This window comes from Acanthopagrus latus, chromosome 5 (assembly GCF_904848185.1).
Source record: "Acanthopagrus latus isolate v.2019 chromosome 5, fAcaLat1.1, whole genome shotgun sequence".
NCBI classification, from domain to species: Eukaryota; Metazoa; Chordata; class Actinopteri; order Spariformes; family Sparidae; genus Acanthopagrus; species Acanthopagrus latus.
The window spans coordinates 11664757-11726634 of record NC_051043.1 but is presented as its reverse complement, the minus strand read 5'-3'; the positions used below and the strand labels follow the sequence as shown (position 1 = coordinate 11726634).

At 43.1% G+C, this 61878-nt stretch overlaps 3 protein-coding genes and 1 long non-coding RNA gene across 5 annotated transcripts; 1 reads left to right on the top strand and 3 right to left on the bottom strand.

Moving 5' to 3' along the window:
- Positions 1-1172: 1172 nt before the first annotated feature.
- ch25hl3 (cholesterol 25-hydroxylase like 3) lies at positions 1173-5327 on the bottom strand. Its single transcript, XM_037097911.1, has 2 exons — positions 4437-5327; positions 1173-2469 (listed from the first exon to the last, which is right to left on the bottom strand). Exons 1-2 carry the CDS (start codon positions 4955-4957, stop codon positions 2094-2096), a joined length of 897 nt encoding a protein of 298 aa, XP_036953806.1. The 5' UTR covers positions 4958-5327; the 3' UTR covers positions 1173-2093.
- A 1685-nt stretch (positions 5328-7012) lies between these two features.
- erlin2 (ER lipid raft associated 2) lies at positions 7013-21529 on the bottom strand. Of its 2 annotated transcripts, none has more exons than XM_037097909.1 (12): positions 21393-21529; positions 19819-19926; positions 18747-18828; positions 17723-17769; positions 17445-17506; positions 17113-17238; positions 16092-16165; positions 14853-14911; positions 11689-11780; positions 11510-11599; positions 10261-10340; positions 7013-10158 (listed from the first exon to the last, which is right to left on the bottom strand). In XM_037097909.1, the coding sequence occupies exons 2-12, from the start codon at positions 19923-19925 to the stop codon at positions 9979-9981; spliced, it is 999 nt and encodes a 332-aa protein (XP_036953804.1). In that variant the 5' UTR covers position 19926; positions 21393-21529; the 3' UTR covers positions 7013-9978. The 2 variants fall into 2 exon arrangements, with proteins under 2 accessions (XP_036953804.1, XP_036953805.1); XM_037097910.1 differs by lacking the exon at positions 21393-21529 and adding an exon at positions 20797-20818.
- Positions 21530-22171: 642 nt separating this feature from the next.
- LOC119019949 lies at positions 22172-30013 on the top strand. The gene is made up of 3 exons (XR_005075198.1): positions 22172-22436; positions 22537-22657; positions 29900-30013. It is a non-coding gene; the product is annotated as an uncharacterized LOC119019949 (long non-coding RNA).
- Positions 30014-39439: 9426 nt separating this feature from the next.
- On the bottom strand, positions 39440-42895 carry znf703 (zinc finger protein 703). The gene is made up of 2 exons (XM_037099571.1): positions 42012-42895; positions 39440-41450 (listed from the first exon to the last, which is right to left on the bottom strand). The coding sequence occupies exons 1-2, from the start codon at positions 42276-42278 to the stop codon at positions 39945-39947; spliced, it is 1773 nt and encodes a 590-aa protein (XP_036955466.1). The 5' UTR covers positions 42279-42895; the 3' UTR covers positions 39440-39944.
- Between the last annotated feature and the right edge of the window lie 18983 nt (positions 42896-61878).

The following is a 61878-nucleotide window of genomic DNA, read 5'->3' as shown; positions in this document are numbered from 1 at the left end:
AACACCAGTTACACATTAGTTCATGGAATTGTTCATTGTTTCATTGTCCTGATTAAAAATTAGGTTACACTGAGCTTTGCTGCTTTAGTTCATTGTATGTCTATCTCTAACAAGGCCCCAAACATCAAGGAGCTTCAATACTAAATCACTTGAGTGCACATCCAAAAACAATGCACTTGAAGGTCCATTTTGTCAAACACTGACGCGTTGGGACGGCGACCCAACCGACAGTCCCAAAACAAAACTATTTAACAAGCTGGGAATGAGACTCTGTCTTACAAATTGGACCTTTAAATGTACAATATGTAAGAACAAATTTAAATTATCAACTAAAGTTTAAGAAACAACAGTTTTGATGTTATGTTACAGCGCCACTCTTTGGCAGCATTCCCTTCTAGGACTCGTCGCTCGCCATCCTCAGTCTCAAAACCTTCGCCTCCCGGGAGTCAAAAGCTCCTGTGCTAGTGGTTTAAACAACACCAACACTGCCCCAGTGATCCAAGCTCCCACTCCAGACCACTAGCTGCAGTTAGCAGCAGTTGACAGTTTCTCTGTTGACTGGCTGTCTGCTATTTGTTCAATTAGGATTAGGGTCTGAATTCATCAGGTGGCCGATTCTTACATATTGCATCTTTAACTGTGACCTAAAGCACCGCATCTGAAGCAGTCTATAACAAGTGATCTGTAAAGATGAAGGATGATGAAAGGGAATCCTAAAAAATCTTGTTTGCCAGTTTTATCCCATTTAATGTCATTAATCAAAACTGAACAAAGCCAGGTGGAACAGATTTGTTTCATCACACCCACCCATCTGCACTTCATGAACCTGAGCTGCTCCTGTATATTAGCAGCTCACAAAACTGACAAACTCTCCTTTCACGTACAGTTCTTACTGTGATTTTCATTTTTTTTTAGTAACTTTTCTGTACAGAATTGGTGGCCACGTTGGTGTTGGTGACGCATGTTGAGCGAGACGAGGTTGTTCACGGAGCTGTTTGACACAAAACTGAATTATATTCTACTTTAATAACGACAAACTGTGACTTTCTTGACTTGGAAAATGATCTTTTAAAATGACAAGCATATATGGTGATCATGGCAGAATTCGAAAAATGAATTGTTTCTCTATACTCACTTCCATACAAAGTTTTTCGAAAATAAGTTCTTAGGGAGTCCATTGGAAGGATTTCTTTTATTCACAGAATAGACAAATAAAACTACATCTTACACAGTGATCCCTGAAATGTGGTTCACAAATAATGTTGACAAAGGTAAGTTCGTAATGGAGGCAGGATATGCCACCGTTAAACACTTGATGACGTCACTTCATCAAAACTGTAAACTTTACTGGGAAGTTTATAACTATGAATTACCCAAAGTATGTTTTTTCTGCACTATGATCTGTAAAAATAAAAGTTTTTATATTGGCACAAATCAGACAAAATGTACACCGATATATCTGTGATAGGCCAACATCAGCCCATAAAGCAGCTGCCAAAGTTGCCCAGCATGACTGCAGACATTCACTCCGATTTAAAGTTTAAAATCTGACTACACATATGATCAGCATAGATAAAAAAATTGTCAAATATCATCTGCCTACAGTATCAAAGTGCACATCAGTTACACATTAGTTCAGGGAATTGTTCATTGTTTCATTGTCCTGATTTACTGTGTCATCCCTCTATTCTCTTCATCTCGTGCTGCATTCACTGACTAGAACAGCTGCAGACACAGTGCGTAGGTTCAAATGGCACTGATGGCTCTCACATGGTAAGGTGAACATGATGTTAATACATGAACTCAGTAAACTCTGAGATCATTCACAAGGAAATAATGGTCCATTGTCTTGTTAAGGGAACTATACAGATTTAAATCTTTTTGGAATGACTGGCACAAAGTGGTCACAGCTCTCACAACTTTACACTGTAAGATGTGTGACTGAAAAAGTCGGATCACAGATGTCATTAATTAAGTGTGCATATGAAAAGCTGATCAGGCACAACCAGCATCTGCAGTAAATATCCTTCATTAATCTTGAAAGCTTTGCTGGAACTTGACTAAACCTCAGGTTGCAGCACGCAGCAGTTCTGTCAGTTTGGACGTGACTTCTGCCCTGATGCACGGTATGTGCCAAAGAGGTGGTCCCAGTGGGTGAAGTAGGGAGCGTAGTTGCCACTGTGGAAAATATGGTGGGCTTGGTGGAAGGGAGCTCCTCCCATACAGGGCAGCAGTCTGTGCAGAGCCCAGGGCAGGTCGTAGCCACAGTGGTCCTCCACTGCCAGCCAGCTGTTAACAAGGTGGAAGAAGGCTTCGCTCAGAGGATGGCAGCCCACCAACCAGGCGCTGCTCAGAGCCAGCAACAGCAGAGACAGCAGCTCAGCCGAACTGGCGTCCTGAGCTGCTAGAGCGAAAGGGATACGGTGCTGGTGGTGGAGCTGGTGGATGTGACGGTAGAGCCAAGGAACCCTGATGAGAAACAGATGAAAAGCTGTCTCTAGTTATGCTGTTACTGTATCCACAACAGTATTCCCAGAACGGTATTATCTCACAGTATTTGTGGAAGTGGCATGGGATTTGAAAGACAAAAACATTTACCAGGCACAAAGCAGCTTAAGAAAGATACAACTCAGCTGCATTATGGGAAATGTAGGATTCACATTTTTAGAGACTTACAAGGGGATTAAAATCAGGTGTGACCTAAAGCACAGCATCTGAAGCAGTCTATAACAAGTGATTTGTAAGGATGAAACACGATGGAAGTGAATTCTAAAAAATGGTGTTGTTTGTCAGTCTCATCCTGTCTAACATCATTAATCAAAACTGTACCAAGCCACGTGGAACAGATTTGTTTCAGGACCACACAGATCATCACACCCACCCATCTAGACACATGGAGATGGATTTAAACTAGTCATTTCAGTATGTAATACATATTACATATGTAAACAAATATCAATGGTGAAGGAAAAAGTCAGATCCACTACTTAATTAAAAGTAGCAATACCAACATACAAATACTCCACTACATGCAAAGGCAGAAGTAGAAGTAGCAACATTTATTGTAAATATAAAAGCACTTACTATAGATTATTACTGATCCATTGACTTGTAAGTAGCGTTTTAATGTTGCAGCTGGAGCGGATACCTCTTTTGGTTTACGGTGATGGAATGTAACTAAGTACATTTACTCAAGCACAATTTCAATTTACTACTTTATCCTTCCACTCCACTCCATTCATTTGATTACTTTAGTTATTAGTTTCTTTAAAGATAAAATATATATATATATATATGAGAGGCAAAGCAGCACATTTCAAAAGGATTTTAGTTTGTCAGTGACCAGGTTAAAATCACAGATTCTGATGATTGTTTAGTTTTACTTGTACCTTTGAACCTTATATTCAACATTAGATCATTTGGGGGACTTTGACTTTTACCAAATTCACACCTCATATCTACTGCATTACCTACTTTTGGATACATTTTAGGACACTGTTGGTTTAATTAATTAATGAATTAATGCAGCCTACCTTAACAGAAAATGAACACGCCAGTGAAGAACAATTCAGTAAACATGAGCACAGTGCTTGAGTAAACTAACTTTTACTACTTTTACTTAGTTATTTTCCACCACTGATTGAAATGATCTACACAGATAATAAGGGAAATTCATTATTTTAACCTGTTCAGCCCAAGCGGAACCCAGTTGGAGCTAGTTTAGTACCTGTTCGATGCTTTGCTGGAGATTTGGAGCTGCGCCTGCATCACTCCTCAGGGATATTCATTCTATTTTTTTTTTTCTAAAATCTTTCAATTATGCGTTTGCCTTAATATACTCAGACCCAGTGACTTATATAATAATAAATATTCCAAGTGCTCCCTTTATTATGATACCTTGATCATTCAAAGAGACCCTGTAGCTGCAGAGATAAGCTCACTGTTAATCACGGGCATGTCATTTTCGAGCAGAGACCTAAAATACAGGCTAGAGCTTGAAGGGTTACATGTTTTGGTTTGATAAGTCTAAAGTTTCACTGGAATTTCAATCTGCAGGAGAATCAGGTGACAAATAGATAAGATGCTGGAGAAATCCAGGTGTTCGGCAGCTTACAGTGAAAGACAAGAAAAGTGAAACATTTTAGATGCAAATCAGAGATGGAATGCGCAATAGACAAATAGAAATACAGAATAAAATACTACTATATAGGTATAGATAGACATAAAGAATATATACATACGGGCCTATTTATTCACTTTTCATATAGAAATATGACCAAGGTGGACAATTAGCACAGATTCATTGCACATGGACTGTTTATAACACAAAACGATCAGAACAATAATTATGACAAGAAATAACTCCAGTTCAGTCGCATCGGAGGTTGATGGATGAGTTCACAACATCCATCCACACATAGGTGCACACCGCTCACCTGTGCATGACGAGGTGCCACAAGAAGAAGAGCGTGTCGAAGAGCAGAAAACACGCGACGACCTCCACGAAGAGCCGCCAGCAGGTCGGAGCCAGCTCCGGCAGCGCGGGGCTCCTCAGCGCCTGGAAGAGCGCGGTGGCGGGGAGCACCGTGCTCAGGTATCTGTACAGCACCCTCCAGAAACAGTCCCACCACTGCTGCACGGAGGGCGGCGGACCCGAGCCCGCGGAGATCCTCCACAGCTGGACCCGCTGACAGACGCCGGCCAGCGCGTCCAGCGCGAGGAAGGGCGCGCAGAGGAGGACGTGCGTCAGGAAAGCGAAGCACACGGGCAGGTAGGGAGACTGCAGGAGCGCCTCGTGCTCCTCTCTCACGTACTCCCACAGCCCCTGGAGGACAGCAGGGTCCGACCCTCCGCTCATCACGGCCCGCATCACTTCACCACGACCGCTCACATCATCAGCTGTCAGAAGAAAAGCGCAGCAGTTCTTCCCTTTTACGCTGAATTCCTCGCGCTGCATGTATCCACTAAAACGTAAGGTACCCCGCGTGAATCCGTCCTGGATAAAGACTGCAACAATTGTTTCGGTAAAAAGGCACTTTGAGTACTTTTCCTTCGCTGCTGGCCCTCTTCTTCAAGGAGACGAATTACACTTCACGATAAGCCCTCTCCCCATGTGGAGGAGGGGCCCCACTGCTGCACATACGAAAATATATAAAGTTGATTAAAGGTGTCTGACTGTCTCTCCCACTCCACTTACATGGAGGCTTTGTGATAGTGAAAAGCTGATGTAATCCTCCAGATGGCAGTTCCAGCCACCTACACCATGGTGTCTGCTGGAAAAACAGGGTATTTCCACCAGAGGACTGAAAGATTAGAAGACCAATTTTATAGAAAGCCTGATGATGGGACACGCTGTCCCACCTGGACTACTTTCGATGTGGACAATGGAAAAAGGAAAGGGGGTGACAGAACAGGGTCAGGTCCAAAATTCACAGGATATGGAAATGATTTGGTGGATGTTGATGAAGCCAGATTATTGTAATTTTAAGTGCTGTATGGCGTGCAGCTGGACTTCAAGAAACTGAAACAGAAGAACGCACTGACAATCTGATGAATGACTCAGGAAAATCAAACTGAAAGCCTTTAAGTTGGAGGCATTTTCCCTTTTCTTCAATAGAGAAATGATGAAGCACATTAATGGAATCAAATGAAATTTTGAAAAAGTCAATTGTCTTCATTATTTGTCAATTATTACCGAATTGCTGTTAAACTAAAATCAGTTAGGCCATATAATAAGGTAAATGAGCAAAGTTGTAAAATGTACATGGGGTATTGAACCAGGAAACCTGTCGTTAAAAGCCACACGTTCCCTTCGAGTCTCTAAAGTAAAATAGAATGTGAAGCTAGAAAGCTGGCAGGGTCTGCCATGTAAAACAGTAGGAAACTATATTGTTCTTTAAGGTCAAAATGAAGAGAGATGGTTTATTTCTTTTGTTCAGGCATGAAAATAAATCAATGAAGATCTTTCTCTGTTCCCGCTATCTACGTATTGCACTTTTAATATTGCCTTCTCAGTATGATGCATCACTTAGCTCCGGAGGGTCACTCCTTTTTTGATGAGGCGCTACGAGTTTAGGCATTTCTGTGGTGGCTGGTTCTCAGTGAATCAGGAGCGCCTCATGAAGCAACAGGCCAGTGTATCAGCTCCCACACCTATGATGTAATAATTATACCAGTGACTCACCCTTACAGTTATCATCAGCATTGGCTTCCTAAGTAACATGACTCATAACAGGACAGGAAGACGACCAGAGTGTTAGTGTTAATGAGGTCCGATGTGGTGACATACGAAGCTCCTCAATATCCTTCTAGATCCCTTCTCTTCACTTGACATGTTTTACAGTCTACATATATCTGTATCAAGATACACTGGGATTTTTTTTGTTGATCTGTTCTGTGCACACAAAATATCTAAACTCCCTTTTGGGGGGGGGGGCTGTCTTTTCTTCTTTTACCTGTATCGAGAGAACAATATCGAGAGCACAGACTGTAGAACCCCTTGAGGCGAATTGTGATATGTGACAGAAGGCTATATAGATAAACCTGACTTGACTGAACAAGTCCAACTGTTCAGTCTCCAAATCTGAATCTGAATCTATTTTTTCTCTACATGTTTGCAATCTGATTACAATGCATCACAACTCCACGCTTTGTCACGCTGCTCTCCTTTACAGTCTGTATAAAGGAGCTGTTGTCATACTCAAAGTTGTCTTGTGTGGGATGCGTCCCTCACAAAGAAAACCAGTCATTAAACAACTCAAACAAAACATCCACAGGCTTGTAAAGGCAAGTGAGGGAGACGGGAAACGTATCATTTCTCACATCACGTCACAATCTGCTCACATGTTGCCAATAAAAAAGTTATTATGACAAACGGCCCCTTTAAGGGTGCTTTCATTCATGGTATAATTACTCAGAGTTCGGTGCCCATTTATAACCTGTGTTTAAATACTATGGGGACAGACATTTAATCCATCACACTTGACCTGCAACGTAATCTAAGCACCAGTGATTTCTCAAAGAATAACCAACAGCACTTTATTGTCAAACAAGATCTTGATTGCACATTCACAATTGAAATCAGTGCATGAACATTTGCCTTTCAAGTCATGTTAAGTCTCAATCACTCAGAGGAATTCTTATAAAAATGACATCTGGAAGTCATTCTGAGTTCTAACCGGACCGACTTTAGACAACAACTGAGTCAGTGTCTGTAAAGGAGTCGTAAGAGTTGTATTGAGTTACACAGTTCAGGACTACTGAAGCATTTCTCACTGTGGCACCATGTCTGCCCAACAAATACATTTGAAAAAAACTCAACGATGCCTAAACATGCCAGCATACTTTACTCCTCAACTGCATAACAAAATGAGTAGTTCTTTGGAAAACATTTCATTTGGTCAATAAGTCATACTCATAAATTCTGTCCTGTGTAACAAAAGACCTTCCTCTGTTGAATTAAATTCCTTAAACAGTTGCCAAATGACATAACACAAAGTTAGACAAAGACCACTGAAGACAGAAAAGAGGACGTCACAAACTCAGTGGAGTTTGGCTTTTGGTCCTTTTCTCTAAAAACTGACTCGTACAGAGAAATCTGTCATACACAGGTCAGTGATTCCTTCCTTCTGAAGTGGAACGGATCATGTTGCCAAAGGCTCAAAGGCAGTTTATGACAAAGCACATCCTGTGCAGTCAGACAGAACATGCATTCAAATGGATACTTCAAATGATCAAAATGAGTAGAAATGCTCTCCTGATGTCACATGTCTGTAGTTTTGTAATTGAAACCTTGCTGTTTTTGTGTTGTAAAGTGAAATCTTCTCTTCAAATTGGGCACTTCTACTGCAAAACAGATACCAATAGTTGCACAAATATAGTCTCTCCACTAAAAGTACAGTGTGAAAGTGCTACATACAAATACAGCAAAATGTGGTGCGTTTTAATAAAATAATAAATTTACAGGAATTAGTTAACAGGTCCAGTTTGTAGGATTTAATGGTATCTCAAGGTGATTAATGAATATACCTCTACTCATCTTTCCTCACAGTTGCTGATAAAAAAAAAAGAAGGGAAAAAAAAAACACAAAATGAAAAAGTCTCTCTCTAGAGCCAGTGTTTAGTTTGTCCTTTCTGGGCTACTGTAGAAAGAGAAGTAGACTGGCACGCTCTTTACATATAAAAGGCTCATTCTAAACTAATAAGGACACAGCATTTTTAATTTCCTGGTGATTGAACACTAATCAAAACATAGTTTGTGAGCATTATATTCCATTTAATGCAAGTAGATCCCACTAAATCCTGCAAACTGGACCTTTAATATTCACCAGGTCCCCTGTGGTCAAGTAATGATTTTGCAAAAACAAACAAACTCAAACATATGGAGCGATGCTATAACATCTGACAGGCAGCAGCTACTGCACAGTACATTCATCATCCCTCCGTTCTGTCTGCAGTCACATATCTGCTCAGGGCCCGTATTTTTCAAACAGTCAGAAATCACGGCTTAACATACTCAGAGTGAAACATATTTGGTCCTTCTTTCAGCAGAGGATTATGGACATTTTATTAACTTTCTTAACTCTGTCAAGTCACTCAAAATCTTTTCGGATTTAGCAGAGCTTCCACGCACTGGACTTGTATATAGAACATGTCTGAAGATAACACTCTTGCTTCAAAAAGATTCACTGGGTTAAATTTTTTTTTTTTTTTTTTTTCTGGGATTGCTCCATTCATAACAACTGACTTAACCCCCCCATTTAACAGCCATTGTCCTTTAGTAGTGTGTGTTACACTGTAGGAAGAATAAAACCAACAACATTTAAAGGATGGCATTTTTTTTAAACTGAAAACACAAGTGCAAAACAGGGTTAGGAATGAATAAATCTTTTATGAGTTTAACTGTTCTAAACTTAGCCTACTAATGCTAGGTTACAGTAATAAACTAGCATTACTTCTAAGAACAGTAGTTAGCATTTTAAAAACTACATGACTTTGCTTTCTGAGATTACAGGTTATGGCTGGGCCCTGATGCCATCAGTGAGTTTTAGGCCAACCTAAGCTCTCTGTACTGGATCTAAGGAAGTTAACACTTCAGTAACCTGTTGCAAAAGATAGCTTAATGTTAGCCAAACAGGCTTATTAAAGAATGAAATCAGGTCTGAATGATATGCATAAAGAAAATATCAAATTGAATTTCCTAGCTAGCTCGTGCTGATAAAATCTGTTAGCGACAGTGTTTCGGCTAACATAACTGGCAATCGTCATCATCATAGTTGCTTCAGAATTAACAGAATTATCATTGCAAATCGGTAAATGGGCCATGTAAGAATGAAAAAAATTGACAGGCAAGGCAACAGGGGGCAGGGATTGTGAACGGTCAAGTCATGGGACAAAGACATCGGCTAAAACAACGATTTATGTTGCTGTGATCTAATTAATTGCACCTGAATGATCAGAATTTTCCAATTTTGCTATCACCCACCTGCTTCAAACGCTCAATGAGGAAAATGCTTGTAAACAAACAGTATGAATACACAGATCATATGGATCAGTGATCCTTGTTGCTGTGGCTGAATGGACTGACGGCACGTGGTGCGAAGAAAATACGAGCTGAACAGCAGCAGGGCCGCTTCCTCCAAAATGACAGTTTTGGCTGTTAATCTTACTTTCAACCCACAGGTGATGCTATTCTATCAAGTTATCATCAATCTCAAATCCAGAGTCTAGACAATCTCAGTCTGGTCTCCTGAATAGCATGCATCCTCTGCTGTGAGGTAGGAGAAGTTTACAGTCAAAAGTAGAATGTGATTTCTAGAAGTGATTCAGAGCTGTTTGAGAAATACAGGCCCTGGTCAGCAGAGCTTCTCTGGGCCAGAGAAGGGAACCTGGCAGTCAGCCACTATGTGGGCCAGGCCTGAGCCCTCCAGCAGATAGTCCTCCACCCCTGGATGCTCCTGTGTGTTCCCTTACTTCTCGCTAATCCAGGTCCAACATCTGCTCGCCAATAATGTCCATGGCTGCAGAGGCCTTAATAGAGCTCCCTGCAGAGCCAGAGTCCACAAACATCTGGGGTATGTCGTTCCCAAAGTAGATTTTGCTGTTGGCTGCGATGGCCTTGTACTTCATTAGCTGCAGGTACTCTGGTGTTAACTTGATCTGCAAAAGAGGCAACAGAACTCAGATTACAAAAGAAGATGGGCCTTAAGGTGCCTATTCGTCCTAGCTATTGTTGGGTGTGTGTGTGTCTAATCTCTTTACCTTATTTGCCTCTGCAACTCTCTGTGCTGTGTAGAATTCTGCATCTGCCTTGGCTTTCTGCCGGGCCAGGAAAGCACCATCTGTAAATCAGGCAAAAACAGCAGCAGGTCTTTTACAAAAAACCCCTTGAATACACTCTGAGCACTCAGAGAAGAAGGACACTGCCCTAAACACTGGAACTGGAGTTCCATGTAAACATCCTCTTTCAGCGTTTCTGCTTTGAAGTTACATACTGATGTTTTTCGCAGTGTTCAGTGAATGCTTTACTCTCTCTTTCAAGAAGTCACAAATTATGAACGAGCACAGGTGAAAATCCAAGCACAGATGATGGCTGTTTCACAACCGTTTGTCCTTATTGGTGAGGCAGCATGCACAAGAACAGGAGTGAGGAATTGGTGCGCCCTCACAGCAGGTACGGATTATTCATGCTATAACACGCCTTCATGTCTGCTGTGAAAAGGACGATTGAGGGACAAAATCTCTTTAAGCTTCAGTGTATATATAAATACATACAGTATAATTGAATCCAAGTCAAAGACTGAGCCTTTCTAGAACAAAAAGGTACATTTACTCGTGCACTTTACAAAAGTACTGTATACTTTTCAGGCAATTATTCTCATTTTTACTTCTCTACATATATCTGACTGCCCTAGTTACCTATTTTTTTTTCACATAAAGATTTTACATAAAGCTTATTCAATGAAATGCTTTATTAAAGCTGCCGTATGCATAGTCGTCGTTTTAGCTACCTTCCTTAGCAGCCCCCTGCCTCCTCCCTACATCACCACATGAACGTGTGGCAGGTAATCATCAGGCAGCAGCAAACAGGAAGATCCTGCTCTCCCCACATATTCCCCAGCAGACAGGACCGCCTCTTGATTGGATAAAGCGGGTAGGGATACCAGAACATTTCTCTTCTCTTATACTGCATGAGCAAGAGGTGGTTACTTAGTAAACACCCTATAGCAGTGATTACAGTTGGAGTACAGAGCTGTTTTTAACGCTTACCTCAATACTAATATATATACACTTTTCCTTTAACATGTAGAGTTTACATGACTTTGTATTCGTAAATCCTGAATCACTCCAAAGATGGAATAATATTAGGAAATGATATTATAACGTTTTAGTTACTTTAACTTTCTACACTAAAAACATTTTGTTGACAGCCCCCTTTACTCTTCTTTATGTGGGACTTGTAATGTAGTACTTTTATGTTGTTGTATTGGTGGTTTTGCTGGATACTAACCTTCGATTTGAGAGATCCTTTTTTCAGTTTCCTTCTCCATGACTTTCTGTCCAAACTTGATCTCTGCCACTTGTGCCACTTTCTCAGCCTCTAAAAAACAAAGAATTTCAACCTGTAGTGAGTTTAATGTCCCCGAATGACAAACTCGAGCCACGACTGTTTTATCTGTCCTTTCTCACCTATGACAGCTTTGATCCGCTCGGTCTCTGCCTCCTTCTCCACAACCTTCTGTGTCTGTTGAGAGATCAGCAGCTTTGTCTTCTCGCTCTCCCTGCAGACATAATCATGTTTCATTAAAGGCTCAACACAACCACAGAGGTGTTTTCACTGATAAAGACCTCTCCTTGGAACTCTGTGTGTGCATGTGTGTGTGTATGGAGAGGGCCTGACTGACATATTCCTGGTTCACATATCAACATCGTGGGATTCAGAAAAGGTACCGGCAGTGAATAGGTTTGATGAATTGAAAACCTCCTTAGTGGAGGTTTGCGCTCTACTGAAGGCCATTCCAGTTATTATTAAAGTAAGGCTGAGGGAGTCTTTTGATTAAAAGTCAGTGCTGCTATCGTGATCTTTAACAAGACACTAATGCTGTGCTCATGGCATGTAGGCTGGAGGGTCCTGATGGAAAAGATGTTTATGGCTTGTGAGTGTTCCTGTCAACAACTCATTCAGTGACTGGAGAGAGAGTGGTAATGTAGGGATTAACACACTGTGCACTGATAGAAAAAACAGTTAAATAACCTTTAATGTCTGACTTTGACATGAGGGTTAGTAATAATTATGGTGCCAATTGACAGTATGGGGGAAAATGTCATTAGCCAAAAGCACTAGACCCTAAGCATTTAAGAGACATCACAGCTATGATGTGGACAGAGGTATTTTCTTTAGTGATGTTCAGAACTCAATATAAAGAGCTCAACATTGTGTTCACTGCTATACACATGTAAACTTGTTCTAACAGCTTTTCATTTTTCTTCTTTTTTTTTTAAACACAACAAATTGAAAGTAATACCCAGGAGAAACAACCCAATTTCAGATTTACGGAAAGTGCACAGAAGGGGCTCAAATGTCAATAGACAGCCTGACTGGTTTCACAGTGAGACAGCACCGAGACCTGGCAAACTCAAAGTCTTAGTCAGTGAGGAGAAACCGCAGGCCATGGTTTAAAACCTCAAGACTTCAATCACAAGCTCCAAATTGAGTGTATGAATCCTGTTTCATCATGGAAACTTACACCAAAATACTCTGCCTCCGCTCTTAATCATGGATTTGCATTTGGACTCTTTGGAAAACATTACATTTTGAAATTGACTTTATCAATCGTGGTCCAAAGCCTGTTGACCTTTCTGGAAATCACTCTAAATCAAAACAATGTAAATGCAGATTCAAAAGAAGACTCCATTTCTTTCACAGGCGGAATATTATTTCCATGGCAAGGACCACCTCTGATCACATTTTGACTGCGAGACATGTTTATGTTACTCATGTCCAGTCGGTTAAGCAACAGCAATACCCAGAGTGTCTCAAAGGCTGTAAAAACAACAGAGTTTAAACAAATCCTGAACCACACATCAGAAACAGAAACCAAACGTATTCACATCAGTCTAACTGTCCATTTCAAAATTGCATTTATCAACACTATAGTAACGGCAGTATTTCGAGTATTAATGATTTAAGTTCTGCAAAATCTAAGGTTTTTAAAAAGAACAACTAAACTTCTAACATGGCAAACTGTTAACAACTTCTATAGCTGACTGCTGCTGCTGATTGCTGGACTCGATTAACTGTAAGTGATGTCAGCACCCCCCCAGATCTCAGCAGCTGGTGAGTAAATAACCGCAGGAATGTCCATTAAACGCAAGACCCAGGATGTAAAAAAGAGAAAACAAAGACCCACCCCCTCAGTAGAACAACAGACTTAAATGAGTGAGTAACTTGAGGGGAATGAAGAAGAAACATGTCACAGCCCTGTGAATGCTCTACAGCAGTAGAGACGTCATGCTGATGCATGTGAGTCTGGGAGTGGGACACATCAGTTGGAAGCCAGCTCCTCCTAAACACACTGCTGAGTAACTACAGTACAATCAGGGCTGTAAGCATGACAAAAATTCTGCACAGATATCATAGCTCTGATATGACTTACCATTAGTGGAAATGATCACTATTATAACTTTCACTGGAAAACCTCCATGACTCAACATTTATTGGAGACTCTATAAAATACACATTTTATCTCCAGCTGGGGTCTCATTTATAAACATTGTGTACACAAAAAAAAGAAAAAAAAACAAAAAACAAAAAAAAATGCCACTTGACGGGAGAATGTGAGCACCTGTAAACAAACTCTGACCCGTGCGTACAGACATTTTAGAGGTAGGGGGACTTGGCGACACAAATGGTGAGGTGCTGAATCAAAGCAGATGGTAGAAATTAAATTGTGAGTGGCATAATGATACATCTCACAATTGATTTCATCTACTATCAAACACTAGAGCATGAACATTCAAACCAGCGGGGTCATGTGCATATGCGCATGCAGTGAAGTGTAACTTTTCACTAAACACTTCTTAAATGTAAAAGATATATAACTCAACTCAAATCTGAAATCACATTCCCAGCCCCAGTGCACAGCCAAAAAGGCTGGACTGTTTGATAATGAAATTCTTATCATCAGTTCTGGAGGATGGTATTACATGAGATACCATCAAAGAATGAACACTGTACACATATAACATAAGTACAATATTGTTTTCATGTAGCCTAGTTTTGTAGTAATTTGCTGCAGTGAACACCATCGACCGTGCTGTCATGCGATCATGTGCGCCACATGGAGCAACACCGAAGACAACACTGAGTGTCGTGATCATTTTGGCAAGTGGACGAGTCAGTCAAGCCTAAAAATACTACAATATTATTCTAAGGCCCTATTGATCAGCTCGGTGACATCCATATAGGGTCAGTAGTATTCAGTTGTTAGAAATAATAATTATACTAAAAAATGTATCACGGATCACTTCTGATCAAACGATATCAAAATTCTGTCCCTTATCTGACTTTCAGACTTCCATTTCCACAGCTGCTGACACCTCATGGCGTTTCAATAAGCCTTTCAACAACTTACTCTAAGTCCTCAATTTCCTCTTCCTATTACAGTTGTTGTGACTGAGCACAAGCTGACTCAACAAGCCAAAGCTGGAAGTTCCCGGACTGCCAAGAACCACAGCCTTCCATCCTTTAAAGGACAAGGGAGAGTGGGACCAACATTAGGTCCATCCATTTGGTAGCTGGCTTCAAGGGATCAGTACACATTCTTTGATGGTAAAAAAAAAAACAAACTTACATGAGCTCATAGTTCCGTCGAATGCTCTCTGGGATGTTGGGTTTAGTGACACGGACCGCCTGCGGACAAAAAATAAAAAATAAAGTAAAAATCAACTATGTGAAGAAGGCAGATAAAGACGAGGGAGGATAATAAGAAACATGACTGTAAAAAGGGATTTTCACCACCAGGGGATTCATCTAAGTAAAGCACTTGGAGACGAGCCCAGAGACAAAGTGTCCCATTGAAAGACCCTCTGAACTGTAAGATTACTGGTTTCTCAGAAAGTGCTGCAATTGTTTTTTTTCAACTGTTTCTAGAGATTTACAGGAAGACACAGCCAGAGCATTATAGCCCAGTGGAGTGTTTCACGCTATTGACAGAAATGTGTCCCTGTGGATGTGAAGGGGGCTCGAAGGGGGAAACCAACAAAGGCTCCTTATAAGTCAGCTATATTATTGTCCCTTGTTAAACGTTCCTGAAAAAAAAATGCCTTGTCTTATTATGATAAATGCTTCAAGAGAGAGTTTTATAAAGGCTGTGAAAGTCAAATCATGCTGCAAACTGAAGAAAAACTTCTGTTATCAAGGATTCTCTCTACAGCTTTTTATTAGGTTGACATTTCGGTTTACTACTTCAGTACACTGGTTCTGTGCTGCAATCCAACCCGAGTTCAGATGTCTTATAGAGAGACAAAAGTATTTGCAGAAAGTTCAAGCACCATGTCAGATAAGATGAGATGCAGTTGCAAGTTCCAAAAACTACAATGTGTTGCGTAGCCATCAGCTTCGATTGTGTTGTTACATTTAAGTGTGCTGTGATGGATACATTCATCAAACATCTCTCATTGGACATTTTGCATCCAGCACTTTTACAAAGGAATACAAATATGCATCAAATGTCACAAAATGATCCGGGGGCGTCCTGGTGGCGACCACAAACTGAGTCCTCTGAGGAGGGAGTCTGGGACTGACATGCAACAAAGCTCCCTGGCCAACCTCTGCCTCCCCTCATTCCCTTTAATCTCTCTACTGTCAACACTGTCATAAAGGCATACAAAGAAACACTAAACACAAAAGACTTAACCAAGAGCTAATTCAACAGAGCTGGGTGATTTAAGGTAGGCCCTTCCTTCACTCATCATTGTATTGCACTAACCCATCACTTTGCTGTCTCTGTGGCAGTCTTGATGCCGCCACCACACAATGCTACATGACTCAGTTTATCTTGACTGCAGCCTTCCAGCTGGTCTTACTGTACCTGTATGATAAGTCCAGGTGCCATGTTTGTCAAATCCTCTTGAAGCGTCAACTTCAGGTTTTCATCGATTTGGTCTGTGGAGGTAAAGTATGACAGTTTCAAAAAAGGAGGAGAAGGGTGGGTGAGTTGATAAAAGTTAAAAAAAAAAAAAAAAAGCTTTTAATTTGGTTTTGAGTCAAAAAAACCCTTAAACCCTTCACATGAGTTATATGTTTCGGACATACAGAAACATTTCACATCTTAAGACATCTGATACAATGTGGAGTAAAAACAGAGAACAATACTACACTCCTTCACTATAGGCAAATAACCCACTAGCATCTGGCTAGGTTAACCATTAGTAGGTGTAAGTGCCACAAACTGATTTTTAAGATGAAACAGACAGCTCTAGACAGAGACAGTCGGATTATTGTTTCTCATTTCCACGTCGCCATGTACTGACGCTTTGAGTGGGCCCTTCGATGTTGGGAAAGGTTGGAAATGAGACTCAGTTATCGACTACGTTTCTCTAGAATTGTGTACTTGAACTTTAAATAAATAACAGCTCTTGGTCAGAAATGAAATACAGATGTGTTGCATCAGTAACTGGATGATGATTTACTTGTAGTCATGTGAACCAAGTGAGAAGGAACATTTGATTTGCTAAATCCAAATAAACATGTTGCTCTTCTTATAATGATGATACAATCTACAGTGAGACACTTAGATACAATCTAAGTGTCTCACTCTTACGCTATGGTTGTGTTTACGTTCTGTAGACCGTGGTTAGGCTGACAGGTGGAAACATTCACAAGTGTGGGTTCGTTTAGCAAGGGGAATAAAAGCAGTCCATATGCACTGCTGCTGTTGTGTTATGTATAACATATTGGGGGTAGTGGAAACCTAATAAGACATGCCATAAATTTAAGCTGTTTTGAACCCTCAGCTGTAGGTTGACTACCTGCTGTTTATCCAGATGGAGAGAGGACATGTTTCCAATTAGTGGTTATTTAGCACCCGGTCCGCCGCCCACCATACTCACCAAACAAGCCGATGTAAACCTCCTGCAGCGAGTGAACGCTGCAGAACTGGTTGAGCTCATGGTGAACCTTGTTGAATATCAAAGCTTTGTCGTAGTCTGCAGTGAAGTTTTTCACAATGTCGAACACTGCAGAGAGAGAAACACGGGCAGATAAGACAGTGAACATAGAACACACACACACACTTGGCTGAGCTGGAGCAGCTGCAACAAAAATCATGTCAAATGTGTGTGTCAGTGCTGAGTTATCTCCAGATGTGGAGAGCAATAAACAAGGAGTTTAGGATAAATACACCGTTTGATGTTCTTGGCCTGCTGAATGCTGGCGAGTTTACCTGCTGATGGAACGAGGTAGTTCACCACTTCTATGCGGTCAAAGTATATCATCACTCCTCCACTGAAAGAAAGACAACATGAGAAATTAGCAGGCTGACGGACAAAACACAAGACGAAATGGACTGTATGTTCAGTTTGTGGCAATGTTTCTCCAGCAGTGATGTTGTAATACTCTATCCAGTATGCTGTGTGGGAGTGTGTAGGCTAGAAAATGAATGAATGGTGTTAAAAATCAGGACAGCACATCTGATACTACTTAAACAAACAGCAGACCAACCTTGTGCCGCATGGTACGTTCTTAACCTCATCTGTCTGTAGCGTCGTCTGCCAGACAAAAAAACAAAGAGTCATCATGATGACGTCATTATAAAAACAGCAGGAACACAGTAGTGGGACTGGAAGTAGATCCAATAACACAGTATGAAATCAGATATACCATAGATTAAATCAGAGAAACCTGGCTTTCAGCTGTACATTCAGCATACATGCAGTTACAGGAAGTCCTGCTCAGTATCATGAAAAGCAGTAAATCACCAATAAGAGCGAAATCAACATCTCTGTGACACAATATTTCACATTATAACCTTCACAGAGTACTTCAGACTGTTGTACTGGATTCTCAGGTTTGTCCTCAAACTTTAAGGGGTTGGCTAAGACAGAAAAAAAAAAAAACCTGTTCAAGGTTCTGGTTTCAAGCTGACTCATTTCCTTCTTGGAGCAGAAGAGACATGCAGACGCATTATGATTAAGGATAAAGCAATTATTGGACTTGCTGTTTATTGGGCCAATATCAGTCATTTTCCGGTTATCGATATCAGTGATTTGTGTATCAAATAGATGATAAAATAAATAAATTTTTTGTCCCACGGGTCCACAACACTATCTTTTTGGTCACATGCCACAAGTTGTAGCCATCAAACAATCTGAATCTGCAAATTAACTAGTAACTAATGTTGACACATACATTTAATGAAGTGGGAGTAGAAAGTAGCAGAAAATGGAAATACTGCAGTACAGTAAAGCACAGTAAAGAAACCTCTTGGTTTCATGTGTGGATGTAGTCAAGTCATCTCTGTACATCCCTATTAATGATTTGTGTTGACATAAAGTGTCATTTTACTCTTGGTATTTCTGTATACACAATGTTTTTTAGCATGTCGGATTTTGAAGGATGGACAACCCCATTAAGGGCTGTCACTTTTCTGGATTGAGGATTTTAGGACAGATGGTGTCATATGTACAGATTATTGGTCATCTGGGATTTTGGGCTTTAGGAGTTAAAGTGACTTCACTTGACTCACCTGAACAGACTTGTAGGTGGTGATGAATGGAAGCATGAGATGGAAGCCAGGGCTGCTGGTGGTGGTCAGGAGAGCCCCTCCCCTGTGTTATAAACACACACGCACAAACACACACACACAGTTTATCATTACATTAAACACATCCAAAATAAAACCTCCCTGTTTATTTTAGCTTGTAATGAGGAACAGACTATTGAATATTCTGACTTATTGTGGGGAGATCAATGTCGATCAAAGATTTGACTTGATGACCTAAACTGGGGTTATAGGAATGCAACTAACGGTTATTTTCATTTGATTAATGTGCTGATTATTTTGTCAATGAACTGATTGTTGTAGTTGTTTGATATTTGAAATGTCAGAAAATATGATATCATATATATATATATATATATATATATATATATATATATATATATATATATATATATATATATATATATATATATATATATATATATATATATATTATTTATTTATTTATTTATTTATTTATTTATTTTGTCCACAGCCTATACGTATTCAGTCAAAAAATTACTCAAATCAATCAATCAATCAATCAATCAATCGATTATCTAAACAGCTGACAACTGTTGATTGATTGATGAATCGTTGCAGCTGTATTGGGGTAGACTTTATTTCAGAGACAGGAAGGAACAGCCATGTTGTTTAAGTCAGTGTTTGCAGTTAGATTCAGGTGCTTTTGTCTTTATTATTCATTTACTTGTGGCAAGCCCAGACATGCCCTTCTCAGTATCAAGCAACTCATTCATTGGGGCTAAAGATAAAGATCTTTCCCAGAGGAACATCCTCCTAATGATAAGAAAAGATGAAAGAATCAACCTGTGTTTGTAGATAATACAACCATGACGACACCATTACTCAGAGAGCCAGCTTCAAATTATTTTTGAAGAGCCAGACCGAAGCTGTCATTCGTCGATTTTATCTTGTCTGTTCTTTCAAGTCTCAGTTTTACAACAGAGTAGTTTAACACTAATGTCTCTGACTGGCACAAGATTAAAAAAAAACACACACAAAAAAAAAAACCCATCAATGCATGCTGCTGTCTCACCTGTAGTAAACACCAGTGTGTCCCTCGTCGATCTTGTGCACTGAGGCTAAGAGAGCTGCTCCTCCAAGTGCAGTAATTATTGAGAATATGGCACCCCACTGTGCCATCCTGGCAGAGAGACAAGGAATGAGAGCATGTGAAGACGGGCAGAATGGAACAGGAGTTACACAATATCCTGCCTTAAATTACAATCAAAGGCTCTCAACTACAAGCACAAAGAAACTCTGTCTATGCATTTAGTCAGCAGCTTGTGTAGTGCTGTAGTAACATGTTGGAGTTGGCTTCTGGCTCACTGGTTTATCTCCTCTCAGCTCAGGCTTAGCCAGGCGTCAGCTGGGACTCAGTGACCTTGTCAACTTAAAGAGGATTGAGGCCAAAGTGTGAAAACATAGTAACCTCCCGTCATATAGAAAATAAATCAGCCAGCGGGTTAAATAACATACCTGCAGTCAACTTTTTATGACAAAAGTTTATTGTAGCTGCTTGAAGCTGACAGAGTTGGATAAGGGGCCGTCTCAGCTTTGGTTAGTAGGACTTACAAAGATACAATCTGGTGACCCTGCTGGCTCAGTGTTAGTCTTGTCTCAGAGCGTTTTCTCTTTGCGTATTAAAACCTTTTCTAATTTGAATTGTCCTTTCTTTCATTTTCACTTCACTTTGCTCTCTGCAGGACACTACTGTGAAACTCCGTGTTTTGAAGCTGGCCATGGTTCCTAAGAAAGTTATTCTTAGTTTCAATGAAAATGAACATGTGTAATATTACACTGACCAGTAACACCTCGACAGCTGCATGTTAGATATTGTGTAATAAAGCTGTGCATTTTATTGACATCCGGCATGGACAGACCGGACGGAGGTGGAAATCCTCAGATCACGATAATGTCTTACATCTCGTTGCAATGAGAGAACACTCCTATAACGTTAGAAAGGGTTTTCTTGTAATTTCAGCGTATCGACTTAAAAATTCGGCCAACAAACCTGCTCGAATGAAAAACTTATCGAAAAGTGGCTTCCTCTGCTTCCTCCGCTTCACGGAAACGGCTAACGTAACTAGCACAAACACATAGCAGCTCAATGTTAACCTTTTGTAGAAATAAACACAATTTCAGGCGGCACATGCATGCCGAATGGAAGGGCTTGCTGTATCGTTTTGTATGCAGCCATAAAATAATATAAACGACGAGTATGTGTGATTTATTAGAAAGTCAACTTTAAATATCGAAGCACTTGAACTGTATTTGGTTCAGGGGGCTTCGGAGCTAACTGTGATAACACAACGTTAAACCACTATATCATTACTGTCTGGAAAAGAGGGAGCCTTTTACAACTGTACATCGGTTAAAGGGTAGTATAAGCAATCTGGATGTCTCGATGTAGTCACATTTTACTGTTCATGTCAAAACACACGGCCAAATGCTGATGAACCTTTGCTAATGTTGCAAGTTAGCATCACAATCTGAGCACGCTTTAATCTGCTTTTGACACCCTACTCTCATATTATACAAAGCCGGAGAGCCCAGAGACATTTTATAAATAGAAAGTAACATAGGTTCTTATTATTCGGCAGGTCTTACCTGTAATTTCGTCAGAGAGGACAACACTAGATAAGAAACAGGCACTTCAGGCACCTGCTGCTACCTTCTTCTTCTTCGGTACAGTGCCACTATTCGGCATCCAACTTGCTGCATTAGCGCCCCCTAGTGGACGGAGTTGGTGGTCCAGGACCTTATTTGCTCGTTGGCAGCAGCTTCAGTTGCCTCAGAAATATAGAGGCAACCAAGGTCCATAATGTGTTTATCTAAAATTTAACTTAGTGTATGCAGTGCTTAAAAACACAAGGGAAAAAATAGACCCTCAGTTTCATCTAGCCTGTGTGACTCTGGAGTGTGGGAAGATTCAAGATGTTTATTGTCTCTCCAGGTGTACGAGTACACCCACTACGGAAATGATGAATAGTAAATGAGAGAAGGCAAGTTCCGAAGAACTTCCGAAGGGAGCGCTTGTGAATGCCCGATGATTCAAGTTCCTGGCTTGAATGAATGAAAAGATAATAGTTAAATATAGATCAAATGTTGAGAATTATGCTGTGTTTGTGTGTTAATCATGGCTGTATATGTGTGTGTATATATGTGTGGTCATGTGTGCATGCTTACATGTGCATATCTGGCTGCATTTGTGCGTGTGTGTTAAACTGACTTTGATAACTTGATACATTTGTAAATGATAAATTGATAAATCTGTCTCTCTGCGTTGGCCCAGTTGATCTTGGTTGCCATGGTGATGATAGCCAGGTTGGTCCTGGTAACGGACTGTGAGAGTTTATCTGATAGTGATTTCAGCTGAGGCTCACCTCACATTAACATACTTCTCTGTCCAAAACAATAACTGCTATCACTCAAATAATGATATGGTAGAACTGTGAGAGTCTTGTGAGCACTTTGTGAAGTTTTTGTTTGCGTGTGGTCAAAAATGTGTCTTGTGGAGCAGTTTAGAGAAGTGGATGCCTCTGGATACTTTTCCTTTCAGTTTAATGGGACTTAATGCTGCAGTTGGTCGGTGTTCCTGTCAGTTCAACTATTCATTTTTTTCATAACTGAATAAACAAGCTGTTCTCAGGGGTAAATAAATTCCCCTGAACACTTTTTAAAGATAGTGAGTAAAACAGTATGAAACCATTCATCAATCCATCATCTGTAACCACTTTATGCCTTTTTTAAGGGGTCCGGGGTTTTTTGCTGGAGCCAATTCCAGCTGTTTCTGTGCGAGGGCAGGGTACGTCCTGGACAAGTCGGCAGCTCATGGCAGGGCCCTTCACTGATGGCAGAGGCCGTCATGCAAGGTACCTACCACACCTTAGGAGCAGGTTCAGTATCTTGCTCAAGGACACCTCAACGTGCAGCTCAGCTCAGCCCAGCTTGAACCAGTGATCTCCTGATCACTAGCCGACCTGCTCTACCCACTGAGCTACAGCCGTTCCCCATATGAAACCATGTTTTAGTTTAAGGTCACTTTGATTATTTTGTTTATCAGTCAAGAGTCTTTGTCTATTCAGTTTAACAACAAAAAAACAATGAAGATCTTTCTCTTCTGATTACAATGTCTTCCCCAAAGTGACAAAGTGCACCTTTAAGCCCAATGTTAAAATTAAATCTGTCCTAAGGCTTATGTTAACTGTGGGCTGGAAGCCTACAGAAGCATTCAAAAAGTCTGAAGACTTCCATAAACAGTCTGCCATAAATCAGCAACTATTGTACTGTTTGTACTTCCAGTAAAAATAAAAACAGCATATTTTGTCCACAAGGTCGAGGACACACACTCAGGGGGCTAATCATTGGTCGCTGGTACAGGTCCAGGGGATCTTTTTGCATTTCACTTTCTGTCTCTACTCCCATTTCCTGTCTTTTTCTCTGCTGCTTCTTTCAATCAAATACGTAAAATGATCTCCCCCCCGAAAAGGACACACACTCATTGACTTGAATTTCCTTCCTGTTTTTCCATTTTCACAACACTCCCTGAAGCTGTTCATAGTCTACCTGCGATGGGTGTTTCTGTTGCTTCTAGTTACAAGGTTTCCTTTACCGTACCGTCCACTTCATTGGCCTCATACAACCTTGAACCAAGTAAGCTGGAAGTCTTGTGCTAATGAGCCTTCATAGCATTTGCATCCCTGGTATTTCACTGATGGGGTTAATTTTACACTTGAGTCAGAGCAATTTATGACAGAATCCTCTGTCAAGTATGACCTCATTACAATTATGTTTTCCTTTCTATTTTATTTTTCCTTTCACTTTTATTAACCAAGAAATCCTCCTTAAATTAAGACCTATTTTAGAAAACAGATGTGACCAAGAAGCGGCACAGAATCACAAAATGCAACATATAAAAAATAATCTACAAAAATTAACAATAAATCCCAAGAACAGATATAGTGGCTGTTCAAGAAAATAAAACACATACCCTCTTAACCACATTCCTAGTAAAATCACGATTCAAAATCACCAACAGACATAACTGTGCCTAATTCTGTTGCATGTACCATTAAACTATCACATTAATAGTTAACAACAACCTCTACCTCAGGCATTTTGAATGCAAAAATTAACTGTGGTTCTAATTTGAACAGCAGATGGCGACAGAGACCAGCTGAGATACACACCGCTTCACTTTCATGAAAAAAACTGCATGACAGGCTCCATTATCCTACCACCTCAGTCCGCTATGGTTTTAGCAATTCAGCATTCTGGAGACTTTCACTGTAGATTCATTCTTATTTTTTAAAACATACATCAATTTGCATTGGAGTCTACCAGCTGTTGGCAGAAGCCCCCCGCAGAAAGTCTGACATTTATTAAAGAAAATGGGGCTGATCTAATAATTTAAAAGGGCAATCACTGACCAACTCTTAAAAATAAGTCAATTTGTTTCATCTTCAACCGGAAACGAGCCGCTGGAAGTGACACACAGCTAAGGGTCTTGACACCGAAATGGCTGTGGCGCTTTATTTTTAGACGTTGGCCTCTTGAGAAATTTACAAAGGACCAGAGCTAACCCCTAGGTGCTGCAGTGGCAGCTCTGTGCCGTGCATTTTAAACAGGGAGGGGAGGAGGGGGTGGAGGGGAAAGGGAACAACAGAGCAAGGGAAAAGAAGTTTGTCAGAGTTCATTAAGTATCAAGGGAACATCGCTGGAACTGGCAGCGTAAGCCGCGCCGGGGCCCTAGTGCCATTAATCACGACTGACAAGAAACCAGGGGCCGAGGGAGGAGGTGGTGGGGGTGGAGGGGAGGGGAGGCAGGCCAGCTCTGCCAGAGTCTCTGGTACTGATTATAGAAAGGGGTCCAGGCAGTCCGGGCCAGGGGTGTTGAAGGTAAAACACACCACAGTCAAGGCTATAAAGTTCAGGTACCTTCACACAGATCACACTCACATGATCAGATAGACTGGAGACGCGTAACTCCAGGCTTTGAACACATGACAGGGTAATTGTAGAAAGAGTGAAATATTTAGGTTCGAGAGGAGAAGTGTAGCGCAGTGTGGTTGGATCTCTCCCTTTGTGTATTCCACCCTCTCCCCCCTCATTTATATGAGCTGAGCCTCTGGCTTAATAGCATGCAGGAGGAAGAGAGTGGAAGTGCAGCAGTAACAGAGTGTCGGCCATATATCTCTGTCGGCCTGCCTTATTTTCTCTCCGCACCCCAAGAAATTTCGTGGTAGCTGGCCACACTGCTGCCACCCTGGAAGAAGAAATAAATGGGAGAGAGAGAGAGAGGGGAGAGAAGAAAGAGGAGAGCTCGTGACTCGTGAAGATGGAGGCCTCTGTTAAGTGCTGTGCTTGAAAGCCCGTCCGGCCTCATTAGCTGTCAGTTGTAACAATACTGAGCTGGCAGCGAAGACTGCTCCCAGTCTCGGTGCCATAAATCACAGGCTGACAGGGCCCTGACAGGGCTGGGAACCAACACACATGCAAGACTCGCTTGCTTTCTGTTCCCTTTTCTTTCTCTTCTCTCCCTCTTTTTCCACTGCTCACTCTTTTTTCTGTCTTTATCTTCCATTCCCTCTTTCTCTCTCTCTCTCTCTCTCTGTCAGTACGAGTCCCCTCCCTTCCCTCTCCCTGTCTTTCCTTTATCTGTCTCTCTCCCTCTCTTTCACACACACTTATTACACATCGCAGCATGTCAGCAGACACATGTGCTCACACACTTGCCTTTTGCAGCACTTTTTTGGGGGGGGCCACCCTCTGCATAAGTGTGTTTGACAGACCGGGTTTGGAAAAGTCTGTAAGTTTTTGATGGATGATATGTGTTCACAGGCTCTCTGTGTGCATGCATGTTTGTAGTTTGTGCTTCCTTCTTATTCTTGGTTTGTCCAACAGTTCCATCGCATGCATGGCCACAGTAACACCCTCTATATGTATGATCATGGAGGAATAGAAAAGTATTCTGTTTTCAAATGATTAGTGGGTGAAAGCCTGATAAAAGCTTGAAACTGTAAAAAACTGGATGGGTAGTAAATATTGTTTCCACATCAGCTCCAATGATACAGTGGTGAAACTGAGCCTTTCTCTCATGTTGGAGAAATATTCCAAATTTTGGAAATTCCACTTATTCACTCTTTTTGCCAACAGTAAGAAATGAAGATTGATACCAGGCATATATTTCCAAATAAGCACATGTGACCTGAGCCTGCAGACAGTTAGCTTAGCTTAGCTTAGCTTGGTTTCTGACTTGTACCTTAAGATAAAGTAAAACCTGTCATCAACTCCTTTCTTCAGCACGTCCAACAATTTGACAGATAAGAAACATTTTATAGGATAGTAAAATTCAGTTTTGCATAACCAAACATGTGCATTTGTCCAAAAATGTCAGGCCTTTCCTTTAAGAAGTTTGCTGTAGCTTCACTTTCTTCATCTAAATGGAATCAGTCGATCTCAGGTGCGTACAATTCAAGACTAAGACTGCAAAGTAGCAGATGAAAAAAAGTCTCTTTAAGCCCTGTCCAAACCCGGACATCAGAGAGCTGACCCCCACTTCAGGTCACAGGAGGACACCGTTTACTGCTGTCACATTATGGAGCTACTGGCATGCAAAGTCTCTCAGTGGAGCTTTAAGTGTAAATGTATGAGCGTATTTGCATGTGGAGGATGTTATGGTCTGCTTGCATCCACGAGGCCGAGCAGGAGCCGCCGCAGCCGCCCTGCCCACGTCCATTACGGTGACGCGTGATGATGTGTGTGACACGCCTGGAGAGGAAGGAAGTTGAAGAAAGCAGGGCTGTGGGTCATTAATCACTGTCGCTGACACATGAACACACACACCCACACGTATATGTTTCCACACACACATGCAGCTATGTGCCTCGGTGCTGAGCTTGCAGCTGGAATAAACCAAACTGAACATGTATACACACATTCACTGGATATATACAGTACGTGTGTGTGTGTGTGTGTGTGTGTGTGCATATACATACACGGAGAATGAGATCACAGCTGGGCTATATACCTCACATTTGTTTGGACTCCAAGCTCCCCCTCCAGAGCTGCATGCCAGTACCCAAACCCAACAGGACTGAGCTGGATCTGGCAGACTCAGGGTCAGCTGGGGTTGGATTTTGCACTTAATTGTTCCGCCCTGAGCAAGGCTTAGGTGCATAACTGTTGGTGACAGTCGTTGGCAATTTCATATCAATTTTGTAAGACATTTTTGGTTTTACTGATGTTCCAACTAAAAGCTATCTACAGCTTGGCTCCGATTTCAGCCAAAAGTTGTTGAAACCAGGATTGGGTAAAAATTGCAAAAGCTCTCCTTCCAAGCGACTTCTTAATCTTACAACCCTCTCTCTGATGTGTCGTTCGTCAAAATGTCTCTTAATCCAGGAATGTGAAAGAACTTTTGAACGGCACAAAACATTTTTGTTTCCACCTAAAAGATACTGAGGTCAGATGCTGTTGCGAATCCAGGGATGATGTGTAGTTCTTATAAACAAAAACTCATGTTTAAACCCGCTTAAGCTTATTTTTAAGGCAACACTGACATGTTTTGTTTTTTAAAGGTCCATTATGGAGTATACATCCACACATTACTCCTGACAGCAACCAACTGAATATCCCTCATCCAACACATTTGCACTCCCAACTCGCCAAATATGGCAGCTTGATTTATAGCCCTATGCTTGAAAGTAAGATGCCTTTCCTACCCTCAGTTTCAGGTGCGCAGGGTTCCCCGGTGAAGTTGAAGCAATAATAAATATGCGATGTATGGTTACACTTTCAAAATACAACTTTCTCAAAACAAAAATATTGGCGGTGTTATAGTTGCTAGTATGAAATTTGCCTGGATAGTGATAATGGTCATGTGGTGGTTTATTCACAGGCAAACTGAACTGCAGATTTCCTCCCACTTGACAACTTGACTGCTAAAATTTCCCTCTGCTGCTACATCAACAACACTTGCCTGCTCTGTTTTAGTGAGACCACCAGATAGATACTGTCGAAGGACGGCAAAATATGTCAAGCTCATCCTTAAAATACTGGCTGGCCAAAATTGCTGTGCCTAAGCCTTCCACAGTAACGAAAACGATTCAGCGATTCAGTTTCTGCCAGTAGATTCCCCTGAATCCTGAAACACAAAAGCCACATCAGCATTCATTTGGAGTCAGTTTTTGGTCCCCTGATGAAATCATCAGTCCATCACTGTTCTGGTCTCCACCAACACCTGAGTGAAGTGTCTTGCTCTTTAGCTGCTAAATGCTCCACGATGTTCACCAGCTAGTTGTTAATTCTTCGCTGTTGGATGCTTTTTTCAATGAGAGCAGCTGCCTGCTTTAAATTATCTTAAAGTGGAAAACCAAAGCGATGAGGTGCCATTTGCTGTAAAACTTCTCAGAGCCAGGCGGAATTGCAGAGTCGACTGATACTTCTCTGTGGGTTTGTCACTCGCGTGACCTGTTTCACATTACACACGATAGTTTGCTTCGTTTTTGTCATAAAAACACCAATTAAAGCAACAATGAGAAATCAAACCAATCTGTTGTATGCACTTGGCTCAAGCTGGTGCCAAACAGGGATGACATGACACCAATAAGTCATGATTTAACTTTAGTGGCTTTGACGCCACCTCTCAGTCACCTCTCCTCTCATCTGCTTTTCTCCCTATCATCTGTTACTGTAAACGGTGGAGACTTGAGGTTGTCCTGCTCTTCGCGCTGCTGCAGAGTCCCAGAGGAGGTCCAAGCACAAAGTTACACAACTTGCCCCTCTCTGCAGCGCCACATTAATCTTCTCCTGGTTGCAAAAAAATCTCTACTTTAATGTCTTCCTCATGGGTGTCCGCCTGCTGTTGCTTCACATGGACATTTTTTCAGAGGACGCGCGTGTGTTTGTGATTATGTGCATGCATGTGTGGGTGGACAGGGAAATTGGTCCAGTGAATGTGCCCGGGTCTGCTCAGGCCAAGCGATGCCGCAGTGTACGTACAGTGCTGTGCTGTGCTGAGCTGTGGGGGTGTGGGAAAGCGATCAGAGTGGACTTCAGAGGGAACTGAGGAAGAATGAGGAAATTGCAGACAGATAGGCCTAATGGTTGCGCTGAGGGAAGAGGTTGAAGGGCCAACAGCTGCTAGCCATCCATCTGGACCAGCACGGAGAGCTGGACTGGACCGCTTCTAAGTGACGTGTTCGCTTTCTAGAGAAGAGAGCACTGGGAGTTTCCATCAGCGTGGGGTCACTAACTAGCTACGATAAATTCATTTGTTTGTTTTAAAATCCCTTGAAGGGCCAGTTTATTCAGATGCAATAAAATGGAACGTCAGTTATGGCTGTGGAGAATGTGGACTAAGAACATGATCTGTGTTTGATGGAGTGTGATTTAAATTTTTGGAACCGTTTATTGAAAAGGCAAGCGACACAAATTCCGCTCAGATAACAGATTTTCGGCTGTAAAAAGTGAGGAGGAGCTGATAATATTAATTTGCAGTGATCGTTCAGACAGTCTGAGGTTCAGTGGTGATCTTCTGTTTGTCTGTGGTTCTCTTTTATTCCAAGAAGGGATGAATTCCCAGAAAACTGATTTCGCTGTGAAAAATCAATCAATAATGTGTCATTTTTTTTCTTTTCTTTTCTTTTTTTTTTACCCAGAATATTTTAGCACAAGAGTTTGGAAAAGCAAATGTTCTGCCAAGGGAACGGTTGTGCCTTGGCAGAGTTATGCGCTCTACTGAGTGCCATTGTAGTTAGCACTATACTAATGACAAACAAGCACTTATACTCTAACCTCAGCAAAAGTTCCTTCACTTACACAAAGCGTTTTGTTGACTTTTTCTTCCCTGTGAGTCTTTATGCTAAGCTAAGCTTAGCAGATTCCAGTTGATAAAGTTTGAGCAGGGCTGCCCGTGGCAGTATGAGGCCAGGGGTCAGAAACCTTTAATATCAAACAGCCTATCTTGCTGCAAGTCCATATTAATTTCGAGGTAATGCCCTTGTTCTTCTTTTCTTTCCTCAACCACTTACAGAATATGATGAATGTAAGAATTACTCTGGGCCTACAGCGGTGTGTATATAAATAATCATCATCATTCAATTTCATGTCAGTTTTTGTCAAAGTCACAGGGAGCTGCTGCAGAGGTGCAAAACAGCCACATCTCGGCCCAGAGCTGCAGGATGCTGAGGCTGATGCCCAGAGTGCATCCATAGGGGCGCCACAAGTGAGGGAAGAACATCAAAATGATTAACTTTTTTATGTCATATATAATAACATATGATAACAATAATGTTGCTATTATTGGCTGGGTTTCACCTTTAGCAGCTTTATTCATTAACATAACGTAACACCTGGTTGTCACAGTTATTCCTCTCTTCAGATGCATTTTGAAACATTTTGTTCCCACACCTGCAGATCCTCGGCCACTTGCTGACGCCTCCACCTCAGCACCTAGTTTAGAATGCAAGGGGCACTGGCTAAAATCTTGCCCAAGGCACCAAGTTGTACTTTACACTACATTAGTGAGTATAAGAGAATATTATGAAACCATAAAAGTCCAACAAACAAACAAAACTCTGTTTCTGTGTCTCTTCTACCTCTCGTCTAGAAAGCAAATACGTGTATTTCTCAAAATACCAAACTGTTTATTTAAAACCTATCCAAAGCGATGCTGTTTATGCAATTCCTGTCTTAAAATGTGTTTATATTTTCAAGCTTTTGCATTTTATTTATAGTAATGGCTGAAAAATGGTGGGAAAAGGGGGCGAGATAAGGATGACATTTAGCAAATGGCCTGGGCTGCGGCATTAAAGGGATATTCCGGTGTAAATTGAATCCATGGTCTAACACACCGTGTAAGACCCCCCCTCGAGAGATCAAGTTTTCCAAGTGCTAGCTTATGTAGTTTTAGCAACCTCAGAAAAGACCGCACGATAACAATACTCTGCAGTCTATGCCTCCAACAAGATACTGCCATCAAAAAACCACTCATAGCCACAAATAATGCTCAAAACAACACCAAACTTCAGCAACTGTACAAATAGGGTCCCAGCACATGGGGGGTGGTTATACTCGGTGTCAGGGTGTGTTAGACCATGGATAAACTTACACCAGAATATCCCTTTTAAGACTAGAGACATACCTTACTACACTGCACCTGGTGAGCTACCCGGGTGTTTGTGTAATAAATTCTTACACGTGGCTTAAAAAGTGTTTAGGAAACATTATCTGGCCCACAGGTGACATAAACATCAGTTACAGTTGAGCAGTGGGAGAAATATTGTTCATTCTGTTGCAGTCTCATCTGGAGGGATACTGGCAAGTGACAGATGAAAGCCAAAGCACCTCTGGACAGCTGTTTGATTCATTCTGGATGGGACATCGATCCTGCTGTTGATGTTCAATCATGGAGCCGTAAAAAAACAAAACAAAACAAGGGCTCCGCTCACCTTCTCTGGTTTGTGTAGCTGATTTGTCAGAGTGGAGGGTTTAAAGCCGATGAGGAAAATTCACTCTCCTCTGTTGCCAGATGCCTCCTCGACTCCCCTGGTCATGTGGACCAACATGCTCCTCCCCCCCCCGAGCATGTGCACACAGACCCCCTTGGTTTAGCATGAACACACACATATACTCGCACAAGAAGGCGTCCACACACATTCATACAATTAGCATGAATGAGGGCACACACAAACACGCACACACACCCCTAGGTACACACACACACACACACACACACACACACACACAAACTTTCTCTCACACACACATACACCCTCTAACCTCACTATGGTCTCACACAGCAGGCCTGCCATAAATCAATGGGCAGGATCGTGTCTGCCAGTTAGACTAAACAAGAGCATTTGTGAGGATTTGCTCTCACCCATTAATCATCTTGACAGCTTGAAAAACACATTTCCCCTTTAATGACTGTATTTGGATAATCAGCTCTGTTTCCCTTCCCGCCCTCTCCCTGGCTCTCCGGCTTATCCCCTCCCCATTTTCTTTTTTTTTTTTTCTTTTTTTTTTTTCTTTTTCCCCCCCGAGCGCCATCACAGGCATGCAAGTAACTCACTGCAAGGTGGAGGAGGGACTGTGGAGGTGAGGGAGGGGTCTGTCAACATCAGAAAAAAAAAAAAAAAAAAATGAAAATAATCATGCCGCCTGTGGAAAAAGTTTTTTTTCACCCTCGCTCTACAAACCGCAAGGCCTCTGCTAATATAAACTGGTGTATGTGAGCGCACACTCTCACTGACAGCCCTGCTAAATTCAACACAGAGAGCTCATGGACGCTGTAGAACCGCTAACATGAACCATGAAGGTCTTAATGTGTAAAGTATGTCAGGAGCATAGAAAAATAAACCGACCCTGCGACGTGAAAATGGGATGCAAAATACGCGTGGTGAGATTCGTTGGTTTGAGCTCATACATGTTGCAATCTACAGAAAGTATAAGCAAAAACAAAAAGTGAGTTTATTCTTTATAAATATCAAAGCAGATTATAACAACTCCAAACCCTTATAACACTGTACTTTGCAGAATGGTTTTGGTCTAATTTGTTGTTGTCTGTCTGTTCATCTGGAGGACAGACAGCTCATTACATTCAGTGCGAAGGAATCAGGCCACTGTGTCACACTGGACCAACAGCGTCCAGGGACTCTGGGACTGTCAGCGCAGCACCTCAGGGAGACAAGGGGAGTCGAGCAGAAAGAGAAGGAGAAAGTCTCCTCACTTTAAAGAGCTTTTCTTTGAGATCTGGCTTAGCAATTGGAAAGGATGACAAAACTATTTTGGTATTGTGCACGTGTCAATTTATCTCCGTGTTTTTTTTTCCGCTGAAAACATCATCTGTGTCCCGGCCACATATTTGCACTTGAACACATTGCTATATATAAAAAAAGAGTATCCAGAAATTATGGATACTACAGCAACAGGCTCAAGGTGATTCTTGATCCTTTTTCTGTTTCTCCCCTCGTGTACCTGATAAGCTTTACAGCCAATCACAGTGATTTCTTTCACCGACGGGGTCTGCCCCTACTTCAAGATCAGCAGTCTGTCGAAAAGCCGCAACAAGGGCCGACTTTCTCCAATGGTGCAGGTGTCAGGGCCCTAGGATGCAACCAAATCAGTAATACACTAGTAATACATCAGTAATACTATTAAGTAAGAAATTGATCAATCAGTGTTGTCTATCGCAGATATGATGAACTGTAAAGTTGGCAGAGTAATCACAACATATTTACTGTCAAACTGATCGATATTAAACCAGGAATAAAAGGGATACCCTCGTTTAAATAGCCATTATTTTGGACACATCCAGTTATTCATGGTACTAATGCTCCGTTACACAGGCTAAGAAACACAGACCACATGTACTAATGGGTGAATGTGTAACGTATACAGATTTGTAATGTATACAGGAAGCATGCGTATGGGCCGGGCTGCTAGAATGTGTTGACAAGTGCAATAATGTATCTGCTTAAACAGTCGTGAGGCAGCGATGTCTGAATAGCACGCGGCTGAGTGATGGTGGCTCGCAGACACTCCGAGCTCTGTTCGGTCGCGGCAGCTGAAGTCACACTCAGCTGTCACTCAGCTACCAAACATCTCATGTGTGTTCAGTGACCGAAGTGAGACACCGATTTCTTAATGCTTGGCGAGGACTTGGATTCACATTACTACATTAGTCACTACATGGCCAGTTTTGGGGTACAATTTATTCCAGTTCACCTAATCGGCGTGTTAGCTCTTGCTTTTGCACGCTTATTTCTAACTTTGGACCTTTGTTGTTTTTAATCCCCCTCCTCATGTATCTTCCTTGTTTCTCTTCATTGTTTATTATCCAGAAGGTGTAGTTTTCAAAAAGGTGCAATCTGCCTTAATGTAGCTGCAACAACCCTGCTAGAAAAGTTAAGCATCTAATGTAGGTATAAACTGTGTATCCTGGCCTGCAGTGCTCTGGATACGATGAGTGTAATCATCATAATGGCAGCCTCTGAGTTTGGATGCACTTACAGAGGAGACATAAAACAGACATAAGGCCTGTGACGCTTTAAGTGAGCACATTATGACCGCATGCCGTCCCGAAGTCGAAGAGGGAACCAAGTTGTCAATCAGAGCATGAATCAGGACCGTCAGAGCTGCCCCTCGCTCCCCGCCAAGGCACGTTCACCGCCGAACGCTCGTGACATCTCCTCCGATCTCCCAGCACGGCAGCAAATAGAATCCAGCTGGACACGCGGTCCAAGTGCTATTAGCAGTGCACCGTACTGTAATTGAAACGTTCATTTCTCCACTGGTGGTTATGGAGGGTATGTCTATTAACGGTGCTCACTCACACCACTGGAACTCTGAGGAGACCGCAGCAGCTCCGGGCAGCTTTCCACGTCCAGGCCAAGTGAGGTTTGCCAAGGTCAGGGCTTGCTGGAAATTAAATCAAAAGCACTATTTCTCTGTCTGAGACTTCAGCAGAGCTGACAGACACTCTTACTAATCAATAAATGAATCAACCCAAAAGCAGGAATTATACAACCAGTAGTTTTAGGCAGACTGAATTTAAGTTATACTTCAAATATTATTCAGCCTATTATAACTGTTGAATGATTGAGATAGTTTCACTGATTCACAGCACAAAATACATATGAAATATCGAAATGATTTTGAGGATCAGTACCAATGAGTTTTCAAGAACTGTCATTAAGAATATGCTCAAGGTCTGATAAAAAAAAGAGAGGCAATCAGACAAAGTACCTGGTGTTCCAGCAACTTAAAGGTCCAGTGTGCAGGATTTAGCGGGTGTACAAGGCAGAAATGGGATATAATAAACACGGTTATGTTTCCATCGGTGTATAACCACCTCGAAAAAAAAAAGAGTTGTTGTGTTTATCACCTTAGAAGTAACCTTTAATGTCTAAAGGTGAAGTGGGTCCTTTTCAACTGACTCTATCATGTTGCCTTGCCATGTTCCTACAGTAGCCCAGTGCAGACAAACCAAACACTGACTCTAGAGTAAGCCTTTTGAGTTTTTTTTAATCGTCTCCCCTTACTTCCAGTCTTTATGCTAAGCTAAGGTGAACGGCTAATTACAGCGTATAGACAATTGATAGTGGGAAGTGCAAATGTGGGGTCTAACCCTACTTTAATTGACTGTAATAATGAGTTCAGGTACTGGGAGGAAATTGTAAAACCTTGTATATCTACCAATAGGACACTCGAACCAAAAGGCACAAAAACACAACCTATGCTACAGAGTTGCATAGTTAATTAATTCCACATTGTATAAGACAATAAAATGAGCTCATCATATTTATGTATCTGACATTTTGTTGTGCACAAATAAATTAATCTCAAACCTTATCTGAATCTGTATCCTGTATACACAGGGTCACCAATGAGTTAATCTTCCTAGCCCTGACCCCTTACAGAAAGCAGTCAACAGCATTTTGAAGTCGTGTTTTCATGTTTCTAAAAATCTCGAGAACAGTACAGTATTTTGCACTGTGGGAGGAAGTTGTTCCGACTGGCACACAACCTGCTGAACAACCTGGAAGTGTTTAATGCGGCTGTTATTGTTTTCACAGCGAGCATTACAGCAGATGTGAATGAGAGGGGAGTCGAAGCAGGCATGTAAAACAGTCAGTCACAGGGTTTATGTGGAGAAATAAAGCAGAGATTGTGTGACAGGCCCTGATGAGGGATGTGTTCACGCCATCTGGGTTGCTTTAACACTGCGGTCACTGTTGGATGCCGAAGGCTCTGTATTGTGTCCTGATGTTAAACACAGAGGTGGTAGTCATGGAGTTGAGGTTAATGTTTTGTTCTGGAGACACAGAGAGCGAGAGAGGAAGACTGAGTACCCTCCTCTCTCTCTCTGTCCTAGCTGTCAGCGGGGATGGTGAGCCGGGGTAGAGCTGGCGTCTAATTGAAGAGCAGCTCCACACCCTGTCGTCATTAATCACCAGGCCTGTCAGCCGGCTGCTCAGGACCTCACAGTGGCACTCTGCACCGTCTCAGCACTGACGCACAGAGGGGAAAATATTAGTCCCCTCCATCACCATCACTATCTCTGCTGATACTACCACCGCCATTCTTGTACCATTGCTGTTGCTACCTCCGTTACTGAACACAAACCGCCAGCCATACTCGTGCTACCTTAAAGGAATAGTCCAGCATTTTGAGGAGAATCTTTCTTTTTGACATGGGGTTGTTTTTACATATAAATTCTTGTGCGGGTTAAACAAGTTATATTTAACATATCGATTAATGAGTTTAAAGGGGCACTGTACAGTTTTCGACAAGAAATTCCAACTCAGGTTTTTTTATATGTACATTATCAATGAGGTAAAAATACAAACGTATATATATGAAAAATATATATTGTGAAAGGGAATAAACAAGCTCTTGTCAGAGGACGATAAAGTCCCAGAACACGGTTTGAAGCTAGAAAGGTGGCAGGGTCAGTACACAGTATGGAATCGTGTTCTACTTTAAGATCAGCTGATCAGTGATTAAAATTTCTTCCCCACTACTACATAGTGCACCAAGAGACTGGAAGGCAATTCTGGAGAAGTCTCATTCCTCAGTGTCAGTACTTGACAATCTGGGAATGTTACTTAACGATGGGTGGGGCCTACAACACCCAAAAGCATCTGTATTTGAAGACCTGAGAATGAGACTAAATAACCATCTTCCTCCAGAATCACCTACTGCACCTTTAAATTAGCTGGTATGGTGCCAGGCTAGCTGTTTCACCATTTCCCCAGTCTTTATGCTAGATCAAGCGAAGCTAATTATATCTTTTTATTCTGCCCATTTAATAAAAACAAAAACAAACCTAAGGAGCACCATGTAGCTTTGGATAAGAAATTTCAATCAGAGGAGAACGATCTGATTTTTGTATACCTAACTAAACCACAAAAAACAAACTCAAACAAACTTTGTTTTCATGACTGATAAACTCAATAAACAAACTGACCTTAAAGGACAAGGCATACTGTGTTACTTTGTTTACATGTGGCGGACCCTGCCACACTTCTAGCTTCAAACAGTGTTCTGGGAACCTTTTTTTCCTCTGAGAAGAGCATGTTTATTCAGTCATGGAAATAATGAGTATGTTTGATTGCCACATTAATATTGTAAATATTTAACCTCTGAGTCTGAATTTCTTCTCCAAAACTACATAGTGCCCCTTTAAGTTAAATGTCTGCTTTTGCCATGATTATAGATACTGTCATATATTTCAAGAGACTGAAAAAAAAAACACTACACAAAATCTGAATAATTTATTATGAATGGAATAGTTTTCTGTTTGTGTGAAAAAAAAAGACAGTTACAAAATGACATTGGATATGTTGTACCACTGTAAATATGCACCATTTCTAAGCGGTTTTAAAATGTTTTAAGATGGTAATATTAGCACCTTCTTGAACAGCTGATGACAGTGTTGGGGGGTTTAAGTCTCAAAAACTGTCCCCGATGTGCTTTTTTAAAAACTCTTATAGGATGATTAGAGTTTATTTTTAAAACTGGAAAGTTTTTGGACAAAATAAAACCTGTGTTGTTGTTGTTTCTGGACACACAGAGTCAGAATTCAGACTCACATGTGTCACCCTCTGTGGACAAAGGATTGAGGCTGAATACACACACACACACACACACACACACACACACACACACACACACACACACACACACACACAGCCTAACACAAGCGACATAAATGGAGTGTGTGGGTGTTGACTCAGCTGCGAGAGTGTGTGGGGGAAGAAGATAGATGGGGGAGATTGATGAGTGCCTGGATAGGGAGAATAGTGAGGCATTTGATGAACGAGTGTAAACTGGCAACAGTGGAATTAATTCCACCTCCCCGACAAGATTGAAAGTTCTCCCCTCTGCATGACCTCCAGTGTGAATCATCTTCACATTCAAGCCAATGTAACCACTTCTCTATCTACGCCTTGTAAAGCGGCGTCCCAGAATCTACATTCATACATATCAAAAGCAAGATAGCGCTCTAGATGCTTATGTGTAAGAGAGGTTCCCGCCCTTCCAACACAGCCTTCACCTGTACTTCACCAACACAACTTTAGGGGGCAACACAATCCAGTGTATCTTTTGTGCCACAACTCTGCAAGTCACAAAGAAATATGTTGCACTAAATACATATATGCAACACAGCAGTAAAACCAGAATATCCTTGGCCTATTTTGCCTAGACGACTTTGTAATCTCCATCAAAAATAGCAGCAACATAAAAGTAACTCTGTCCCGTTTGAGAGGAGTGCGCAGCTCCAGTTTCTAAAGAAAAAAAAAACAAGTGTAGTGTCCCAGAGAGCTACCCACAGCACTGATCAGGGCGCCGTGACCTTGCTGGTGCGGCAGGGGCTGGATGTGGTTTGGGAGGGTCATCCATTTTGTTAATGGTCCTGTCAAGTGACACCTGTGCTCGCCTTTCCCCTGTCTGGAGTGCTAATGAACCGCGAGAGTAGAGGAGTCTGGGAGTCGGGGTCAATAGCCGCCTCGGAGACTACAGCCTCTTCGCTCTCCACCACCTACACCCTGTCAGCCAAATAGAGTGGAGACACAGAGACATTATCAGGGCCCAAACACTCTAATGGCAGCAGTGCGGCTTTAAGATAGACCGACTCCTTCCCTTCGAATTACAATCTAACAGCTCCGAGTCGAGAACGCTGACTTCACTTAAACCACAGCGCAGCAGAGAGCAGAGGGGAAAATGGCTCCTCACATCAGGGCCGAGGCCTCCATGTTTGTGGTTCCTGTAAGAGAGCCCGCACTCCTCAGGGGAGGTGTCAGGACTTTGATGAATATTTCTCTATTAACCGCCTCCCATTGTCAGCTCTGGCCTTTGTGTTGCAGGCCAATCCGTCAGAGCGTGAGGAGATCCTGGGTCGACACTTCCCTCGGGTCATTATTGAAGTCCCAGTGACCCAGCGGCCACTCCGCACCGCCATCCACTCTGCTGAGGAAGCTGTTTTCAGGCCTCACAAACACGAATCAGCAATTAAAAGCTGCACTCACAACAACAAAAGCAATGTGGGTGATTGAGAGAGATGGAGGGATGGAAGTCCTCAGAGGCTAGCTAACAGAGCTAATGTGACCTGGGCTGCCCTCTTTGGGACAACCCTGTCAGCTGATATGAGCCATGAATTATTACTCATGGCCACATATAGCATGGCTGTAACAGCCCTAATGATGGCTAGATCTAGATGAGTGCAGTGCAGCAGTCTGGCGAGATTTACTCCATCCTCTTTAGACAAAACGCTACCTCATGGCACTAAATATAGTAATCAGTAAGGAAAAAACAAGTTAAAATACATTTGTGTATCATTTATTTAATAAAATAAGACCTCTTGCTGTTTGTTGTATGGCACAGCCATCATTAATTGTTTTTATTTATGTCATCTTTTCTCGTCTTTGTACCATTTGCGTCAGTGACCCCAAGTAAGCTTGAAAAAATATTACATCTTTGCATATTTACAAATAAAAATAATGGCATTGGCGTTCAAGATCATTCTCGTGGACATGCAATTCTCCAGAGTCTGAATAAGATGAAGAAAAGAAAAGAAAAAAACAACAGCAAAGAGGAAAAGGAGATAAAAAGAGGTTCCCAGAATAAAGCTGCACAGTCCATCTTCATCATGGTGCAAGATTTTTATTTTTAGAGTGTATGATAGGCATAATGGTACTATACTTAAATCATTCTTTTTTCAGTTAGAATACTTCAGAACAATTTATTTGGACAGCAAAATGTTCCCCCCAGAGTTGAATACCAAGCGCTTGAGTGAAAAATAAATACAGACTTTCAGTTCTGGGAGACAGATATAGAGAAAAACAAAGCAAAAACCAAAATCAAGACGGTTGTAATAATCCCACAATTCCATCATTTTCAAGGTCTGTGTCCCACTGTCTTTAATCGCCAAAGTCTGTTGGTTCTGTTCTGCAGACCATCCATCGCAGGATCTTTTGCCTTGGTGAGCCAGTCACAATCCTGAGGCTAACAGGTGGTATTCCTGGCAGGCAGGCCATCAGGCGTGATGCCCTGCACTGGTGATGACCCCAAACTCAAGAATCCATCTTCAGGGCCGCTCTGGAGAGTCCAAGCTGGTGCCTGCAGTGTGTGGGCATCAACACTATTCTGATATCACTGGTAGCCAAGGGCCGAGGCTGAGCCCAGTCTCTGACTGTAGAGGGCGTAGGGTGAGTAATAGGCAGAGGAGGCAGGGAGGGACGGCATGGGAAGTCCAGGGGCTCCGGCAAGGTGGGATTTGCTGTAGGGGTGGTAGCGAGCCAGGCTCAAGCCAGGAGAGCCCCTGAGGGAGAAGGAACTGGGCATGGTACCTGGGCTGCTATGTGGCGGCAGGTGGAGGTGGCAGGAAGCTGTCGATGAAACTGATGAAGGGTAGGCTGACAACAGCTTACTGTCCACCATCCCAGGCAGGGCTGTGTGTGTGCGCAAGTGGGCTAGTAGCTCCTCTGATGTGGCAAAACGCTTGTCACATGGACCTCCGACAGACACCCAGTTACAGGCATGAGGAAGGGGTTCGTTGGGGAGCATGAAACCGTAGGTGTAGAGAGGGTGAGACAGGGAAGGGGTGGTGCTGGAGGACAAGGAGCTGGGGTGTAGGGAGTGGAGGTGGTGGGAGGGGTAAACCAGGGGGAAACCAGACTTGAGGCTGGAGGGATCGTGGACACAGGTGGAGCAGTTACTTCCTCCTAGGTGGGGTGCGTTGGGGTAAGTCAGACAGTACGGGTCCCGACATAAGCCCTGCATCAGGGATGGAGGTGAAGCTCCAGTGAGCGGGCTGGAGCTGGGGTGTTTCCCTGGAAGTCCTAACCCCAAACTAGACTTTGTGTGATCCAAGCCGTGAACAAACTGGGAGGGGTAGCCAGCGTAGGCCCCCACGATGGAGCCGTGGTAGCCCATGGTAGCAGGGGGCAAGGGGAAGACAGAGTGTCCTGGTTTGAAAGGGGAAACGGGGGCAATGTGCCCAGAGCCCAAGCCAGGCTGCGAGGAGGCCTGCAGGTCGGCCTTGCTCTCTGGCCGGGGGCTGCTGGCAGAGCTGGCATTACTGGAGTTGGCGCTGGCCCGTACGTGGCTGGAGTTGGCTAACTGAGCCCCATCCATCCCTGACTTAGCTGCATCTGAGTCTTTTTTGCCAGCGCTGTTGTTGTTGTTACTGTCCGAGCTGGCCTGCTCTGAGCTCCCAGGTTTGTTGTCCATGTGCAGGGCCTGGGAGTGTGGCGGGGGCTGCGTGGAGGGGGAATGGCTTTGTCTGTGGGGCTGGCTCTGAGTGTGCAGGGGAGGAGAGCTGGAGCTGGGCGACTGGGAACGGGGAGGAAAGGACGGACATGAGGCAGTGCCACTGTTGGAGCTTCCATTTGGCACTCTGAAAGCTGCTTTATCTGAAGGCCCCTTTGTCACTTGAACATCCTTACGGCAGTCGCCCGGTGACTTGGAGTAAGGCTTGAAGCTAGACTTGTCCTCCAGGGAGTGGTGCTGCTCTCCAGATTTGGAAGATCGGCTGGACGATTCCTTGTCTCCCCCGGAGGAGAGGGAAGCTAGCTTAGAGGAGGAGGGAGGGTCTGGTTTGCCAATTTGAGAGCAGGTCTGGGCGAGCAGAGCCAACGGACTCTTCTTGGCATCCAGCTGAAAAGGAGAAAAGAGAGAAAAAGTTAATAAAGTGTTTAATTGATTTGATTTGAGCATCAAGACACCACCATCCACTCTGTGACAATTTATATAATCTATAACATTAAAATAATATAAAATAATATATTATGTTTGTTATGATATATTTGACTGGCCAAACAGTGCGCTAAAAGTATTGTTTTTAAAACAGAGCAAGATCCACACCGGCCCTGCGTTTATATTCTGCATGAACACCGGGGGAGGAGTTGAAGCAAAGTTCAAAAAGAAAGGAAGAAGCAAAATTTTTAATATATATTTTATATTAAAATATATGAAGGTGTGTATGAAATATTAAACAGTATATTATTCGCAGTGATCGCACCTTCTTTTTTCTGGTGTTTTATGAACTTGCCAAGAAATCGCTGTGCGTAAAATGGCGCATCTGCTGGCATATTTGTCAGAATTACACTCACAGCACACGTCGTGTACTTACAATTAAACGGATTAATATCAGGAAGAAAAACTCCATCAGGTGACACCAACAGATCTGTGAGGAAATGTCACTTCTTGTTTACTTACTTCAATGCTGACTGGCGCGGACGTGAGGGGCTGGAGATACTCCGGGTGCAGCAAGTGGCCGCTGTGCGCCGTCAACATCTTTATGATCCGGATGGGAAGCCTTTTAGCCTGGCGCGACGGATCCGTGGGAGAAGAACTGGACGTGGGTGTGAAAACGGACGCTTTTCCCGCTCCTGTGCGGTGTGGATCACCGCTGGCGTCGGCGGCGCTGCGCTCCCGGGACTGGCTGCGTAAAAGCGGTTCAGGTCCACCGGGGGGATCTCTCATCTGGATCGGGGCTCGAAATGGCACGGCGGCATTTAACGAGTGGTCGCAGGGTTGAAACTCATTTACCAGCACGGTTCATGATGATAAATTCAACGGAAGAGAGTGCGGTAATCCAGAAGGACATGTGCGCAGTGGCGCGTCCACCGTGTCGGACCCGAGCTGTGTTTAAAGAGGAACAAACCGCCCGAATGTCATCTTACAATTATTCCTAAATAATCCTTCATCCAGTGCTGGAAAAAGAGCAAAAAAACAAACAAACACCACAAGTAGTCACTGCTCATCAGAGTGCGGGGCAAGTGGAAGGAAAATCCCCGCAGAGCTCAGTGTGTGTGACAGTCCTCCGGTGTGTGTGTATGTGTGCGTTTCTCTCCCTCTGCTGCAGCCTCACAGTACCTCACCTCTTCCACATACTAACGACGCGAGGGGAGGGATTTCAAAGCAGCGAGCCGCCGTCCAATCACAAGTGTCCGCATTCATAACAAGGGCGGGGCGATGTGAGGGGGCGGGCTTTGAGTTCTAGCCTCACCCTCAGAGCCGGGCTGTAATGTATGGGTGGAAATGTGTGTCAGTGACCCCCAAAAGCCACATGAAAAGCACACATACAGGAAATAAGTAGTGTGTCAGATCTGTGCGACAAACCATGGACATCCATGGAACACTGAGTGGGAAGGAGTACAATTAATAACCTCCAGTCTGCGAACACTTCTGGTATTTTAATTGCTTTATTTTATAATAGCAACCAAACTGCAGCAGCTGCTGGGCATAATTCAATTTTTCCAAGATCAAAACAAATTTGCATGATTCAATTTTCATGCATTTTGCTGTGAAAGTGAATGACATCTTTAGTTTCCGCAGTGACAGGCACTTCCTTTAAAAATGCTCCACGGTCAGGAGCTCAATTCTTTAAGCGATCCAGACGCATCGAGGACTTTTTTTTTTCCTCCAGCTTGTATGTACGCAGAAAACAGAGCAAACAAAAAAAAAAACGTTTTGGTTACCGCTCAGTAACTTAATTCCATTTCCCATCAAGAACAACAGGCTGTGCTTTATGGGGATTTCCATCCCGGCCGGAACGCACTTCAACTAATCAGACAACTTGGCCCGAGCTCCCGCTTCATAATCCAACATATGACAACACTGCTGTATTTGGTCTGTTTAAAGTGGTGTCATGGATCATTGATTAGTGGCTGAAGAACACCAGAACAAGCCTTTCTTCTGAGGTTTAATAGGTAAACTTGTTTGACATTTCACAACACAGGCTGGCCTTATCAAACTGCACCGCCATCGGCCCGCTCCTTGATTATAATGGCTGATAGGAGAGGCAGTGTGAGGAGGATGAAGTCACTTGAGCCTCACTCAACGGCGTCACTGTTTGACCTGTCATCATTAGGCTTAGTCGTCACTCATCACCTACACACTGCCACTCACGCTTCAATGGCCCGCGCAGATCCGAGAGCATGTGAACGCAGACGTGCACGCCGCCGGGCTAAGTGCGGTACAGTCTCCTTTTGAATCCGTCTGTTTGTTTAAAACTGTCTGTCAGCACTTTGGTGCCGAGACACGTAAACAGGTGACGTGGAACAGCCGCTTTCTCACTGCCAGGTTTAAAGGTAACGCTGGGAGCTTAAAGGGGGGATTTCAAACGTCTCCTCGCGACGCAGACTGCTAGTTAAGTCGTGAGGTTTCCGATTGTGCTCTCGTTTATCACACAGTCATCCACTTGTTAAAAAGGGTGAGTGGGTAAGTCGCTGCAGTGTGGGTGGGGTTGCATAAGGAAGGGGGGGCGTTTTAAAAGGAGACCAAAGAGGAGGGCACTGGGAAAAGCCAGACAAAGGCAGCGAGAGAAAGAAACAAGGGAGGGCTCAAACAACAGGGAGCAACTCCTTTCATGTGTCCCCTTGATGTAGGCTGGTAACAGCTGTTTTGGCGTGTTGATGACTGATGGCTGTTTCCTGTTGTGGATATTTTAAGGGGACAGCTTTCCAGTTAAAGAGGGCTCTCAGCATGTCCAGGGCCCGCTGGCCCTCGGGCCATTTCCATGCCTCACCGTGGCTGTATGAAAGCGTTGGGTTTGGCTGGAACAGCAGCCAAACAAAACCCCCAGGATGAGGCTGATAGAGGCTGAGGAGGAGCGAGGAGGAGCGGACCCCACATGCCCCTGTGATCCTGTGATTTATAGAGCCACTGAGGCCTGTAATGGACGCCATAGCTCCGTGGCGGGGCCTAATTCATCCCCGTGTTGAAAAGCCGCTGTTCTCCTGACTCCAGAGTAAATATATAATGCTGACATTAGGCAGCTGAATTCTTCAAACCTGGCCCGCGCAAACCCTCATCTGCTCGTTTATCTTTCTGCTCTGTGTTTGGAAGTGCTGAGGCGTTTTGTGGCGCACACTGGGATTAGCCTTATGTAGATGCTCTGTGTGATTGTTTAATGAGGGGCTGACATTGATGTGAGCTCATAAGAGTCTTGTTTCTTTTCTCTTTTCAAGGTTTTTTACTTCTACAGGCCCTCGCTGGTGTCAGCCAGACTCTGACAAGGTCTGGCTGCGTGTCGTACTGTACAAAGAGAAGGAGAGAGAAATGATAAAAGCGCCAGAGAGGCAAAGGAGGGAAAACGAGTGTAAATAACTCCTATTTAATTATCTGTGACTGACTTATGGGGTGTGTGGAATGGGAATAGAGGCCTGAGGCTGGGGCTCTGCTCTACCCCTAGTGTTTTCTCCAGCAGTAATAAAACCAGGGAAAAAAAAGTGGATTAAGACAGTTTCATGGGGTGTAGCAGACATGGCATTTAGACCCAAACACTTAAAAAGAGCCTCGCAGGCAACATTCCAGCCAGGACAGAATGTTGAAACAAGGATTTCCTTGAGCTGAAAGGTCCACAAACAATATCTACACAGTGTACTTAATGTATTCACACTTCCTCGTTTATCTTTCTGCGGTTGCCTCTCCCTCTGTCTTTGACATACACATACTAATCCTTTCACAGACGAATGTGCGTGAGCTCAAAGGGAAAATGTGCACACAAACACAAACAGACAGGCCACACTGTGCGTGATACCATCTGAAGAGCGTGTGTTTTTGTAGTTCTTATACAGTATCATCTATCTGACTGCCTACATGGTGTATGTGTTTGTGTGTGTGTGTGTGTGTGTGTGTGTGTGTCAGAGTCAGAGCTGCGGTTGACAACCTTATCTCTCCAGTTTAGGGGGGAGATTGTCTCCCTTGTCAGCTCCTCACGTCTTGCAAGCTAACGCTCTTATCCACTCTGCCTACCTGTCGTCTATCTGTCTGCATTATAATCACACCGGGATAATAGGCTTCCCTCTGTGTTCGCAGATTGGCACTTTTATTTCCGAATCCTACACGGTGCAGGGTTCTGCCTTGTCGTACTCGCTACACCTGAAATGCATTCGCAGACAGGCACGTAGGCTGCACACCGCCCACACCCGCACAACCTCAAGTCCTCTCACCACACTCGGAAACAAAAGCCGCTATTGTCCTCCACACGGAGAAGTTATCAAGAGCACGGAGTGGAGGAGGAGGAGGAGGAGGAGGAGGAGGAGGAGGAGACGAGGGGAGAAGTGGAGGGAGAACGGGCCTGCACTTCCAGACAGCGTCTGCCTCAAATCAGATCGTCCTACATTGTTGTGTGAAATTTTAGATGACATCAAAAGATGTTTTTTCCATCGGCCTGAGGACGGAGGGGGGTCATTTTGATAGAAGCACAATCAAGGTATTCACAGGCTGGACCCGTGACAGGTCTGGTAAAAAAGAACAACAACAGGCCATGCAAAGAAAATCTTCCCAGCACATTCCTCACGCTTGTTAAAGTCAATGCTGCTTCCTCCTCTCATGGTCAGAGTCACCGCCTCTGTGTCTTCATCATCCAACCTTTGTTGAGGGGGAGCCTGCTGAGAACACACATTCTGTCCCCGTCTTTCTTTGGAGCCACTCCTGTTTTGTTGTAACGTCAAAACCACAACGCATTTTCTCATCAGAAAAATTGTTTTGAAAAAGAAAGTTGCTCAATCAAAGCCCCACCGCCTGTGTTTTTTTGTTTTTTTTTTAAGAAAGACTCTTACTGGCATTCATGACATGATAAACAGCAGAAGTCATCTGAGGTTGCAGTAGCCACAAAGTTCCTGCCAAACACAACCTGGGTTTATGATGAGGGGCGGAACGGGCGGGGCTCTGCGAAGCATGTCAATCATCACAGCCTGCAGTGAGGCAGAGTCATGTCAGCTGCCACGACTTTGACGTGACAAGGGATGGCATCGCTCAATTAAAAGCCTATCAATGTGTAAGTAAATCAGTGTCTTTCAAGCTTGACAGATCAAACAAACGGTTATTGAAGTGGCCCGCCCATGTCATTAATCTCTCCGCATGTGTTGCCAACCTTAGGTCACCGCAAGAGCAGAAAAACCTGCAGGAGTGAGAGTATTAAATACAGGGAATATGACAAAGTCAATAAGAACTTTTAAGACCCAGTGGAGAACAACACATGTAGTGGCTTTTTTAAACCATCCTGCTTTATTGAACTAAACTCAACATGGTAAAATAGGAGTTAGGGCTTTTATGAATTCTCCTCACATAGAAAAAAAAAAAAACAGGTTTGAGAACAGGCAGTAATGGAAAACGCATTCCAGACACATACCTCATGTGGCCAAAATATTTGTCTCAACTGGGTCCTTGTGGTGACAAAGCACCGCGCTTGTCCCTGGCAGTAATTCACCGGCTCAGATGAATACATGAAAGTGAAGCACTGCCATATATCACGCGTCCACCCCCCCAATGTGCTCCGTGTGAGCCTCGCAAAGTCACATGCAGCCGTTTGTTATGCGACCGCGCATTCTCATTTCGAACTCTGCGTTGAGGGCTACGGGCCAAGCTGACATTTATGAAATATTTCCCTTGCTGACCTTAGCTACTGCCTCAGCTGGGGAGATTAATCCTCTGTCGGCAGACACTGGGAGCAGACTGCAACAGCAGCACACACATTCACAATACTTGTGGTGACTACAAAACATAGCAGCAGCAACAACAACTCTGTTCTGGTAGGAATAATTACAGCCTCTGTTGATTTATCTCAGCGTTGCTTGATAGTGTGCCAGTTACCGGGGTGGTGGGAAGATAGTTAGCATGCGTCGAAGATTCATCATGCAGCAAATATTGCGCACACATCCGAATGAGAAAGACATGCAGACAGCATGGGAGGACAGCAGCAACGAAGGAATAACGAAGAATTAGGAAAAGATGTTGCACTCTAAACATGGTCTCATGCGATCTTATTATTCAGTGTTTACCGATTTTTCTGTTACGATAAGTAGGATAGCAAAGAAGAAGCTGCAAAGACTTCAGATGAAGTCCTTCCAAACAACAGAATATCAAATTCAAACACCAATGAACCCACTGCTGCAAAGACGGCAGCGCGGCCTGGCTTCTGCTCCATGAAAAAACAGCTTGTAAGAATCCCAAGTTGACTAAGAAATCACTCATCTCAGTGCTACGAAAAGGCAAGAGTTACAAACCCAGTTGTACTTATAAGCAGACAGGTTTTCTTACTCGCCAATCTTGTAGAAAGAATGCCAGTTTCGAACCCTATCAAGTCTCAGACATACCATCAGGCAACAGACTTTGACACAACAACGGAATGCTCTGCATCGAGCGAATGCCCGTTTGATCACTTTTGTTTAGCTGAGAACAATGCCTCTTCCTGTTTTAGTTTTGCAATGACAGTAGTAGAGCCCTTATTTCGAGGAAAAAAAAATCCAGCCTGGTGGCAGGCCAGATAACGTGGTGAAAGGGAGGTCTGTAAGGAACCAGTTAACGTGGATGGTTTAATTTTTACTGTCATCTCACCGCAAATTGCAATTGATATTTTCCTCTTCACAAATTCTGACAAAAACAAATCATGTGTCCAGTATCCAAAAGCTCGTCAGATTTAATAGTCATCCTCAGAGTTACAAGTCCAAGTTAAAAAAATAAAATCTGTTTGTTCGATCTCAAACCCGAGCAGGTTACATTCTGTCGGTCATGTGAAAGAGAAGAACAAAAAGAAACGCTGACAAGCATCTGGAAACTGCAGACTGTTTATTTTTAACTGCGAAACTAAAATGTACATGTAGGCAGAAAATTTCATTTTATAAATCAAATCAAATTATTTTGGCCTGTTTACTTCCATATATCTGGACCGTAACCCAGAGAGAGGAGAGTGTCAGGGGTTGGACCCTCGCTGGCCGTCAGGCTGCTGTGCTTCTTCCTCCTCCTGTATGTTGCTGCAGTCTCTGTTCAGCTCTGTCCTGTCTTAATGCGCAGCAGCAGATGACTTGGCCAAGTTTGGTCTTTTATAAAAGGTTATTTAGTTGCCAGGAGAGAGAGCAAGCTGCTCTTGCAGTTCCTGCCAGAAGGCTGCACTACCGGTATATCGTAAATTACTCAAGACAGCGTACAAGAAGGGGGACTGGGGGTGTCAGGGTGAGGAGGGGAGGGAAGATGGGAGAGGAAGGGGTGAAAGAGTAAGTGCAGTTTTCTTTTTGGTCCATGGTGATGAATGAGCTTCTGAACAAGGCAGAAAATACATCATATCACCTTTAATGGGTACACATTTCTGCAGCCATAACTCAGTGTTTAAAAATAGGGAGGGGAGGGTGAAATACGACATCATATATTCCTCCCAACGACACTTTTACGAGCCCTCCCCGCAGTATAAAGGCATTGATTGCTATTTCAAAGCTCTATGTTAGAGTCAGTGCTGAGTACCTCCAGCTGCCAGCGACGAGGAAAGACACAGAAACTCCTTTAACACATGGAGCCCAAACTGTCGACTGGTTCTGTTGAGTAAAGTCAGGGTTTCTGCGGTTCACACAGAGGTTTTCTATATGGAAAAACTCTGGCATGAGTCTTTTTATCACAAAATATGAGTGTTTCAGAGAGATGAGGTGTTTTTTCGCTTCACCATGGGTGGTCACAAAGTAGGAGATCGGTGATAAGTTTGGGAAAAGAACTTTGTGAACTCTCACAGAGGCTGTCTAAATGATGAATTGGAGCACTTTTCATCCCATCTGTTACTGTTTGTTAGTTACAGGACCGTTGTGACAATGGTTAGTGAGTGACAGACAGTATTAGTATTAGATGGCTGATTTCTGATATGAATAGTATACATGGGGCAATTGATGGGGATGTTACAGAAGGATTACATGTAATGTAATAACCCCACTATCAAAGATACTAGAAGACACATCTTTTCTCTCTTCTTAATGGCAGATATGCCTGAACAGAAATGTAAGCAAGTTTTAGTTTGAACCCTTCAGGTTCCTTTCGCAAAATATGCATATTAGTGAAGAAAACAGACTGACGAAACAAACTTATTTTAAGTCAGACAAGATCTAACACACCATCTGCCATTCTGACTGTAACAATCTAGCAGCTCTGTCAAGCTGTACTTTAGCACAGCAGTACTTTGACATGCTAGCATGCTGTTTGGTAGGTGTAATGTTTATAGCCCAGTCGCCAGAATAAAATCTTGGCATTTGACCGTGTCATAGGCTACGTTCTGTATTGACATTTCCACAAAACGCGTAATTTCATGTTCATGCTACATGTTTTTCACCTGACTTTCACATCAGGAGGTGGAGGGGACTGCGGCGGAGACCAAAGTGGTTGATCCACACTTGCTGTCCCTTGAGCTATGTTGCTACCGTAACTAAAAACTGCTTTTTAGTGATGTTTAGGCCTTGTCCACACTAATATGCCCTATTTGTCCACACAACCTTCGTTTTGCCAGAGTAGTAGGTGGCGAAAGAGTCTATGTCACCAATATGTCAAACACCAGAGAAGTAAGCATGAACGCCCTCAACAGTAGTGACTTACAAACGTAAACAGTAGTAGCTAATCATGCATTTTGTTCACAATTATTTGACACCTTTTTGCTTACCTTTCATTTAACACCTGTTTAATGGTGAGGTGGAGTGAACTGATGAGTTTTCAAAAATCTCTGTTTTTTGTCACCTTACAATGTAATTCTCATGTGGACGAGAGGCCAAAACGTATGGCTACGTAAATGTTCCTTTTGCAAAATATCCGTATAAGTGTGTGCAAGGTTTTGTTAAACACAATAATTACCAAACCAGTCAGGCAACATGCGGGTTGAACATTTCTGTGAAAGACAGCGAAATAAAACTTTCACTGTCACTTATCTACTGACGGAGTGTGAGAGAACAGGATGGAGACACGGTCAGAGGGAGAGACTGCTGACTGGACTTATGGCTTTGGCAAATTTGAGGTTCCTTTCATTGAGCGGTTCCCAGCTGTAAATTTCCAGTGTTTGTGCGAGCTGCTATTAAAACCAATCCATGGCCTGGCCAAGGTTGTTCATTTCAGCGGGCCTGCAGGGAGGGATTCTTCTCCTGACAGATTGCCTGTCCTTTCAATACAGCGAAAGATGACAGACAGGAGAAAATTAAAGTGTATACATGTGTATATATCAACCTGCCTTTGCACCAGATTTATAGTTATGCTAACAGACAGAAGGTAGTGTGATTTTACATGATATCCTACAAATTGAGTGAATCAGGAGGTGGGACGGTGAGGAAGTCAACATTATGGTGAGTGCCACGTGTCTTCATGTGTATGGCCTCTACCTCAGACTACCATGTTGTGTAAGTGTGCATGTATTTATTTAATTACTTTGTGTGTGTGTGTGTTTGTTTATGTAATTAATGTTTTTTATAGTGTTTTGGCCAACATGTCACGTCTCATCAACATTCCCTTAAAGTGATCTAAATTTGAGTGACTTTAATTTCTGTTAACAGTCTTAACCTCATAATGTTCATTATGAGAGTGTGTGCTCATTTTAAGGTGACCTCATCCTATAACACAGCTGTAAAAGTGTGCGTGTGTGTGTGTGCATGCATGCACCTGGTGAGCGGCAGTTTCATCACTGCTTATTACACAAAACATAATGAGAAACACAGACGCCGTTCCCTCACACACAAAAACAGAAATCGCACTTTTCTGGAAATCGTATTTTGTTAACTCTCTCTTTCTCCAAGTGAGACGCAGCCCCCCCTTGTGTTTCCCACTTTGTGACTGTGATCTGGTATATTGGATCTGATCATCTGTAGTGAGGGAGGAGAATCTGCCGTTCAGCAGCCGAGGTCAAGGCCTGGGAGACAGCAAACACACGCTCTGCTGAGGTGCCTCTGAGCAAAGGCACAGCGTCTCCCCCCTCCAGCTCTGTAACTGAAATTGCGCGAGGTTTCACACCAACTTCTTCTATGGCTCAATCCAAAGTGCTGTGCCATGGAGTTCAGTGTCTAATCTCCAAATAACCTCGTCTTTCTTGGTAATCCTGTGCGTTAGTGTTAAATCCTCCTCTTCCATGCCTATAAATCCAATCTGCAGCAGCACCAGATCACTTGACATTGTTGTGATTCTCAACTGTGCACTTGCATCCCTGCAACAGATGATCGGCGGACTCCGTTTCCGTGGCCAGATTTGAGGAATTTTACACAGCAACACCCGCAGTCCTATAGTTACACAGGGTTGTGGTATGTTTGCCGATCACATGTGTAGTTTTCTCATCTCAAAGCCTTTTGTCTTGTGACATAAAACACAGTGCATGGAGAAAAACTTTGAAGAAAGTAGTTACTAGTTCTACCCTCCAAAACAATAACTATTCTGCTTCTTATTTCCACGGAGCATTAGCTGGGGAACATGCTGACTTTTCGGCTACAGTCTTTTCTCACGATAACATGTATGAAGCTATCAAGTGGATAATAAAGACCTTTTGTATGGTTCTCAGAACATTTTCAAACAAATCTTTGAGTCAGTAAAAATTAGCTGGCTAATAGCTATGATAAAATATTAGCAATGGCTGTCACGTTAGCTAGCAAAATCGACATTGTCATCTGGAAATCAGCAGCTTGCTTTTGTCTTGTTTGTTTTGAAAATAGCTACAAAATTTAAAATGTAAATCTGCCATTGTTGGCTAAAATGTATTGTGTATGAGAGAGGACAACCTGACAGGTGTAGAAGAGAGCAGCAGCCCATCCGGGTACTTTGCCCTTGTATCATGTCCCCCAACTTTTGTATGAAAACAGCCTCTCTGAATTGACTAAACTAACTTAAATTAAGTATGATAAAATTATATCATGTAGATTTTTAGCTATAAGGAGCCAAAATCTGAAGACCAGACAGGCAATCAATCATGTGTATTGTAGGTGATCTACGACGGGCATTATTGTCAAGAATATGTGAAAAAAATGTTGATATTCAGTCTGTCTTCATCAAGGTGGACTAACTCGACAAATACAATCATCTTATTCAATGTCCAGGTAATTTCTCAGTCATCTATCATCTTTTCTGTTATCAAGACACTTTGTTTTGCTGTTTAGTCTGGCGACCGGAAAGTGACGTGACACTTCTCCCATCTGAAGTGACAGTAATCGTGGGGGGCGGGGCTTAGTAAACATTTTGTTTACCTGCAATTGCACCTGCCTGCCTTCCATTAGTGCACATTGCCTCAGACAGAGGAAGAAAGTGGGATAAGATCACACTGACAGAGATCCTCCTGTCTCCAGTTTTTGCTGTTCCTGCTGCAAACAGTGTAAACAATAACTTTAAATGAGTATCCAGTCATTTTGCCCTCATAGATGGACTCATAGATAGATAGACAAAACAGACTTGTATTTATTTAAACATGCATTATACTCTTTCATAATGAAGCCTCAGCAGAACTACAACCCCCAGTTATAGGCCTTGTTTTGACGCAAAGTAACACGATCTTATAATCTCCCATCTTTCCGTGTCCAGCACCGATCAGTCAGTTTCAACCTATTCTAGACGCTCGCAGCAGGCACTTCATTTATTTAAGCTGAGGCCAAGGAGAATTATTGTGTAAAAATCCCAGAGCCTTTTAAAAGATCAAGGTCCCACAACATAAATCACGCTTTCTTGCAAATCCAGCACAGCGCTCTCAGCCGCTCTTGCTCTCAGCCGCAGCAAACACACACCATGGCGAGCGCACACATACTGTACTTACGCTCACACAATGCCACACAGATCAAACAAAGGTGTACGCACACATCCCTCTAGCCGTAAGCTCATTCTTTAATACCTCTATGATGTCGAGAATTCAGCGTGTTATGATTAACCAAAACATTTCCATTAGTAGATCCTTTATTTTCATGTGTGCTTTACATATTACACAACCTTTGACTTTGTGAACAGCAATACAAACAAACCACATAAAAGAGCCTCCTTTCTTTTTTCCTTAACTTTGCCTCCAACCTCCTCTGCTTTCTCATTTCTCTGCCCCCCGTCTCCAAAGACATCATCTGTATCTGTATAAGAAACACATAGGCGGCTCAGCCATAAGGCCGCTGAAAGGAAGTTATTCTGCAAAGAGATTTACTGCCTCTTTGACCCTAAGGGAGAAGGATGTCGGCATTACACAGGTGTATGAATGATTTCTCAGGCTCGCCCTCCTTTATATCGAGCGCTGAATAAAAGACTAGCAGGATTTACCTCTTCATCAGACGAGGATTTTAACATCGGAGGGTAAATGTTCTAAACAATGAAGAGGAATCGAGGCCCTCCACTGTCTTTATCCTCGCTCTTTCTTTCTCCCCGCTGGATCAGAGTCATCCCTCAGGCCAAGCCATTATTGGAGGCAGAGCTTTCCGGAGTAAATCATCTGGTTAATTCCTCACCTTACTTTTTCTCCACCCTTATTTGTCATCAGTGTTGCTCCCTTTGATCAGCCAGCCGGGCTGACACGTCGGGCCGTTTGCCGTGAGACTGACAACAATGAATTACGGTTGCTCATGATCTGTTATTATGCAGATATGGTATAAAACATGTTCCCCATTTTTAATAGAGATAATTGACTTGTAGCAGGTAAATTACAGGGGCAGTTCACATGCTGTCATGGCTGTCAGTGCCTTGTTTGGGGTTGTTTGGCAGTCTTCACACCAGCTTCTGTTATTATGTTTTTGTTGATGGTCTTTTCAGCACCATCTTTTAACAAGTCACAAAATCTTTTAATTAGACAAATACCAGTTAAACTTTCCTTAGCATGAAGAAAACTGCCAGTGAAATTGGAAATACTAACTTCTTTGAGATTTAGTTTCGCATGAGGAAATTTCAACCTGAAATTAAAAATGCATTTTGGCCATGAAATCTTTATTCATCTGGTCCTGACTGGCTGTTTTGTGTCTGGTAATATTTGTGTGGGCAGGAACTGAAAATATTAGGGATCACTGTTGCCACATTGGTTGGTTTGCTGCCCATTTTTGCTGCTCTTTCATTTTGTTGGGTAAAACATTTTTTGGAAGGCATGTGGTGTTTCTTTTAACTTTACCATTTCAGTGGGTAACTCGAAGAAAAAAATATTCATAAAATCCACTGAATCAGACCCCGTTTTCTTTAGATATCATGATTAAGACCGACAGTGTTGTTCGATAGGTTCAACATGCAGTGGCTCAAGGCTGATGACTGACAACATGTCATTTCAGATCATTGCAGTGAGACTGGAACAGTTTGAACTATTCAAATTGTTGTTCGTTTGAGAGAAAAGCCTTGTTAAAGGTGGCTTTCATCTGTTTTTATAACTGATTACAGCTTAAATTTCATATAAAGTTATTCACAACCACATCATTGTTATCATGGCTTTGGGCTTGTCTAACTTTACTAGGAAAAAAACAGTGGTGTTTCTTTGGATTGGAGGTTTTATTTTCATTTAGCCACAGAAAAGAGCAGGGAGGAACGGTAAAATGGTACAGGCTGGACACACTGGATGGCTGTGCTTTTTCGTTAACCCCGCTGACAAAGCTGGAGGGGGAACAACAGGGAGCGTTGGCCCTCACCTGCTGAGTTTATTCTCTTCAACACATACAGACATTAAAACTGTAGTGAAATGCTGGTATGAGGTCAGTGTGACTGTACAAGACTCGATTTTGGCTGAGAATGCTGAGAAGCGTGTCTCATGCATCCACTGTGAATGGTCTAACCTGTTAACATGGAACCAGAAATTCACTGTAGTCTATATATTTATTTCCACTGGCTCCACTTCATTGTGTATCTGCTCCGACCCAGCACCGGCAGCCTGGACCTACCAGAGCAGATACGCATGCATTTTATGATTTTTAAAATGAACATCAGGCTGCATTGAAGAAGATTTCAAACTAGCAGTTTAGACCATAAACTCATTGTGAAACTGTTCGCTGAGATGATAAATCACGTGAGACGTACTGTAGAGTCATTTTCTCACAAGCTGACATCAATCTGACATCTTTTTGAAACCAGTATGGTCACCCCTTGCTGTACATTAGACAGACTGCAGGTTTGAGGCCCTTCCACATTGGCTTCACTTCTAGTAAGCAACAAAGTATCACAAAAGCTGTTAAAGCGGTGCTACTTTTATGGCTTTAGAAATGTTAGCTAGTAGTAGTCACTCATAAAGTTGCTAACCTGGATCTTCATAAGCGAATGATCCTGTTGCAATGGAAAATGTAGGTTCTGTTTAGGTGGCATGGTGTGCCAGAGGTCACGCCCATATTTCACACAAGGTATCATGGGGTAGTAAGGTGGATACGGTCAGTGGCGCCTACGTTAGCAAGGTAGGCTAACTAGCTTTCACTCTCCAAGAGAAGTTTCAACTTTTTGGAGGGAAGTTTGTTAGCCTAGCATGCTAGCCTCCACTTTCTATGTGTGCCACAAATGGAACTGCATCATAGTTGTTTCAAACAACACTGAACGCTGTGACAGGCGGGTAATACATCACCATTCAAAGCTATTACCGCAAGTGTGTCAGATTTCAGCTTGACTGGAACATCTGCCTTAGGCAACTAAAAAAATTTGGCCAATTACTAACCATAACTAAGGCTTTATGACAGCATTTGAAGGAAATATAAACCGTTTTTATAAATGCTGGGGCAAATTTTTACATCAAAATATATTTATGTTTATTCATCACACAAATGTCAAACATATCCCCTAACATGTCTATTTATTTCGGTAGGGGTCAGGATGAGGTGGGAGAAAGTGGGAGACTAGAAATCAGCACTTAAACACATGTAAATGCCTCCGCTTCCTTAAATAACAAAATAAGGAATATTATTATGATTTATCTGTGGCTGTGGAGGCGAGCTTCATCCATTCTTCAGTGCGATCTGCCATGGCTTGCATCGGCTGGCAGATTGTATCAGCAAACACGGCAGCTGTATGTACTGTACATGCTGCGAGACAAAATAAGAAGAAGAGGGTTTAGTGATAAAACTGTGAAGGATTATCTGTCATTTGGCGGGCCCGTGGTGATTTGCTATCAAAACGGATTTTGCGGAAAAAAGGAATGACAGGAATGGAAAGATGATGGAAAAGGATGTAGAAGAGGCAAGGGAGGAGTGGAGGCGGGGGGGATTGAAGATGGCAGAAGGAGGGGGGAGTTGTCATGCAGGGAGGATTTTGTTTTCTGTTTAATTTCTTGCCCCTTTCCCCTCCCTTCCTGACACCCCCCTATCCAATGAGCTGAGTGTCAGTCACATTTTGAACTTGCCAAGCAAACACAGTAGAATGATTGGAGCTGTCAGTCAAAGTAATGTGTTGTTTGCCACTGGAGGAACTAGGAGCGGTAGGGGAAGGAATAGGGAGCTAAAACTGTGTAGAATACATTATGTCGTATGGATACCCACTCAACATTCATGCCAGAGATCACAAGCGATAACTTTGAAGGTGGCATAACAGATGCATGGGTGTACAAGCCTTCCCCTGACTCAGACATCACACGCGTGATCTGAAATGCTGCAGCTTTAACCTGTTACTTGCCGTGGGGAGAAGTTTGACATGAAAGAGGCTCTCGATGCCGACTTTCTATAAGCATGACAAGACGTATCTCGGTTTTTGTCGAAGCTTTGTCTGTGTGCAAGCCGAGCCTTTGGAAAATAACCGAACTGGAACTGTAAACATCCAATTGGACGTGCAGCCAAAGCGCGCCGTTTCACTTACCAAATTGTTTTGTTTCGGTTAGCAAGGCCAAAGTCCCAGCGAGTTCGGTGAGGACGTGAACATGCTTTGAACCCACAAAAAACAAGTTTTCCTCCCTTTTCGCTTGTAAAATTAACCAGCAGGAGCCTAATAGCATGTGACTGGTTCTCTCCGACCCTTTGACTCGCCCAATATATCCACTCCAGGCAAACGGCCCTATTGTGCTAAACTTGTCACCCCACTGACAAGCTAATATCCTCATTCCTGGGAGCTGAGTGGCCGTCTCTTGAAGTTTTAAGGGGAGGTGTGAGGTGAGGCACCTCTGCTCATCAAAGACAGCACAATCATCTCTTAAGCCATGACACTCAGCACTGAAGGTTACTGAGTGCTTGAGGTGATTTTACAGCACCCAGCTGGCTGCCTATTCAGCATGACTGACAGAGGGGGTCCAGGAGGTGAGGAGCCCCCCTACAAGCGACGGGGGGCCGTATGTGGAATGGAAATTCATTTACACTAATGCGGATGAATTTGCAAATGCCTGGACGGTTTTCCATCCGTACGTGTTCAGAAAATTGCCCCAGACCTATAAAAATCGATCATCTTACTGCTAAAAAATGAGTTGCATTTGCACAGTTATCCATGTGATGTGAAAATCTAGATGAACGTCTCTCGGTATTCATTAATGCGTGTAACTGCACAAACCCTCCATTAAGGATCTCATCAAAAGCACCACACCTCGTAGTTGCAAGTGATTTCACCTCCTTCATAAGCGCTCATTTTGAAATCATTCCTAATTAACATCAGCAGAGATTTATTCTTTTAGACCGAGGAGCTGCGTTGGTGTGTGCATTTTGCTGAAGGTACTGGTGAGACAATGAAACATGCTAGTTCAGTCTGTGTGATTTATCACCCGTCTCCAGATAAACAATCTTGCACTTCACAAGATAATATAAACCCACCAGAAATGTAAACATAATAATACATCTGACAGACCAGATGACACTGCTTCATGTTCCAGTGAAAGTTGTCAAGACTCCTGCTGTGCCATTGCATGACTCTCACTGAAATAAATGAGCGGGCTGCGTTATGTGACATAGTGTTTCAATAGGTCTGAAAATGGTCTAGCAGCGGTGTGAGAGTGTAGTCTGAGCTGTCAGGAGGCTTAGAAATACCATTTGCCAGTTTCAACCTATAACTAAAGTCAATCTTACACAGGGCGTCCAAGGTGAACACAAAGTATGGTCTGGCAGCACCTTACCCTCCGAGCACAAGACGACATCAAGCAGCATATAACGGGGATGGTAAATGATTGTTATCACAATGTTATGCCATTGTCATTGTCAAGAAATCCTGGTGCAGATATAGTATGTCACAATAGATGTAGCACCAGCGCTGCCTCTTTTGCTTCTAGAGTCAAATCAAATCAATGTAGCCGCAAAATCACAATCACATGCCTTCAGTGGGCTTTACAGTCAACACCCTCTGTCTGTCTGTCCTTGGGCCCTCGATTCAAGTGAGGACAAACTTGCCATGTTGGAAAAAATCACCTTTTAACGGGGAAGAAATGAAATGGAAGAAAACTCAGGAAAAGCCCCAGAGACAGACATGCTGCAGAACAGAACAACAAATCACAGTTTACACATTTCATCGACAGAATGTCTGTACAGGTAAATAATATGAAATATGGAGAGTGTGTGACCTGGAAGAGGACCAGGCCACAAGAGATAATTAGCAAAAAAAACAAAACAAAAAAAAACAGACCTATTTAAATTTTACAGAAGTACATATATGAGGAGAAAGTAAAACAGAAGAGAGCAGTGATCCACGGGAGCCCAGGGTATGATGATCCAGATCCGTCGATATGTGAGACGATGCTGGCAGGCTATCCAAAATCCCTTAAACCCCACTAACATCTGACTTTTGTCTTTAATGCTGGGAGGAAATCCAGACCAGAGTCAGCTTCATGAATCAGTTATCAGTTTACCATTTCACGTCGCATGTTTTGTTATTCAAGATTCTATAGTGGGCGGGATGAGACTGTTGCTCTACACCTGTCTGTGTGTCAGACAAACAGTGGTTAAGGTTGTCAGACAGGTTGGGTTTGATTGACATGGAGGCGTTACCTCTCGCCCTCGGTTAACAGGTATCATTTATGAGACGACATTCAAATAACTCTTTGATGTTCCTTTGGTTGTCTGACAGGCGAGAGACAAAAAAAACAGCATGTCACGGGAAGTGTATTGAAGGTTGAGACAGGTGAACAATGGTTGAACCTGCTGTGACACAGTGAGGTAAGCTGCGTCTGTCCCTCTTCGTGGCCGCAATACATGTGTCTGTTACTGTCTTTCCGAAGCTTATTGTCTTTTGTTTTCAATGAATAAAACGTGATCGCGCATTGCTCTGTTATGTGACCGTCAATGGCAAGGTCAGAATCACGTGTAACGGCTAAACAATGGGCAGCAGAGAGAGCAGAGGAAGAGCTCACATCCGACTTCGTGTCGCTGGAGGACTTGACACTTAATATCAAGAGCTGGTTCAGAGGCTATCTCAACCACTGGAAAGCTGGGATGCTGAATATCAATGCGATGCCGGCTACTAGCATCTTCTGTTAACACTATTCTGGTTGAAGCCTCAAAAAGCACTTCGGAGAAAACATCAGAGTAATTCCTCAGCTTGCCTACAACTGCCTTCACGAGAACAGATGAAGCTGTTCGCCTCCTCTGAGCTGCCCCAGCGCTGCCAAAATCAAGACAGATAGGCAGCGCGTAAGTACGGGCGGCGGTGCGGAGGAGGGAGCGAAAAGGTGTAATTAATGTTTCACAAACTCAATCCTTTCCCTCAAGGCGAACTCTCTCCTCATCATCTCTCTCTTTCAGAAAATTAAATGATACTCCTCTTGTCTTCCTTTTTGCTCCTGCCCTTCTGTCACCCGGGCGTCTTTGTGTGAACTTTAAGGGATTAGGCTTGCGAGGGCTGGCTGGTAGTTATGGCTGCAGGGAGGACTCCTCAGGTTTCACTCAGGGCCGCGTGTCTCCCCGAGGCGACAGGGAGATGTCAGCGTCTGTCAGCCTCTGTCTGTCATCTAAGCCCTGTCAGCGCCGACTCTGCCTGCGCTCCATCACGGCTCTGTCGCTCCGAGTTTCCTTCTGGCTTATGATCTGAGACACCCAGACAGTGCAACTGGCTTCTCAGCCCAGCTCACCACCCCGCCCGGCCCCCTCTATTCAGCGCTGATGCCTTACGTGACACAACAAACACAAGGTCAAGGTGTCTGTCATGTTTCGCTGTGTGGGTTTGAGTGTAAATGTGCGGTGCCGGTGCTGGTGCATGAAAGCCAGGCGTGTCACCTTGCCTGTGTGTGTGTGTGTGTGCGAGTGTTAGTCGGGCTGTTTTGAGTGACAGTGTGAGTGAGGTGCAGCCAGGCGGCGGCTCTTTGTAAAAGTGCACCTACCTTCTCTTCCCACAAGTCCCTCCTGGCAACAAACTGTCACGGCTGACAGCCCTCACAAAAGAAGGAGAGGGAAGGGAGGCAGGGGGTACGGGGATTAAAAAAAAAAAGTTTAAGAGATGAAATTAAAGCAAAGAAGGGAACCTGACAGCACCTTGAGAAGAGGCATTGTCTGTGAGGGGAAATATATCTGTGCGAGCGGGCTTTGATCAGTGGAGGATGAGAGCGGGGAAGAGCTTGTAAAGCTGGATCCTGAAGCCCACTGAAAAGACTGGAGAGGAGAAGAAGAAGAAAATCAGCCCCACAGTTACTTTCCACTCAGGCACAGAGGAGACGCAGTGCTCTCGTTAGCCATTGGGCCTGTGGCGTGGACTTTATTCTCTTTCGGCCTTTGTGGCACACTTTTCACGCTGTTTTTCTCCGGCTTCTAGGAGGACACGCCGTGGTCAAAAGACAAAATGTAGTCAAAGTATACCTTCAGTAAAAAGTGTTTTCCCAAGAACAAAACAGCTGTTTGAAGGGTGGCAGAGGAGGGAACGGGGCGGAGGCGAAGCAGGAGGGGATGAGGTGAAAGAGGAAGTTTTTAAGAGACGAAGCTTTGAAACACATGAAGGGGAACACAGAGAATGAGGAGCTGGAGGGAGAAAAGGAAAGAGGAGATGGAAGTGCCGGTGGGGGTGGGAGGAGATAATCACCTTTATTTTGTGATTCGGGGTCTGGGGGGTGGGGGTGGGTTGTAGCTTTTCTATATGAGGAGCGAGGAAGTGGCGAGGAGCACCGCTCCAGTGCCCTCTCAATACTATGGGAGCACTTTGATAGACAAAGCAGCGTGCTGAAGGGGAACCTCCTGCTGGCAGGATCTGAGGAGGCTGTTTACAGAGGAGCTTGTCTGATCTAAAGCCCTGCTCACCCTCTTGTATGGAAAACACTTGGTCTTTGATGTCTCTCTCCCTCTCGCTCTCTCTTTCTCTAAATTTCTTTCATACTCGTATTTTCTCCCCGTCTCTCCCTGCCGCTGCTTTCTCTTATTGGTGGTTGACACACATCAAGATCTGCATTGCATTATTCAGTTTGAACCTTGGGAGACGTAATGTATTCGGCTGCGAGTTTTAGGATGCAACTGCATAACAATTCTTTAAAACACAGATCAGGGAAGACAAGCAATAG

Excerpts from the sequence above, each read along its gene's own strand:
- erlin2 (XM_037097909.1), bottom strand. The coding sequence starts at position 19,925 with ATGGCACAGTGGGGTGCCATATTCTCAATAATTACTGCACTTGGAGGA. Across the intron at positions 11,600-11,688 it reads GCGGATCAAAGCTGTCATAG|AGGCTGAGAAAGTGGCACAA; the intron begins GTGAGAAAGGAC and ends TTTGTTTTTTAG. Across the intron at positions 10,341-11,509 it reads AAGGATCTCTCAAATCGAAG|ATGGTGCTTTCCTGGCCCGG; the intron begins GTTAGTATCCAG and ends CCTGATTTACAG.
- ch25hl3 (XM_037097911.1), bottom strand. The coding sequence starts at position 4,957 with ATGCAGCGCGAGGAATTCAGCGTAAAAGGGAAGAACTGCTGCGCTTTT. Across the intron at positions 2,470-4,436 it reads TGGCACCTCGTCATGCACAG|GGTTCCTTGGCTCTACCGTC; the intron begins GTGAGCGGTGTG and ends GTTTCTCATCAG.
- znf703 (XM_037099571.1), bottom strand. The coding sequence starts at position 42,278 with ATGAGAGATCCCCCCGGTGGACCTGAACCGCTTTTACGCAGCCAGTCC. Across the intron at positions 41,451-42,011 it reads CCGCGCCAGTCAGCATTGAA|CTGGATGCCAAGAAGAGTCC; the intron begins GTAAGTAAACAA and ends TCTCCTTTTCAG.